At 39.4% G+C, this 72,089-nt stretch overlaps 1 protein-coding gene and 1 pseudogene across 1 annotated transcript; one reads left to right on the top strand and one right to left on the bottom strand.

Annotated features, from left to right (window-relative positions):
- Window positions 1-13,891: 13,891 nt before the first annotated feature.
- On the top strand, window positions 13,892-62,730 carry SYNJ2BP (synaptojanin 2 binding protein). Its single transcript, XM_047794685.1, has 4 exons — window positions 13,892-14,079; window positions 44,963-45,099; window positions 52,224-52,319; window positions 62,455-62,730. Exons 1-4 carry the CDS (start codon window positions 14,016-14,018, stop codon window positions 62,593-62,595), a joined length of 438 nt encoding a protein of 145 aa, XP_047650641.1. The 5' UTR covers window positions 13,892-14,015; the 3' UTR covers window positions 62,596-62,730.
- On the bottom strand, window positions 21,006-21,104 carry LOC125137063 (uncharacterized; annotated as a pseudogene).
- Window positions 62,731-72,089: the final 9,359 nt, after the last annotated feature.

Below are 72,089 nucleotides of genomic sequence, written 5' to 3'. Positions count from 1 at the left end.
TAAATTTCATATTAATTATAAAGAGAAACATAGTCACTTTTCAGTAGATCCATCTATTAGACAACATTGTAACTAAGTGTTCAAAGTTAACACAACCAAAAAAGGACTGACCAACATCTTTGCTCACTGATACTATGTGATAAAATAGACATGACATCCATCACTTCTGTGGTACTGATTCTAAAAATAAAGTAGTACCTAAAATAAAATTGATGAATTTTCTATAAAATAATTGTTCTGTATTCTTGCAGTGAGTGACAATGAAAGGCTAAGGAACTGGCTCAAGCTGTAGAGTAAAAAGACATGGCAACTGAATGGATTATGTTTGGAGAGGTGAAAAGATAAAAAGGGCATTTAGGAAACAATTGATGAATATGGTCTGTGAAATAGATAATAGCATTTTATCAATGTTAAAATTCCAGTTTTGATAACTATACTGTACTTATGTACAAGAATGACTTTTCATGTATGTGTCCTTATCTTTATCTCTCCCTCCACTTCTCCTTCCCTTCCTTTCTTTCATCCTACTATTATCTTTCTTTCTATTAATCTATGTATAGGTTATATACATAGATATATGAGACAAGAAAAGGAGAGAGGACAGAGTGAAGTATATTATAAGAATTGGTAACATGGGTAAAAGGTATATGCAAGTTCTATGTAGTCTTCTACAACTCCTTCATAAGAGCTAATTCAAGCCTATATAGAAAAGAGAAAACAACTCAGAAAAATGGGAAATGGGCAAAACTTTTCAGAAAAGCAAAAAAGGATAACAAACAAAAAGAGCCAATAAATAAATTAAAATAGTTTTCTCAACAGCAGTCATAAGTAAAAAGTCAAATAAAATATTATCTTCTACCTATCATTTTTGCAAGGATGTAAAGATGTGATAAGAATTCTAGTATGGGAAAATACTAAAATCCATATAATCTTGCTGCAAAGATGATTGGCATAAGTTCTCTGAAGTAAAATTTGGTAATACTTATCAGAAATTCCCATGTAGTTACCCTCTGACCCAGAAGGTCCACTTCTAGAAATATTATTCTCTTGAGGCATACACTGATTCTGAATTTTCACTTAAGAATTATTTGTTGTAGGAATAAAACTTAAGACAAATAAAAATACCTATGAATAGAAGTCAAAATCTTATGGAACATCTAAAATACAAACTATACTACTACAGATCAAAGTAGAGAGCCTAAATACACTACTAAATAAATAAATCTGGTTGCAGATAATTCCAGTGGAAGAAATGACATTCCTGTACCTCCTATCATGTATCCATCTTTAACCACAGGACATCCCAACTCTCTCAAAGCCACGTCCACCTGCTTAACAACATAGTTAATCTGATGGGTCATGGTTTGACCTTCTTGTTACCAACTTTATGGCCAATGCAATGAGAGCCAAGCCTCCCTGGCTATTTAATCCTCTTGACCATCCTCCCAGAGGAGGGTTATAGTCCCCATCCAGGCAGCAACAGGATTGGTCATATCTCTCCAAGAAAACCTAAAAGCTACTAAGCCTACTACATTTTGGGTGAGAGGTACCAAGTTCATTGTCAGCTTCATATATAAGCCTTTCTTTTTTTTTTTTTTTTTTCTTTTCTTTTTCAGGCCGCACCTGCGGCATATGGAAGGTCCTGGGCTAGGGTTGAATTCGAGCTGCATCTGCCGGCCTACACCACAACGACAGCAACACGAGATCCTTAACCCACTGAACAAGGCCAAGGATTGAACCTTCATCCTCATGGATACTAGTCGGGCTCTTAACCCACTGAGCCACAATGCGAATTCCACAAGCCATATTTTCTGACATAGCTTTATGAGAAGCACTGATGTTTGGGGTTTAGGGGCACTTGCTCAAATTAATAAAACTGGTACCAGTGATGATTTCATGTTTCCTCTACTTGAAAGAAGCCAGAGAGAAAGAGGGGCACTCGTAGGGGGATTTGGGTTGTCTATCATTCTAATGCGACACATAAAAAGTAAAGTGTGTTTGGATGTGTGCCTGTATATGCTTCACTGGTTATTCACTTGTATCACAGCAGCAAGGCTACCTTTCTCTACTGCTCTTTAATGCTAGGGCTGTGACTCAGCAAACTACACTGCCAAGATTCCTTTGACAGCTGCCTTCTGGCTAGGTTCTGCCAACTGGAGACACTAGCAGGAGTTTCCAATTTGGGAAAGGGCATTTTCTTCCTATTTGTAGTTTTTGTCAGCATTTCTCTAGCAGCAAAACAGCTCTGGCTCCAACCTCCATCTTGTTTTGTCAACCTGTCACCAGCAGTGCTATCCCACCTCAGAATTACCACCGTTAACTGGTTGTGAGCTCTGAGTAGATAAGTCCCTATTTAAGTAAATCCACTTAGTTTCAAATATTAGTATGGCTTGTTTATATAATTTATTTACTTTTTTTTTTTTTAGGGCTGCACCTGTGACATATGGAAGCTACAAGCCTAGAGGTTGAATTAGAGCTTCAGCTTCTAGCTTACACCACAGCCACAGCAACATGGGATCTGAGCCTTGTCTGTGACCTACATCACAGCTCTCAACAACACTGGCTCCTTAGCCCACTGAGCAAGGCCAGGGATTGAACCCACATCCTCATGGATACTAGCTGAGTTTGTTTCTGCTGAGCCACAATGGGAACCCCTCAAATATTAGTATGGCTTCTGTTTTCCTGACTAGACCCTGAAAGATATTTATACATACTGAGAATTTCTAGACACTTATGAAAAATATTTAACAGTGGTTATCCTTGGGGAATGGAATTGAGAAGTCAAGCTCCTTTTGACTTCTCTTTTATATCTACTATAAACTGTTTTACTCCTACTCCATGAACTTGTTATATTGCCTGTGAATTATTTCACAATATTTTAGCGTATATACTTAGTTGCCAAATCAGAATTACCAATTTCAGTGCTGACTGCTAGTACTGAATCAAAAGCTCCTACTCTAGAAATGATTACTGCCATTATTTTAATTGGTGAGTCTAAGCATCTTTTCATATGATTTTTTCTATATTTTTCTCATTTGTAACTGTTCATAGAAAACCTTTTTATGACTGAAAAATGTCCTTGTATTGTATTATTATCAAACCAAAAACCAAGCAAACAAAAAAGTCATAAAGTACTAGGTATTAGAATTCAACTTTTTTCTAAAAGAAATGCAGAGATATACATACAGATATTAACACACAGACACACTTCTATTTGAACCAGAACTTTAAGCTAAACATTTAAAACTCCGATCTCGGAGTTCCCGTTGTGGCTCAGCAGGTTATGAACCCAACTAGTATCCATGAAGATGCAGGTTCGATCCCTGACCTCACTCAGTGGGTTGAGGATCTGGCATTGCCAAGAGTTGTGGTGAGTTGTGGTGTAGGTTGCAGATGTGGCTTGGATCCAGTGTTGTTATGGCTGTGGCATAGGCTGGCAGCTGTAGCTCTGATTCTCCATAGCATGGGAACCTCCATCTGCTGAAGGTGCAGCCCTAAAAAAGCAAGCAAGCAAACAAACAAAAACAAAATAAAAACCTCTGATCTCATAGTTTTCTTTTTCCAAGTTCTTTAGTACATGTAAAGCAACAAACCAACTCTACATTTCTTTGTTTATTTTTTTTTCTTTCCCTTTTTTGACAGTAGTACAGCATATGGAAGTTCTCAGGCCAGGGATCAAATTTGAGCCACAGCTTCGACTTATGCCACAGCTGTGGCAATGCCAGATCCTTAACCCACTGTGCCCAGACAGGGATCAAACTGGCAACACCCGAGACAAGTTGGATCATAAACCCACTGTGCCACAGGGGGAACTCCTCCACATTTCTTAAATATTTTATTTTGACTAAAATGCCCTATGGCAGCAGATATTTGAGTCCAGGTAAAACCACTGGTGATAATTTACATAACTATTCTGTCACTGAATGCTATGGAGAACCAATTTTACCTTCCTAGCTTAGGTTCTGTTCCTCTGGAAAAACTTTTTTTTTGGTCTTTTTAGGGCTGCACCCACAGCGTATGGAGTTTCCTAGGATAGGGGTTTAATCAGAGCTACAGCTGCCGGTCTACACCAGAACCACAGCAATACCAGATCTGAGCCGCATCTGCAACCTATACCACAGCTCACAACAACGCCGGATCCTTAACCCACTGAGCAAGGCCAGGGATCAAACGCGCAACCTCATGGTTCCTAGTCTGATTTGTTTCTGCTGCACCACAATGGGAACTCCTGGAAACACTTTTGATACCAATATTTTGTCATTCAGAACTCAGTCAGGGTTGCAGAATCATCATCAGTGTTTTAGGATAAAGGATTCATATAAAGAATTTAGACCTTACACAACTGTGTATGGTATAAGAGAATGTTCTAATGTCATTCTTTTACACACAGCTGTCCAGTTTTCCCAGTATGACTTATTGAAGAAAATGTATTTTTTCTATTGTATATCCTTGCCTTCTTTGTTTTAGACAAATTGACCTAAGGGGCATGAGTTTATTTCAGAGGACCAGCTTAATAATGATAAAAAAAAATCATAGGCATAAAGGGAGAAACTGACAGTAACCCAATAATAATAGGGGACTTTAACACCCCTCTTACATCAAAGGGCAGATCATCCAGAAAGAAAATAAATTTAAAATTAGGCTTAAATGACACATTAGATCAGATGGACTTAAAGAACATTCCATCTGAAAGAAGCTCTTTTCAAATGCACATGCATTATTCTCCAGGATAGATCACATGCTAGGTACAAACAAGTCTTGAGAAATAAGAAGATTGAAATCATATGAAGTATCTTCATTAACCACAGTGGTGTGAAATTAAAAATTTACTATAGAAAAAAAAACCCTGCAAAAACCACAAGTACATGGAGGCTAAACAGTATGTGAATAAACAACCAATGGGTCACTAAAGAAATAAGAGAGGAAATCAGAAAATATATGGAAACAAATTAAAATGGAAACACAATGGTCCAAAATCTATGGAGCACAGCAAAAGTAGTTCTGGGAGGAAAATTTATAGCAACATAGGCCTACCACAAGAAACAAGAATAATCTCAAATAAAAAACTTAACTGTACTTCTAAAGGAACTTGACAAAACCCAAAGTTTGTAGCAGGAAAGAAATGAAAAAGATCAGAGGAGAAAAAATGACACAGAGACTTAAAAACAAATAAAAAATAGAAAAGATAAAAATAAGAATTTTTAAAAATAAGAGTTGGCTTCTTGACAAGATAAAATTGATAAACCTTTAGCCTAACTCATCAAGGAAAAAAATAGAGATGGTCCAAATAAGTAAAATCAGAAATAAAAAGCAAGAAGTTACTTCTGACACCACAGAAACACAAACGATCATGAGATTAATATGAACAATTATACATCAATAAAATGGACCACCTAGAAGAAATGAATACATTCCTAGAAGCAATCTCCCCAGAAATGAATCAGGAAGAAATAGGAAGTATGAATGGACAAATTATTGGTAGTGAAATAGAATTGATAATTTAAAAAAACACATGACAAAAGTCCATGATCAGATGGCTTCATAGGTGAATTCTACCAAACACTTGAAGAGGTAATACATATCCTTCTCAAACTATTCCAAAAATTGAAGAGGAATTTCCAAACACATTCTATGAGGCCAGCATCATCCTAATACCAAAAGCAGACAAAGACACCATGAAAAAAAAGAAAGAAAATTACAGGACAATGTCACTGATGTACATAAGTTCAAAAATCCTCAGTGAATTATTAGGAAACTGAATTCGACAATATTTTAAAAGATGTCATCTCACATGATCCAGTGAGATCTATGCCAGGCCTGCAAGGGTGGTGCAATATTCACAAATCATACCATGTGAGACACCATATTAATAAACTGAAGAATAAAAATCTTATGATCACCTCAGTGGATGCAGGAAAAGCTCCTGACAAAATTCAGCAAACATTTATAATGAAAAATAAATCAACAAAGTATAGAGGAAATATACGTCAACTATACAGCCCATTTGTGACAAACCTACAGCCAAAATCATACTCAATGGTGAAAAGCTGAAAGCATTTCCTCTAAGATCAGGAATAAAAGAGGGGTACCCATTCTTTCCATTTTTATTTAACACAGTATTGGAAGTCCTAGCCACAGAAACCAAATAAGAAAAAGAAATGAAAGGATCCAGGTTGAAAAGGAAGAAATAAAACTCACTTTTTGCAGATGACATGATGCCACATGTAGAAAATCCTGAAGATAGCACCAAAAAAGTATTAGAACTCATCAATGAAATCATTAAAGTGGCAGGATACAAAATTAATACACAGAAATCTGTTGCTTTTCTAACACTAACATAAACTATCAGAAAGAAAAGTTAAGGAAACAATCCCATTTATAATCACATAAAAAAATAACAAAATACCTAGGAATAAATTTAACAGAAAAGGTAAAAGACCTGTATTCAGAAACCTGTAAGACACTGATGAAAGAAATTCAGGATGATTCAAAAAATAGAAAGATATACAATGCTCTTGAATTGGAAGAATTAATATTGTTAAAATGATTACACTACCCAAGTCAATCTACAGATTCAATGCAATCCATATCAAAATACTAATGGTATATTTCACACAACTAAAATAAATAATTCTAAAATTTGTATGGAAATAAAAAGACCCTGGATAAGCTAAACAGTCTTGAGGAAAAAAAAAAAAACAAAAGATAACACAATCCCTGATTTCAAATCATACTACAAAGCTATAGTAATCACAATGGTATGGTACTGGCACAAAAATAGACATATAGATCAATGGAATAGAAAAGACAGCTCAGAAGTGAATCCACAGTTAAATGGGCAATTGACCTGAAACAAAAGAGGCAAGAATATACAAGATGGGGGTAAAGGCATCTTCTTCAATAAATGGGGTTGGGAAAATTGGACAGTTGCATGTAAAAGAATCAAACTGGACTACTGTCTCACCCCATATACAAAAATAAAGTCAAAATGAATTAAAGACAAATATAAGACCTGAAGCCATAAAAGTTCTAGATAAGAAAACAAAGGTAGATCGCTCCTTGACATCACTCTTAGCAACTTTTTTTTTCTTTTTTTTTTGGATATGTCTCCTCTGTCAGGCAAACAGAAGAAAAAAATAAACATACAAGACCTAATCAAATCAAAAGGCTTTTGCACAGCCAAGGAAACTTTCAACAGCACAGTCTGCCTACTCACTGGGACAAGATATTTGCAAATGGTATATCCAAAATACATCCAAAATATACAAAGTTAATATCTAAAATATACAAAGAACTCATATAACTCAATATCAAAAAATAAAAACCAACGGATTAAAAATGGGCAGTGAAACTCAACAGACATCTTCCCAAGGAATGCACACAGATAAACAACAGGCACATTAAAATATGTCAACATCATGCATCATCAGAGAATTAATTGCAAATCAAAACCACAAGGAGATATGACCTCACACCTGTCAGAATGGCTATCATCAAAAAGACAAGGAATAACAAGTGTTGGTAAGAAGGTGAAGAACTAGGAAGCCTCACGCACTGTTGGTGGGAATGTAAATTTGTGCAGTCACTGTGGAAAACAGTATAGAATTTCCTCAAATAATTAATACCATATGACCCGGGATTTCCACCTCTGAGTATCTTTCCAAACAGAAAAGAAACACTAATTTGAAAAGATATATGTGTGTGTGTGTGTTCCTATGTTCATTGCAGCAGTATTTATAATAGCCAAGAAATGGAAACAACTTAAATGACCAAATATGAAAGAATAAAAAGATGTGTGAGATATATGTATGTATGGTGTATCTGTGTCCGTGTGTGTGTGAGGTGGGAGAGAGGGAGACTATTACTCAACCATAAAAAGAGGGAAATCCTGCCATTTTCACCAACATGGATGAACACAGAGGGTATAAGCTAACTGAAATAAGTCAGAAAGAGAATTAAAAATACTATATGTGGAATCTAAAAAAACAAATGATTCATGGAATGGATTTACAATGAGATCCTGCTGTGTAGCACTGAAAACTATGTCTAGATACTTACAACAGAGCACGACAATGGGAGAAAAAAAATATGTATACATGTATATGTAACTGGGTTCCCATGCTGTACAGTAGGAAAAGAAAAGTGTGTTAGGGGAAGCAACAATAAAAAATAAATTTAAAATTAAAAAAAAGAAAATTAAAAAAAAATCAACAAAAATGACATACTATAAACAGACTCATGGATACAGACAACAAACCAGTGATTGTGGAGGGAGGGGGCTGGGAATGAGGAAAATAGGTGAGGGAGATTAAAGGTAAAAACTTACAGTTATAGGAGTTCCCGTCGTGGCGCAGTGGTTAATGAATCCGACTAGGAACCATGAGGTTGCAGGTTCGATCCCTGCCCTTGCTCGGTGGGTTGACGATTCGGCGTTGCCGTGAGCTGTGGTTTAGATTGCAGATGTGGCTCGGATCCTGCGTTGCTGTGGCTCTGGCGTAGGCTGGCAGCTACAGCTCCGATTAGACCCCTAGCCTGGGAAACTCCATATGCTGCGGGAGCAGCCCCAAAAATGGCAAAAAGACAAAAAAAAAACAAAAAAAAAAACAAAAAAACCTTACAGTTATAAAATAATAAGTCATGGGATGTGCATCTGGAATGTAGTCAATAATATTGTTATAATTTTGTATGTTGGCAGTAACTAATTGTGGTGATTGTTTTGTAATATACAAAATTATCAAATCACCATGTTGTACAGCTGAAAAGAATATAATATTTAGCTGATTATTAGAGAAATGCAGATCAAAACTACAATGAGGTACTACCTCACACCAGTCAGAATGGCCATCATTAATAAGTCAACAAACAACAAATGCTGGAGAGGGTCTGGAGAAAAGGGAACTCTCTTGCACTCCTGGTGAGAATGTAAGTTGGCACAACCACTGTGGAAAACAGTGTGGAGTACCTCAGAAAACTAAATACAGAACTACCATATGACCCAACAACCCCACTCTAGGGCATATACCTAGACAAAACTTTCCTCGAAAAAGATACATGCTCCTGTATGTTCTTTGCATCACTATTCACAATAGTCAAGACATGGAAACAACCTAAATGTCCACTGACAGATGAATGGGTTAAGAAGATGTGGTATATATACACAATGGAATACTAAGCCGTAAAAAGAACAAAATAATGCCATTTGCAGCAACATGGATGGAACTAGAAACTCTCATACTGAGTGAAGTAAGTCAGAAAGAGAAAGAAATACCCTATGATATCACATATCTGGAATCTAAATTATGGCACAATGAATGCTTCCACAGAAAAGAAACTCATGGACTTGGAAAACGTACTTGTGGCTGCCAAGGGGGAGGAGGAGGGAGTGGGATGGACTGGGAATCTGGGGTTAATAGATGCAAACTATTGCCTTTGGAATGGATAAGCAATGGGACCCTACTGTATAGCACTGGGAACTACGTCTAGTCACTTGTAATGGAGCATGATAATGTGCGAAATTAGAATGTGTGCATGTATGTGTAACTGGGTCACCTTGCTGTACAGCAGAAAATTGACAGAACACTGTAAACTAGCTATAATGGAAAAAATTAAAATCATTTAAAAAAAGAATATAATATTGTAAATCAATTATACTTCAATTAAAAATTAAAAATAAATAAATGCTGGAAGCTGGGGAAAACAAAAAAATGATTTTGAAGATTTTTGTTTGAACTGGGCAAATCCAGTTACCCAGGAAGGGGAAGGACTAAAGGTGGTATAAGGGCTTAGGAATTCTATTTTCATCATGATAATTTAAGATGCCTATTAGGTATCTGCATTTTTTTTTTCAAAATATAGTTGATTTACAGTGTTTCTTCAATTTTCCTTTTTTTTGGCTTTTTACCATTTCTTGGACCGCACTCGTGGCATTATGGAGGTTCCCAGGCTAGGGGCTGAATCGGAGCCATAGCCGCCGGCCTACGCCAGAGCCACAGCAACACTAGATCTGAACCGTGTCTGCAACCTACACCACAGCTCATGGCAACACCGGATCCTTAACCCACTTTGCTCACGCCAGGGATCAGGCCTAGTCGGATTCGTTAACCACTGAGCCACAACGGGAACTCCTACTTCTTCAATTTCTGTTGTACAGCAAAGTTACCCAATCACACACAGTTCCCTGTGCTGTACAGTGGGATCCCGTTGCCCATCCATTCCATATGTAACAGTTTGCATCCCAAACCCCCAAACTGCCCATCCATCCCACTCTTCCCCCCCCCCCCACCGGGAACCACAAGTATCCAAATTTTGAGATGACAAGTTGACAGTGGGTTGCACAAGACTGATGCTCAGTTAAGAGGTGAGGGCTGTCATATTAGTGGCATTTATAGCCAGGGGACTAAGTTAGATTTCTTGCGAAGAGAGTGAAAACACACAAAAAATGGAGTGTACCAACTAAAAAGTCTTCTAGGAGATGAGGTAACTACAAATGCCTTGCTGATACTTGCTGTTAACAACAGCAGGAGCCCACAGTGCAATTTTCCCCAAGAATTTGGAAATTAGAGAAATAATACTGCTACCAGGATTAAACTAGAAAACCAACATGTAATGGGCCAGAGCAGAGATAGGCTATGCCACACTTAAACATGCAGAACAGTTCCCAAATCTGTAAGACTTAACTGCAATCTGTATTATGGGAGGAACTGTGTCCCCACAAAATTCACACGTTGAAGTCCTAACTCCCAGTATTTCAAAATGTAACCATATTTAGAAATAAAGTCTTTAAGGAGGCAATTAAATTAAAATGAGGTCTTTAGGATGAGCCCTAAACCAGTATGGCCAGTGTCCTTATAAGAAGAGGAAATTTGGATACAGACATGTGCACATACAGAGGAAAGATGGTGTGAAGACAGAGGGAAAAGACAGACATCTACAAGCTATGGAAAGAGTCCTGAGAGAGACTGACACCTTGATCTTGGACTTCTAGCCTCCAGAACTGTGAGAAAATAGATTTCTGTTGTTTAAGCCATATAATCTGTGGTATTTGCTACAGTAGCTCAAACAAACTAATTCAATCTGATTAAATGTTATTAACACAAGAAAGTAAAATATGTGTCAATTGAAAGTGGGTTTAAACACCAAAGGAAGCATAAGAAAAATAAAATATGCAAGAGTTTGAAACTAAAGAGGTCAGTTACAGGGCAGTAAACTGGAACAAGTTCCACGTCAAAGGAGATGTGTCTAAGTCCGAAGTGAAAACACATCCATGAGTTGGTCGTGAGAGAGGATGATAAAATACTAAAGTAGGAGGGGGCAGAAGCCAGTTGGTGATTGGAAAGATAAAGTGAATGGATGACACAAAATGTGCAAAAATAGTGCAGAGTGTGAGTAAGGTACCCCAAGATGTGAGGCAAAATTTCTACAGATACTGTAAGTAGTAGGTTAAGACCACCAAGATTCATAATTTTTACATACCTCAAGGTCATAGGGCCTTAAACAGAAAGGCTAGTTCAGACGGAAAGTGTCACTTCTTATGTCAGAGACTATACAAATGGCCTCCCAAATCCATTCTCACCTTTTAACTTAAAATAGTAACCCTGATATTTTCAGTTGGCATGATTCCACCTCACTGAAATATAACATACCTTAGGCCTCCCTAATAGTTAATTGTACCTGTGTGACCAGATTTCCCTGTCAATGAGATATAAAGGAAGTGTGTGAAATTTCCAAGAGGTCTCCTTAAAGTTATGGGGTGAACTTTGCTTTTTCTTCACTACTTTCTTGGACTGTGAATATGACAGCTCAAGTTCCAAAACCCTTTTAACCACCTTGGACCACGAAACAAAGGCCATGCTTGGGGGATAGGGGCTGGAGAAGGACCGAAAGCTGGAAGAAAACTGGGGCCTGGTGACTGCGGAACCTCGATGTCAGTTCTGTACTATTTCCAGAGTTCTTTAATGTGAGAGAAATACACTTTCTTAGCATATTGTATATAGAATTAAGTGTATATCTCTATACTAGCATTCTCTCATGATGTTTCTAGCCTTTTTTTTTTTTGAGTCATCACCTACTGACCCATTTTGTTTCTTCACCCAGAGACTCTGTTCCATTTTCTTCCCCCCCATACTTCCATCACTACCCTGTTTCATAATTTTTTTCAAAAGTTTTCTCGTAATGGAAACTCCTATTTCCTATTTTCTGCCTTCCGACATATTAAACTTTCCTCATTCTTAAAAATTATACTTACATGAAGGTATAAAGGCAATTTACATGACTTATCTGTCACTCCACTTACTACCAGCACTTCCTAAACTTAATTGATGACCTTTTATCTTTTACTGTCGTTTGTGTTTCTTTTGAAGCCAAGTGTTCAGGTGAAAAGGGCAATCCCTGCAAGTACTGAGTAGTAATTCCTCAAGCCTATGTAGTCCATAAGAAATTTTTTTTTACTTCAAAATTTCTTTATTGATGACTTTCTTGATTTTCTTTTCCCATTTCTATTTGATCTCTCTTGGTATTCCAGTGTCACCTATTTTTTTTTCACATATCACACTTTGTTTCTTATTATGATCATTTTATTCACTCATTCAACCAATATATGTTGAAGAGGGCTGGAAGTTGAGGGTGGTATTTATCTGAGTTTGAAGTTGTGAAGTTGTCTTTAAAAATTTCATCTCATTTACTCTTTTAACCAAATATTAAGGATCTATTATCATGCCCTTTTTAAGGTGGGGAAACATGGTTGGGAGATGTTAGGTTACCTGACCAAACCCAGACAACTAGAAGAAAATGGAGCTGAAGCTTCAGATTAGCTCTTCTGACATTACCTCCTGTGTTCTTTCTACTACTCCATATTCACTTCTCTTAGGATTAGCAAATATGAATTAGCAAAATTCCTGATGAATCTGCCTCTTTCTTTGTTTTGTTTTTGTTTGTAAACATAGTAGCTTCTGGTTTGAGGAACAACCTGGAGTTAGACCATAGGGATTGGTGGAAGCCTGAAACGTGTACTTCCAATTAACGCAAATTCAGATTAAATAATCAACAGAAGCTACCGTGTTTACTAGTCCTATTCTAGGGACTTAAACTTTTTTTTCTACCAAAAGAAAGAGACTTTTATCCCTCTCTTTCCCAGAGGGTTTTCTTGAGCAGGCATGTAATTACAAAATCCTTCCCCTGTCCCTTTTGTATGTACATAAAATGTATAAAAAGTGAAACAAGCCTCTCGCCAGGAACAACTCAGGAAAGTTTTTCTTAAGGTCCTAGGAGCCAGCTCTTTGAAATATAATAACCAAGGAAGAGAGTCCCCTATCTGCTCTGAACAGAGGAATTAGCCTAGGCTTCTTGCTCTAAGCTCTAAGTACCTGCTTGACATAGAAACAGAGAAGTTTTCTTTTTCCCTTGGATAATGGCAATTAATGAACACAAATGGCCTCTTCAAGGGTGACCTACCAAAGAATGTACGGCAAACAGTGTTAAGTCCTCTTAAATGAGAACATATGTATAATGAATGGTACCTTCATGTCTGTATAAAAGGATGAATTTCTGTCTTACAATCGCATTAGCAGATTGCCTGTGACGCCTATCGCAGTCCGGTTCAAAGCTTACTGAACAACAAGAACTCCTTACTGCCTCTTAACCGTGGAGATTTTCTGAGACGGCAGGAGATCTTAGTTTTCATTTTTCCTTGACAATGTCAATTTATTTATTATGTCTCTTACCTTTACTATCCCTCCCCGCCCCCTACTCTGCCCCCAAGAGTAAATCAGGCTAGAAACGTTGCCCTTGCTCATCCTGCAGGTTGCACCTGGCGAAGGAAGGCGCCACAGCGGCCGCCAGAACCACGACTCCCAGCATTCCTGGCGCTCACCGCTCTCGAGACTGCCTCTTCCGGCCCCAGGGCTGCTGAAACCGAAAGTGCTGGGCTTCTGGCGCTAGACGCCAGACCCCCGGGCGGATTTTTATCTCCCTTGCCGCGAGCTGTTGCTGCTTCAAGTTGGGAAGCCAAACAGTAAAATATGAACGGAAGAGTGGATTATTTGGTTACTGAGGAAGAAATCAGTCTCACCAGAGGACCCTCAGGTATGTGCAGAAGTGGTCATCGCTGAGAGTCGGGTACTTGGGGCTGTAATTGCAGAGCGGACACCTCTTCTGCAGAGCCAGATTTCTTTTGGCCTCAGAGAAGGCAGGCCCCAACCTGGTGGTTGCCTGCAGTGTTTGCGGGCTCATAGAAGAATATATTGGCATCCAGCGTTAGCATGAGACGGATCTGAGGAATCCACCTCATTTTTCAGTCGGATTACCGCATGTATTTATAGTCAGGAGGGGTTTCTTTCTGCTACGGGAAAATCCTGCTTTCTAGACCGCGGCCGTGAACTGCACACCCCTCCTTCCATTGCCTGCTCTATCACCGTTTCTGTGAAAGACTGTTTAGTAAAAATGGGAGCATAAACGGTGTGGACTGTAAATACATAGCCGTTTTCTTGATGATAGTATCCCTCCCTCCCTCCTCCTTTCATTTTTTTGGGAAATTCATTTAGAGGGCCATCCGGAATCCTAAAGCAGAAAGAGACTTAGAGGTCTACTCCGGAAGTTCCCAAACCTGGTTTCGTCTCAAAGTTACCTAAGATTTTTTGGGTTTTCTTTAAAAAATAAAAGGGCAATTCCTAGAACCCATTTCTGTTAATTTGGATTTCAATGCAGGTGTTTCTTTGGGTTTTTTCGTCCCTCTTTCCTCCTTCCCTTCCTCCCTCTTTCCCTTCTTCCTTTCATCCTACCTTGCTTCTTTTCTTCACAAGCACATCAACTGATTCTGATACTACCAAATCCTCACTGACCCCTACAGTCCTCTTACCTCCTGATGCCCTTCATTTCACTAGGCTCTTCACGTTACTCCCTGCTATCTGCCTTGGCTTTTGTTGCCTTTCCTTTACAGCTGTCTAGTGTATCGATTAGCTTTGGCTTAAACAGGTCCAAATCTGGAATCTAACCTCTTACTAGTTCTTTGATATTTATTGGCTGACGAACTTTATTACTGATGTAAGTCTTAATTTCTCATCAGTAAAATGTGCATGATAATAGAATACACTTACTAGGGTTATGAGAATGAAATCTAACTATGTAAGATCTTTAGAACGCTGTGTGGTAAGCACTGTGTGTTTGCTGCTATTGTTAATAGACAAATGATTAGTAAATCCTGCTAAATACTGTCATTTCAAGAGTCTCCAAGTCATCAAGTATCATAGGCTCTCTCTGAAATGTTTTGCATAAGCCTTTCAATCCTGTTTCCATCACCACTAGACCAGTCCATCTTTCCTCATCTGGTATTTTGATATAGCTTGGTCCACCAATCATAGATTATTCTTCATAAAATGTGGCTTTCAGAATCATCCATGCTGACTTTTTTCTTGTTATGAAAAATTGGAAATTGGTTTTACTTATAAGACTGTAATTCGTTGCTAATCTGCATGGTTAAATGCTGAAAAGATTCCATACGAGCTCCTAAACTTTTGTTAAAGACTCATTCAGTATGACCAAGTGTCTTAGTACACTTTTTCTATTTTATGTGAATTTTTTCATCTCTCTTAATATTGACTTTTGAGGAAAACAGTTGTTAAGCCAAAATCTGTTTTTCTGTACTTTTCATCCATTACTACTTGTGCTTCTCTTGGGCCAGGTGAAACAATGGTAGGTCATTTTCTGATTGCCCTGCAATTATTTAAAGGCATCTGGTTGTGTTTTGTCTCTTTCTCCTACAGTGTAACTATCCCTAGTTGTTCGGTTAGCTCTCTTGTGATGCGATTTTAGGTTTGATTCTTGTCTCTTGCTTAAACCTGTAACATATTTTGACACAGCCCTTCTGCTGCGGTAGCCACAGTATTTCCAGAATTTCCTGACTAGAGCAGAGCAGAACTCTGATGTTGCGTTGCTTGTTCTAGTCACTAAATATTTTTAAAGTGTAATATCACCTCACCTTTTTTTGGCATTTACGTAATATGTTTGCTTAATGTTCAGCTCACCATTCACTAAAATTTCTGATCCTATTAGTCTTGCAGACCTAAAGTTCCTAGTGTTAACATTTTCCTAAATTATTGGCATTAGGACAAATGTCAGAGGACTAAGTAAAATAATTGTATCTAGCTAATATAGCTCACCCCAAAATTGTTGAATTTCTGTTTTGTATGTGCATTTATTCAAAATGAATGGATTTATTCACCTAGTGACTTTTAATTTTTTTCTAAGCATTTTCATATCTTACTCATATAAGTTGATAAGCTTAAGAGTTTAGGCAAGTGGAACCACAGACTTGGATTAAAAACAATCATTCTAATATTTGTTAGTTCAGTTAACAAGAAATGATTCCAACTGTGTTTATCATCCCCCAAAGCTAGTTAATCTTAAAAAATCTCATAGTCTACCTCAGCTTTTTCCTTACTGTGTCATCATGAAGATACATAGGAAGGAAGTCAGTTATTACCACTAGAAGCTTCCTGTAGTTTTGACAGTTCCATAATGATCTTTATTTCTGTAGAAGAAATATGAAAAGCTTCTAGTTCCCTAAGTATGCCTTTCTTTTTTTAGGCAGCATTGTCACTCTTTGTCTGGGTACAGTTTCCTGTGCAAGGACCTGATAGTTTAATCAGATAACTGCAAGAATGTATGTACTTTTGCTTTTTTGTGTCAGTATTCTATCAGGGGTAGGAATCTTGGATATTTCCAGCACTTGGGCCCATTTTGGCAAGTGTCTAATCTTGCTTACTGTAAGGGAAGTAAAGTTTTGGGAAAATTATAACAATAGAGTGAGTATGTGGTGAGGCAAAAAGAAGCTTGGTATGTAGCTTGGCATCTGTCCTGTGCCTACTTACTCAACCATGTAAGGTGAGTCTTAGGCTGGATGACTTTGGAAGTTTCTTCCATTTTCAAGAGTTCATAATTCTTTGGCCTATTCCAAGTGTTGTTTTATGATTCCTACCATTTTGAACCAACAGTAGGTGATCCGAAGAATCATCACAATCTCAAATGCCTTCAAGGGTTTGAAGAGTTCATCTTTTATCTTTAATGGAACACTGTCTCTTTTCCTTCTGAAGGACTCCTTTAGTCTCTCGCCTCTCACTTTTTCCTTTAACAAATGGAGAGTTCTTAATGATGGAAACACTTGGTTACGCTAAGAAATATGACAAGAGCCTAATCTAGCTTTTTTTCATTGTGACAGGTAGAGATTGGCCATAAAGACATCCCTTCACCTTGGATATTAGGATTCTTTGTTCAGGACTGAGGGCTCTGGGTTTCAGCAAGTTGCTCCTGATCTACCATCTTTAAAGAGGAAACAAAATCTCTATTTTTCTACTTTCTTTAAAGGAGTTGCAGAGGATAATGGTTTGGTACAGTGTTATAATGATGAACATTTAAGGAAATAGGAAGTATTATCTTTCTGGCAATGTGCTGGTGCACACACAAATATAATTTTTTTTTTTGCATCAACTGTGAATGGTGATTAATCCACATTATTAGATGAAGAAATTGTCTCTCAGTGAAGTTAAGAGTAAGTTTCAAAAGCCAGGAATTTAACCCGGATTTCTTTCTTTCTTTCTTTTTTCTTTCCTTTTTTTTTTTTTGTCTTTTGCCTTTTCTAGGGCTGCTCCTGCGGCATATGGAGGTTCCCAGGCTAGGGGTCTAATTGGAGCTGTAGCCGCCGGCCTATGCCAGAGCCACAGCAATGCAGGATCTGAGCCACATCTGCAACCCACACCATAGCTCATGGCAGTGCCTGATCCTTAATCCACTGAGCAAGGGCAAGGATCAAACCCGCAACCCCATGGCTCCCAGTCGGATTCGTTAACCACTGCACCACAATGGGAACTCCGAACCCGGATTTCTTGATTCTAGTATTCCAAATACTACCTCCCAGTATAGCAGCCACGTCTAAGTGTTGCGAAAACTCGGCCTCTGTCCACAGGTGCTGGATAGAAACGTGGAGACAGTTTTGGGCGAAGGAGAAAAAAAAAAATAGCTTCATTGCTTTGCCAGGCAAAAGAAGGTCACAACAGGCTAATGCCCCTAAAGACTGTGCCCGCCTTGGGAGAGATTTGGAGGTGGTTTTATGGTTTTGGGAGTGGGAAATAGAGCCTCAGAAAAGATCAGTGTAGAGGCAAACTTGCACTGTTTTTCAAAGCTGGTGTTTAGTGGTCCCAGGACTGGTTCTTGTGGTCTTTTTTCTTTCCGGAATGAAGGATGCTCCATCAGGTAGTTAACATCTTTCGTTTGTTGGGGGTTTTAGTTCTGCAGAAAGACTCAAAGATACAGTTCTGTATATTCCTTGAGGAGGAACCAGGACCCGGCCCCAAAGCTGCACTGTTTATTATCTCTTGACTGCTCCTCCCTGGTACTCTGCGTCCTCTCCCTTCCTGATTAGCAAATGTTTGAACCTGCCCTTTGGAGCTCAGGGAAAGTCATGGAGCTTGAAGCTTATTCCCTAAAAACAAGAAATGGGGGACAAAGGAGGGATGTGCCCAGGAGCCCCACAGGGCCCTGCTCGGTTACATAAGAAGTTTGCTGCCAGTCTTTCTCCTGACCTTTATTTTGTTATATCATGCCTTATTCCCAGAAGGAGCTGAGGCATCTTAAATGACTAACATTTAAGTAGAAAGTTTTTATAGTTTGCTGTTGATTGAACTGAGAGCATATCAAGGTGAGAACTTAAAAACAAGAAACCACATTAAGTCCAAGCATTTAAACCTCTACAGATCTGCCATGTGCTTTACATGAAACTGGGTTGCTAACAGTTTTCTGATCCTTCATGTGTCCAACAGATCTGAGAATAAAGTGCTATATCCTCACTGTGAATTGGAGTTTGGCACTTGCCATCTGCGTCTACATGGATTAAATCAACCTGCAGCACCCCCTGCATGGAGCTCAGAGTCAAGACCAAGAGTGAGGCACTCTGTGCTCAGGGAAAACTAGAAGAACAGGTCTTCAGATAGTTAGATATTTTTAGGAGAAGATTTTATGAGCCCTCATACCTAGAAAAATACCGAAATCTTTCATGATGACTGATGTCTGTGACTATATTACTAGTCTGTGACTATATTACTATATTACCTTTATGAGACGGCAGCAGACCTCCATAAAATGTGAGCACGGCTGCCTGCACCTTCCCCTCCACCTTTATCATGTGTATCTTGGTATTTCCCCTTTCCTTTTTGGGGCGGTATTTCAGAGCTATCTGAAATACTGCCTCCTGGGCTATAGTTAAGTGGACAAAACAAAAGATGTCACAGTCATCTGCTATTCCCAAGGTTGAGCCAGTGAGCCCTCAGGGAACTCAGGAAAGAAACAAAGAACACTGACCCAAAGTTGAGTGCATATCAAAGGAGTGAGTCCATTAAGCCCAGACCTTTACGTCTTCCCAAAGAAACTTGTTCTCTGTAAATCTTTTTTTAAAAACTGGTTTTCCGTAAATCTTTTGTTCCTACCACCTTCCCTTTGTTGCAAAAACTCCTGTGTATTTGCCTCCCCCCTCACCTCCCTGGAGCAGTTTCCCAGGGCTCCCTGTGATGCTTTCTCCAGGACTTAAGTCCTAATTTTGCCCCAAATAAAACTTAACTCTCAACTTTAAGGTTGTGTATTTTTTTAAGTCAACATTGCCCTATTTCCACTTTCTATTTGAAGTCTAGCTCTCATGGAATTGACATTCCAATGAAGAATGATATTCAGATGTAAAAAGTTAAATCTTAGGGCAAAGGTGCAGATGGTTAAGGACTCTGACCAGCATGAGGGCAAAGGAGGCATGTAGGAGAGCATGTTAAATCTAACCCTGTGCTGGAAAAAGCCATAGAGCCATTGTTGGGAGCTAGACTGATCAATTACAAGAAGGTAGAACTTATGTTGGTCTTATAGACAGGCTTTAGGCTAGTGCCAGGAACAGGGGTGGCCTAAGCAGTAATAGAGAAAAGAGAAAAGAAGTAAGCATATTCTGAAATCAGTGAGTAAGCTAACCTGGATAGAAGAGAAGAAAGGAGAGGAGGTTAGCAGGGTAGGTAGAGACTGGATTATGAAAAGTTCTCTATACTAGTGTGGAAATGTAACTTTTCTCTGAGGTTCCATCTTGACTCCTTCCCCTTCCTATTCACTGGTTAAAACTCAGGTCAAGAATCACCTCCTCCAGGAAGCCTTCCTTACCCAGGCTAGAGCCCCTTATTTAGAATTTTGGACACCAGTGATAAAGTATCTGTCATGTATGACCAGTCTAAGCACTTTGTGTCATCTCCTCCCAACAAGGAATAAATGAAATGTTTATTATATCATTTCATAAATGATATAAATTGTATCATTTCATAAATGATATAAATTGTATCATTTCATAAATGATATAAATTGTATCATTTCATAAATGATATAAATTGTATTTCATAAATGATATAAATTGTATTTCATAAATGATATAAATTGTATCACTTTCTAAACCTTGACTCTTATATCACATAGCTCTTTAAGTGGCAGAGTTAAGAATTGGATCCAGGTCTGTGTGACTTTAAAAACCCTGGCTCGGAACCATCATAGATTCAGAGTCCTGTGGGGACATAGGGAGGGAAAAAATACAGTTTATTTTTATATTTGCTTCCTTACATGTGTTTCCTCTTCCGTCTCTTTCACTCTGAGCTCTTCTCCGTCAAAGGATATGTATTTCATCTTATTTTCTTAATGTTTTGCCTGGAGCATGACACACAGTGGTCAGTAAATGTTCATGAAATGACTAGGCAAATTGGTGGATATCAAAAGTATAATCGAATGTTGTGACAGACAGAGAACCAGTAACATAGTCTATTTCACCTTTCAAAAAGTCATAAACAAGGTTCTCCACTAAATATAGTTTAAGAAAGAAGAAAGAGTTTGGTCATGGTATATTATAATGGGGTGGGAAACTGACCAAGATTCCAGAAACAAGGAGGTGGAATAGGTGGAAAACCACATAGAATGAGAAGAGTATGTGGTACAAAGAATGTATCTCTAAAGATTGCTTCAAGGATCAGTCTTATTAAGATTTTTTTTAAAGATATTCCTGAAGAATAAATATACACTTGATCTTAGCCAAAAGGCCGAGAAGCGATGAAGAATAAATATAAAGCAAAATATCTAGAAATTACTTTGGAGAAGTGTAAAGACCAGGTGATGAATGCTTAACTATAGAAACATTTTGTAAAAGCCACGTGACTACACAGCTGCGTGGTCAATGACTACATTTGAATAAATACTGAATTATTTATCAAGAAGAACTATCTGTACTTGTGTCAACTGAAAAAGCGATGCAAACCTAAAAGTTTTGGTTTTTTTTTTTTTTGACTTTCTAGGGCCGCACCTGCGGCATATGGAGATTCCCAGGTTGGGGTCTAATTGGAGCTACAGCTGCCGGCCTACACTGCACCATCCAGCAATGCAGGATCTGAGCCGCAGCTGCAATCCACATCACAGCTCACAGCAACACTGGATCCTTAACCCACTGAGCGAGGCCAGGGATCGAACCGGCAACCTCATGGTTCCTAGTTGGATTCTTTCCCACTGCGCCATGATGGGAACTCCAACAACCTAAAAGTTGAGAGAGATGTTTTATTTGTCAGACAAAACAGGATTTAAGCCTAGGACATAGTACTTTAGCCGAGAGACTGGTCCAAAGAGGCAAGGAGTGGAGCCAGGATATATATGAGTCTTTGCAGCCAAGGCCAAGTAGTTGGAACATCAAAATATTACTGTTAAATTAAAGAAAACCAGATATGTCAATATGTAAAGTTATGGAATTTAGAGCTTTTGTGTGTCTGGTGAGATTTGAGAGTCTGAGCTCACTGAACTCATTCTTTTGATATGCACCTCAGGTATCTGGGGCCAGTATCCTGTGCTTTCTCCTGAATTTCCTCAGAGCTCACTTGCAGGAGTAGCTGTAGCCTGAGGGCTGCTAGATGGCAGGTACTCTTTGTTTTCTTCCTGAGTTTTCTCAGGGCTCACTGGTGTTGGAGGTGACTGCAATCACTGATGACTGAAACATCCTTTGTTCACTCATAGGGCAGGCACTATTTTATTTCTCAGCTGCAACATCTTCTGTTTAGTGATATGGCAGGCAGCTCATTCACAGTACCTCCCCAGATATTTGAGAGAGAAGTTTAGGAGCAATAAAATGAGTTCCTGGTGTATACCCTGGCAGGTACTGCCCGAAACATTTTTGGCAGGCCATATTCTTTTTTGCCTCAATCAGATGGGGGACCGGGATGGAGAGAGACTGAGCCCAGGCATAATGAATGTTTTTGTTACTGTGCCATCTTTACGTTCCTTTGAGGTTAAAGATTTTCCCTCTTTCTCTCTCCATATATCATGCATACTTGTTGCTGTCTTTTGAGAGAAGTAACAAATATCAAGTGACGTATTTCATCTTGGGACCAGAGAGTTTCTCCAGACAATGTACTCATTTTGGGTGAAAAGATGCCTGGTCATCTAACCTCTTGAGTCACTTATTTGAAACATTCATTTATTCCTTCTTTCAATCCACACATTTATTGAGCAGTAGCTGTAGGGTGAGTTTCTATAGCAGGAACTGTGGATACAATAGAAAACTGAGCTTTAACATAACTGCAGTGAGCAGTGGTGCAGTGATTAAGAGTCAGAATGCCTATGTTACTAGCTGTGTGCCCTTGGGCAAGTTACTACCGTACTTCCATATGCCTTGATTTCCTTAGCTGTAAAATGCGAGTATTAATAGAACCTACCTAGGGTTGTTGTGAGAAAGAAGTGTCATTTTGTTTTACAAATATTTTTATAGTGTTGCTTCTGTACCAGGCACTCTTCTAAGCAGTTGACCAAATTTTAATTAATTTAACAAAATTTAAATAATTTAATGATGCCTGTCATTATACTGCTGCCATGTGGAGAATAGAAGTTGGTGGAACAAGAGTTGAGTCAGCCGGAAAGGGAGGTTAACCTGTGCCATAGGCATTTTAGGGACATTGGGCTTCACCTTCTGTGTCTACCTTCTTTTCTTTTGTGCCTTCTTTTTGGGGTTATGAAAAACCTGCTGAAGGCTCACAGAGACATTTTTTACCTTGCTGTGTTTCCCCAGAATTAGAAGTGTTAGGAGTTCTTGGCTTCGGTGTTATTTCCAATGGCTTTAACAGTCACTTAACACCAACTGAGGCCTGTATATGTTACTAGGTACTGTGTGGGCACAGGAGATATAAAAGTGAATAAAAGCCAGTTCCCTGTGATAGATGTTTACAGCAGCTTTATTCATATTTGGAACTAATTATTTCAATAAAGAAAGTGATATTTAGACAAGTACTTTCAGTGAAGTGTGTTTCCAGGCAAAAGTAAGAGGACCTCCAAAATCGTGGAGGTATTGGAGTTCCCGTTGTGGCGCAATGGTTAACCAACCCGGGTAGGAACCATGAGGTTGCGGGTTTGATCCCTGGCCTCGCTCAGTGGGTTAAGGATCCCGTGTTGCCGTGAGCTGTGGTATAGGTTGCAGACGCAGCTCTGGTCCTGTGTTGCTATGGCTCTGGCATAGGCCGGCGGCTACAGCTCCAATTCGACCCCTAGCCTGGGAACCCCCATATGCCATGGGAGTGGCCCAAGAAAAGGCAAAAAGACAAAAAAAAATCATGGAGGTGTGGAGCCAGCTGGCTATGTGTGTGAAAGGGTGGTAATTATTATATTTTTAAATTAAGGCCTTATTTATTTAGTTTCATGCAAAATTGAAGAGAAGATAGATTTCCCATATCCCCATCCCTACATATGCATAGCCTCCCCAATTATTGACATCCCCCTCTAGGGTGGTAAATTTGTTAACATTGACCAACAACCTACATTGTCATATTGTAAGTACCCAAAGTCCATATCACATTGAAGTTCACTCTTGGTGTTGTATGTTCTATGGAAATAGACAAATGAATGATGACCTATGTCCATCAATATAGTATCATACAGAGTATTTTCACTCCCCTAAATCTTCCATGCTCCACCTGTACATTCCTCCCTTCCCCTCAACCCCAGTAACTCCTCTTTTTTTTTTTTTTTTCTTTTTAGGCTGCACCTGTGGCATGTAGAAGTTCCCAGGCTAGGGGTTAAATCAGAACTGCAGCTGCCGGCCTACACCACAGCCACAGGACCTCGGGATCCAAGCCCTGTCTGCAACCTTCACTGCAGCTCACAGCAACACTGGATCCTTAACCCACTGAGCTGGGCCAGGGATCAAACCCATATTCTCATGGATACTAGTTGGATTTGTTACTGCTAAGCCACAATGGGAACGCTACCCCTCATCTTTTTACTTTTTGTAGTTTTGCCTTTTCCAGGGTGCGATATAGTTTCAAAATCATACAGTAGGAAGCCTTTGCAGATTGACTTCTTTCACTGACTAGTATGCATTTAAGGCTCCTCCATGTCTTTGCATGTCTTGATACGCCACTTCTTTTTAGTGCTAAGCAATATTCCATTTTCTGGATGTACTATACTTTGTCCATTCATCTACTGAAGGAGTTTTGGTTCCTTTTAGCTTGGGTAATTATGAATAAAACTGCTATAACTATCCATGCATAAGTTTTTGTATATACATAAGTTTTCTCTTCCTTTGGGTAAATGCCAAGGAGCACAATGGCTGGATCACATGGTAAGAATATGTTTTGTTTTGTAAGACACTGCCAGACTGTCTTCCAAAGTGGCTGTGCTATTGTCGATGTTCTGAATTTTGGCCAATCTAATAGGTGTGTAGTGGTATCTGATTGTTGTTTTCCTTTGCATTTCCTAGATGACATATGATGTGTAGCATCTTTTCATATGCTTATTTGACATCTGTATCTTCTTTGGGGAGGGCAGTTATTAAATTTTGTTGTTACCATATAGTGCAAGATAGAGCATGTCCAAAGCTGGCTAGAAAGATAGGTTATGAGGATTTTGATTTTATTTATTTATTTTGTCTTTTTGCTATTTCTTGGGCCGCTCCCGCGGCATATGGAGGTTCCCAGGCTAGGGGTCGATTCGGAGCTGTAGCCGCCGGCCTACACCAGAGCCACGGCAACCCAGAATCAAGCCACATCTGCAACCTACACCACAGCTCACGCAACGCCGGATCATCAACCCACTGAGCAAGGGCAGGGACCAAACCTGCAACCTCACGGTTCCTAGTCAGATTCGTTAACCACTGCGCCACGATGGGAACTTCAGGATTTTGATTTTAAGTTTCATCTTCTAGATCAGCATTTCTTAAATTTTTTTAAACTTTCAGCTGTCATTTACATTAATGTCTTGAGACTATGCTTAGAATTTTAAAACGTCATTTTATCTTATTTGCATAGAAGAAGTACTGTGTGAGAAGTAGGGTACTTATCACATTTTTTTTTGCATAATTATCACCAAGTAATTGGTGTTCCAATTAACTTTAGACTGTCTTTTATTGTGGACTAATAATAAGAGTCAGTAATAGATGCTCGCATTTTTGCACTTAAGAATTACCAGGTTCATTTTCGGTTTTTTGTTGTTTTTGTCTGGTTGGTTGGTTTTTTGGCTGCACCTGTGGCATGTGGAACTTTCTTGGCCAGAGGTTGAACCCACACCACAGTAGCAACCCAGCTGCTGCAGTGACAACACCAGATCCTTAACCCTCTGCACATGAGAGAACTCCCCCAGGTTCATTTTTAAATCAGTTTTATCGCAGTAAAATACATCCATGATAAGTATAAAGTTTTTAAGAAGTTTGGCAAATAATACACACATGTATAATCATGACTTATCACTTCAGAAAACTCTCTGTGTATTCTCTCCATTGGCCCTCTCACCCCATGCCACAGACAACCACTGATCTGATTACTATCACTGTAGATTAGTTTTGCCTAATATGGATGGGGTCACATGGGGTGTGTTTAGGCTTCTTTTCACTCATCTATGTGTTCCTTTTTTTTTTTTATTACTGAGTAGTACTTCATTGTGTAAATATACCGCAATATGATTATCCATTCACCTAGTAATGGACATTTAAGTTGTTTCTGGGCTTTGATTATTAAAAATAAAGCTGCCGTGAGTATTCATATGCAACTCTTTGTGTAAACATGTATTTTAATTTGTCTTAGTTTAATACCTAGTAACTGAGAAGGGATTTTCTGGGTTTTCGAGGTAATTGTATGCTTAGCTTCAAAAGAAGCTGCCAAACAGTTTTCTGAAGTATGTGTGTCATTTTACAATTCCGCCAGCCTCATCTGACAGTTCCAGTTATGACATTGTTGCCAACATTTGAGACTGTTACTCCTTTTTATTTTAGCCATTGTAGGGGTTATGGAGTGGAACTGTGGCGGTTTCGTTTTTGTTTTTTATTTCCCTGATAACTAATGATGATGAGCCTATTTTTATGTGTTTATTGGCCATTCATATATATTCTGAAGTATTTGTTTAAGTCATTTGCCCATTTTTATTGGGTTGTTTGTTTTCTTATTACCAATTGTAAGAGTTCTTTATTCTAAAAACAAGTCCTTTTTCATGTTTATGTGTTGCGTGTATTTTCTTCTGGTTTGACTTGCTTTGCCTTTTTGAGAGGTAGGGTCTATTTTTGAAGAGTAGATGGTTTGACGCTTTATGAAGAACAGTTTGTCGGGTTCTCTTTTTTCCTTTTATGGTTAGTGCTATTTTTGAAATGTCTAGGAAATTACAAAAAGCAATTACAAATTATCCCAAAGTGAAGAAGATTTTCTTCTATGTTTTCCAATTGAAATGTTATAGATTAGCTTTTATTTTTAGTTCTGTGATCCATTTCAAATTAATTTATTTTGCCTATGTTTTGAGTTAAGCATTAAATTTGACTTTTATCTCTATTGTATACAGATAATATAGTTAGTTGGCCCAGCACTATTTATGGAGAATGTTGTCCTTTCACTGTTGAAATACATTATTGTCTGTATCAAAAAAATCAGTTGACTGCTCATATGTGTCCCAGTATTGGTCTCTTTCTAGTTCCATTGGCCTGTCTTTCTCCATAAAAATACCACAGTATGTAGATAAATGTAGCTTTGTAGTAAACCTTGAAATAAAGTGTGAGTCTTCCACTTTTGTTTCTTTTTCAAAAATGGTTTAACTATTTTAGAATAGAACTTTAATCTATATTTCACCAACAAAACCCCAAACCCCAGAGTGTAAATTTCCATGTAAATTTTAGAACCAGATTGCCAAATTCTACAAAAACCTTTGTTGGGATTTTGATTGGGGTTACATTAAAAAAATTACCTATTTTAATTTAGAGAGAATTTTGTCTTAAATGTAATAAAACGTCTAGTCTAGGAACTTGGTGAATCCTCATTTATTTATTTTTTAATTGTGTTCCACAATTTTTTTTTGTCTTTTTGTTGTGTTGTTGTTGTTGTTGTTGTTGCTATTTCTTGGGCCGCACCCGCAGCATATGGAGGTTCCCAGGCTAGGGGTCGAATCGGAGCTGTAGCCGCCGGCCTACGCCAGAGCCACAGCAACGCGGGATCCGAGCCGCGTCTGCAACCTACACCACAGCTCACGGCAACGCCGGATCGTTAACCCACTGAGCAAGGGCAGGGACCGAACCCGCAACCTCATGGTTCCTAGTCGGATTCGTTAACCACTGCGCCACAACGGGAACTCCCATGTGTTCCACAATTTTTAATGTATTCTGATTTCATTGTCATTCAGCTAAAGTGTTTTCTATCTCCACTTACACTTTCATCTTTAACTCAGGTTATTTGTTTTCCAAACATTTAGGAAGTTTTTCAGCTATCTTGTTGTTAAAGACAATGTTTGTGTCTCTCCAAAATTCATATATGTTGAAGCCCTAAGCTGTAATGTGACTGTATTTGGAGTTAGGGCCTTGAGGTTACTAAGGTTAAATGAGGTAATAATGACGGGGCCACTGTCTTACAGAGTTAGTTTCCTTATGAAAAGAAACCCAGAGAGCTCACTCTCTCTTTGCACTAACACAAAGAAGTCATAGGACTACAGAGCTAGGTGGCAGCCAACTACAAATTAAGAGGAGAACCTTAGAATGAACTCTGTCTTACTGGTACATTAATCTTGGACTTCCTAAGCATCCAGAACAGAGTTGGTTTTTTTGTTTTTGTTTTTATTTTTTTGTCTTTTGAGGGTTTCACTTGCGACACACTGAGGTTCCCAGGCTAGGGGTCTAATTGGAGCTGTAGCTTGCGGCCTGTGCCACAGCCATAGCACGCCAGATCGAAGCTACATCACAGCTCATGGCAACGCCGAATCCTTAACCTGCTGAGTGAGGCCAGGGATCAAACCCGCAACATCGTGGCTCCTAGTCTGTTTCATTTCTGCTGCGCCACGATGGGAACTCCCAGAACAGAATTTTGGATGAGTTACTTAGTCTGTGGTATTTTGTTATGTCAGCCCAAGAAGACTAATACATTTTTTTTTTTTTCTGATTTCTAATTCAGATCTGTCTTTTGAAATTTATTGAAACTTACTCTACGGACTTATAGTCAATCTTTGAGAAATTCCTTGTGCTATACGAAAGAATGTTTATATTTTTATTTGCACAATATGTTGTTCTTTGAAGGTAAATTAGGCCAAGTTTGTTCTTAGTTTTGTTCAAGTGTTGTGTATTTTTACTGACTTTTCTGTTTATTTGTTCTCTCAAATACTGAGAGAGAAATGTTGGAATCTACAATAGTCAGTTTTGATTTGTGTTTTTTTTCATTTCAGTTTTCATTGATATTCAAGTTCTGTTATTGGGTGCATTCCTATCTGGTGTTTTAATGTCTTCTTATGAATTGACTCCTTTTGTATTAGGATATGTCCCTTTTTATCCTTTGTAATATTTCTTATTGCAAAATTTACTTTTTACATTATTAATAGTCCAATCCAGCTGCTTTTTAAAATTTAATTTAATTTATTTATTTTTTTAAAAATATTTTTAAATTGGAGTATACTCGATTTACAAAATTTAGTTAGTTTCAGTAGCTAGCAAAGTGATTCACTTATGCATACAAATAAATTCATTCTTTTTCAGATTATTTTCCCTTATAGGTTATTATAGAATATTGAATAGAGTTCCCTGTGCTATACAATAGGTCCTTGATTACCTGTTTTTTTTTTTTTTTTTTTGGCTTTTTAGCTTTTTGGCTTTTTTTGCTATTTCTTTGGGCCGCTCCCACGGCATATGGAGGTTCCCCGGCTAGGGGTCTAATCAGAGCTGTAGCCGCCAGCCTACGCCAGAGCCACAGCAATGCTGGATCCGAGCCGCGTCTGCAACCTACACCACAGCTCCCGGCAACGCCGGATCATTAACCCACTGAGCAAGGGCAGGGACCGAAACCCGCAACCTCATGGTTCCTAGTCAGATTCATTAACCTCTGCGCCACGACAGGAACTCCTGATTACCTGTTTTGTATGTGTATTGTATGTATGTTAGTCCCAAACACCTAATTTATCTGTCCCTGCCTCTCAACTCCGGTCAACCATAGTTTGTTTTCAGGCTGTGATTCTTTCTGTGTTACCAATAAGTTCATTTATGCCATTTTTTAAAGATTCCACTTACAAGTGATATTACATGAAATTTGTCTTTGTTTGACTTAACATCACTTAGTATGATAATCTCTAGGTCCATCCATGTGCTGCAGATGGTATTATTTCATTGTTTTTATGGCTGAGTAATATTCCATTGTATATATGTACCGTATCTTCTTTATCCATTCTTCTGTCAATGGACAAATTTAGGTTACTTCCATGTCTTGCCTATTGTAAATAGTGCTGTAGTGAATATTGGGGTAATGTATCTTTTCAAATTATGATTTTTCTCCTGAGAGATGGCCAGGAGTAGGACTGTTGGATCATATAGTAGTTCTATTTTTAGTTTTCTTGAGGAACATATGGTTTTCTTTAGTAGTTGTATCAACTTACATTCCCACAAACAGTGTAGGAGAGTTTCCTTTTCTCCACACACTCCAGCATTTACTGCTTGTGGTCTTTTTGATAAGGACCATTCTGATACCTCACAGTAGTTTTGTCTTACATTTCCTTAATAATCAGTGACATAGAGCACCTTTTCATGCAGTTTTTGGCTATCTGTCTGTCTTCTTTGGAGAAATGACTGTTTTGATCTCATACCCATTTTTTGATTGACTTGTTTGTTTTTTGATATAGAGCTGAATGTGCTATTTGTATATTTAGGAGATTGATTCCTTGTCAGTGACTTTGTTTGCAGGTGTTTTCTCCATTCTGTGGGTTGTCTTTTCATTTTGTTTATGGTTTCCTTTGCTGTGTAAGAGCTTTTAGGTTTAGTTTGGTCTCATTTTTTTAATTTTTGTTTTTATTTTCATTAATCTAGAAGATGGATCCAAAAGGATATTGGTGCAATATGTCAAAGTGTGTTCTGTCTATGTTATCGAAGTTTTCTAGTATCCATTCTTATATTATTTATTTGTTTAATTCATTTTGAGTTTATTTTTGTGTTTGGTATTAGAGAATGTTCTAATTTCATTGTTTTACACGTACCTGTCCAGTTTTCCCAGCACCACTCATTGAAGAGACTATCTTTTCTCTATTGTATATTCTTGTCCCCTATGTCATAGAATAGTTGACCATAGATGCAAGGGTTTGTTTCTGAGCTTTCCATCCTGTTCCGTTGATCTATATTTCTGTTTTTGTGACAGTACCATATTGTTTTGATGCCTATAGCTTTGTAGTATAACCTGCGATCAGGGAGCCTGATTCTTCCAGCTCCATTTTTCTTTCTCAAGACAGCTTTGGCTATTCGGGGTCTTTTGTGTTTCCATACAAATTAGAAAACTTTCTGTTCCAGTTCTGTGGAAAATGCTGTTGGTAATTTGATAGAGATTGCATTGAATCCGTAGATTGCCTTGGGTAGTACAGTCATTTTGACCACATTGGTTCTTATAATCCAAGAGAATGATATGTCTTTCCATCTGTTTGTGTCATCTTTGATTTCTTTCATCAGCATCTTACAGTTTTCAGAGTACAGGTCTTTTGTCTCTTTAGGTAGGTTTATTCATAAGTATTTTATTCTTTTTGATGCAATGGTAAGTGGATTGTTTCCTTAATATAATGTAATGGAGTATTGATTAGAGGTTCATATATGGAACTATTCTTGCATTCCAGGAATAAAGCTCGCATGGTTATGGTGTATCATCCTTTTAATATGCTGGTGAAGGGGTTTGTTAGTATTTTGTGGAGGAGTTTTACATATATGTTTATAAAAATAGGGCTCTGTGGTGTTCTTTTGTGTAGTGCTTTTGGTTTTGTTTTCAGGTAATGCTGGCCTCATATAATGAGTTAGGAAAGGTCCCCTCGTCTTCAGTTTTTTGGTATGTTTAAGAAAGACTGGTATAAATTCTACTTTAAATGTTTAGAAGAATTCATGTGTGTAGCCATCAGATTTAGGGCTTATATTTGTTGGGAGTTCTTTTATTACTAAGTCAATTTCCTTACATGTCATAGGCCTATTTGGATTTTCTGTGTGTTTATTATTTAGTCTCGATAGGTTGTATGTCTCTCAAAATATGTTCATTTCCCCTAGGTTATCCAATTTATTGACCTACAGTTATTCATTAGACTCCTTCATACTCCTTTTTATTTCTGTAGAATTAGTAGTAATGCCTCATATTTGTATCTAGTTTTAGTAGTTTGAATCTTCTCTCATTTTTCCTAGTCCATGAAGCTAAGAGTTTGTCAAATTTTTGGATCTTTTAGAAGATAGATCCTTTGGGTTTCATTGATTTTCTGTATTTTTTCCTATCTCTGTTTTGTTTGTGTGAAAGCAAACTGTAGTGATATGGATGCAATAGGCCATATTAATAGAATGGAGAATAAAAATCATATGATCATCTCAACAAAGGCAAAAAAGTACTTTCAAAATTCATTATCTTTTTATGATAAATAGAACTTTCAAAAAATGATGTATAGAAGGAATGTACCTCAACATAATAAGACCCATAGATGACAAGCCCACAGCTAATATCACACTTAGTAGTGAAAGACTGATAGCATTTTCTCTGAGATCAGGCGCAAGACAAGGATGCCCATTCTCCTCACCTCTCTTCCTCAGCAGACCACTTAGATGAGTAAAAGAAAGAAAAGGCATGAAATAAAACTCTCTGTTTGCAGATGACATGAGCTTCTTTATAGAAAACTGTAAAAACAACCCCCAAAAATGTTACAACTAATAAACAAATTCAGTAAATTTTCAGACTGCAAATTCATCATCCATTTCCATGCAACAGGAACTTTTGTAGACAGCATATATGCAGGTCTTGTTTTTACATTCATTCAGACTGTTACATTCTTTTCAACTCCAACTAAAATGCTCTTTTGGTTGGAGAATTTAGTATTTATATTTAATGTCATATCAGTATTTATGTTCTTATTGCCATTTGTTTTTTTGGTCCTTTTTTTTGTAGGGCTGCACTGGTGGCATATGGAGGTTCCCAGGCTAGGAGTCAAATCAGAGCTGTAGACACTGGCCTATGCCAGAGCCACAGCAATGCGGGATCTGAGCCACGTCTGCAACCTACACCACAGCTCACGGCAAAGCCAGATCCTTAACCCACTGAGTGAGGTCAGGGATCGAACCTGCATCCTCATGGATGCTGTTTGGGTTCATTATTAACCACTGAGCCATGATGGGAACTACTCTTACTGCCATTTGTTAATTGTTTTGGATTTATTTTTATAGGTCTTTTTTCTTCCCTTTTGCTTTTCTCTTCTCCAGTGATTTCATGACTACCTTTATGGATGTGTTTGGTTTGTGTTTTGTTTTTTTGTGTGTGTGTCTATTATAGATTTTTGGATTGTGGTTACTTGAGGTGAGCCTATATATATATATATATATATAGAAGCTACAGTTCTGTTAATATCAAATGCATGTCCAATATCCTGCATTTGTACCATTTGTACTTTCGTCTCACAATTGCTTGTTTTGATACCATATTTATATGGATGATTCCCTACTTCTACTGTGTTTTCTTTTACTAGTGAGCTTTTCCATTTGTAATTTTCTTCGTTTCTTTAAAAAAATTTTTAATATATTTTTAAGGCTGCACCCGTGGCACATAGAAGTTCTCAGTCTGGGGGTTGAAACAGAGCTGCAGCTGCTGGCACAGCCACAGCAACACCAGTTCTGAGATGCATCTGCAAACTCCACTGCAACTTCTGGCAAGCTGGATCCTTAACCCACTGAGAGGGGCCAGAGATCAAACACACATCCTCATGGGTACTAGTCAGGTTCTTTACCACTAGGCCACAATGGGAACACCTAATTTTCTTGTTTCTAGTTGTGACCTTTACTTTTCTGCCTAGAGAAGTTCCTTTATGGTTTGTTCTTTTTAGGGCCTCACCCATGACATAAAGAAGTTGCCAGGCTAGGAGTCGAATTGGAGCTGCAGCTGCTGGCCTTCACCACAGCCACAGCAATGCCAGATCTGAGCCATATCTGCAACCTACACCACAGTTCACAGCAACACCAGATGCTTACCCACTAAGCAAGACCAGGGATGGAACCCACATCCCCATGAATACTAGTCAAGTTTATTACTGCTAAGCCTCAAGGGGATCTCCTTAGATTTGTTTTAAAGCTGATTTGCTGGTACTGAACTCTCATAGCTTTTGCTTTGTACAACTTCTGATTTCTCCATCAAGTCTTAATAGGAGCTTCACTGGGTAGAGTATTCTTGGTTGTTGGTTTTTCCATTTCATCCCTTTAAATATATCAATCCACTCCCTTCTGGCCTGCAGAGTTTTTGCAAAAAATCAGCTGATAACCTTATGGGAATTCCCTTAAATGTCATTTGTTGCTTTTCTCTCATTGCTTTTAATATTTTCTCCTTGTCTTTAATTTTTGTCAATTTGATTACTGTGTGTCTTGTCATGTTCCTCCTTGGGTTTAGCCTGTATGGGACTCTGCACTCCCTGAAGCCCTTCCTGGACTTGAGGGAGTGTTTCCTTTCCTATGTTAAGAAAGTTTTTGGCTGTTGTCTTTGGGCGTTTTCTCAGGCCCTTTCTCTCTTCTCCTTTGGTGATGCCTATGATGTGAATGTCCTGCGTTCATTGTTGTCTCAGAGGTCTCTTGATAGTCCTCTTTTCTTTTCATTCTTTTTTCTTTCTTCTTTTCCACAGCAGCGATTCCCAGCATTCTGTCTTCCAGCTCACTTATCTGTTCTTTGCTTCATTTATTCTGTCAATTTTTTTTCTAGTGTCTTTTTTGTTTCAGTTATTGTTTTGTTCAACTCTGTCCTTGAAATATTCCAGCGCTTTGTTAATATTAATTGTGTGGTCTGTCTGAAACTCCACTGTTTCTCTAAGATCTTGGATCATCCTTTTTTCTTTTTTTTAAATGGTTGCCCACATGGCTTATGGATGTTCCCAGGACAGGGATTGAATCCTAGCTGCAGCTGTGACCTACACCACAGCCTCATCAGTGCCAGATCCATTAGGCTACCCCACTGGCCCAGGGATCAAACCCATGCCTCTGTAGTAATCTAAGCCAACACAGTCTGATTCTTAACCTACTGCACCACAGGGAGAATTCCTGGATTATCTTTCTAGCATTACTCTGAATTCTTTTTTCAGATAGATTTCCTATTTCCCATTTGCTTAGTTATTCCTGAAGGATTTTATTTTGTTACCTCATCTGGAAAATATTTCTCTGCCGTCTCATTTTTGTCTACCTTTCATGTTAGTGGTTTCCGTTCAGCAGACTGCAGGATTGTAGTTCCTCTCGCTTCTGGTGTCTACTGTCTGGTGGCTGAGGCTGGCTAGGGACTTGTGCAGGCTTCCTGGTGGGAGATACTAGTGCCCTCCACTGGTTGGTGGAGCTGGGTCTTTTCCTTCTGGTGGGCAGGACTTGTGTCAAGAGGTATGATTAGAGGCAGGATGGCTATGGGCTCAGGGTGACTTTAGGCAGCCTGTCTGCTGATGAGTGGGCCTTTGTTCCCACTGTGTTGGTTATTTGGGCTGAGGTGTCACAGCACTTACCCTGTAGGTGGGGCGGGGCCAGGTCTTGGTGCCAAAATGGAGACCTCTGGGAGAGCGCATGCCAATGAATGTTCCCTGGGGCCTCTGTGACTAGCGTCTTTGCCCCTACAGTGAACTACAGCTGACCCTGACCTCCCCAGGAGACTCTCCAAGACCTGCAGGTAGTCTGGCCCAGGGTTCTTTGGAGTCACTCCTTTGCCCTAAGTCCCAGTGCACAGGAAACCTTGCATGCATCTTCTTCCTCTAAGAGTGGAGTCGCCAGTCCTTTGGAGCTCCTGCACCTATGTCCCTCTGGCCTTCAAAGCATAATGCTCTGGAGGCTCCTCCTCCCAGTGCCAGAGCCCCAGGCTGCACAGCCTAATGTGGGGCTCAGAACTCTCACTCCTGTGGGAGAACCTCTGATAATAATTATTTTCCAGTTTTTGAGTCACCCACCCAGTGGGTATGGGATTTGGTTATGTCACAAAAGTGCCCCGCCTACCATCTTGTGGTTTCTTTGTCCTTAGATGTAGAATATCTTTTTTGGTGGGTTCCAGTCTTTTTTGTCAATGATTTTTCAGCAGTTTGTTGAGATTTTGGTGTTTTCATAAGAGGAGGTGTGCTCAAACCTTTCTACTCTGGCTTCTTGTCTCTAATCTCCCCATCTGCTTTTTATATCTATGTTCATCCTTTTGATTTTTAGCGTTTCATTTACTCATACAGTTAGGACTTCTGGTGACATTCATTCATTCATATAGATCCAAATTTCCATTGAATATAAGGTTTTTTTGCTTGAAGGATTTCTTTTAATATTTGTCATAATATGAATCTGCTTATGACACATTCTCTCAGCTTTTGTCTTTCTGAAAAAGTTCTTATTTTGCCTTACTTTTTGAAGACTATTCACTGGAGTAGGATTACAGGCTAACTTGTAGTTTTCTTTTAACATTTTAAAGATAATGCTTCATTGTCTTAAGGCTTGCCTAATTTCTAAGGAGAAATCTATTTTTAGTAATTCTTATCTTTATTCCTTTTCACTTAGTATCTCTTTTTTCCCTCTGACTACTTTTAAGATTTTATCTTTATACCTCGTTTTTAGCAGTGTGATTATGATACATCTGGTTTTTTTTCTTTGGTGTTTATCCTTTTTTCAGTTTGTTGAGCTTCCTGGTTCTGTTTGCTTATATTTTCATCAGATTCGATCCACTTTGAAGAAAACAGTGTTTTCTTCAGACATTGTTTCTTGTTTCCCTTTTTCTTGTCCTTCTGAAATTCTAGTTACATATGTATTAAACCATTTACTGTTATCCCACATGCTACTGTTGTTTCTCCAGTATGGCTTCTCACTGATCTTTTCTCTTATGTTACCAAGTCTGTTGATATTCATATCTAGTATATTATTCCTTTTAGATACTATAGTTTTCGAACCCATAAGTTTCATTTTCCTAAAAAAATCTTTCATTTTTCACACACTCATCAATAGAGCAGGATGGGGAGCTCAGAAATACATCCATGCACATATGGTCAATTTTTTTATGATAGAGGAGCTAAGAATATATAATGGAGGAAGGATAGTGTCTTCAATAAATGATGTTGGGAAAACCGGACAGCCATATGGGAAAAAATGGAACTGGATTACTCTCTTACACCATACAAAAAATCAACTCAAAATTACTTCAGGACTTGAAATCAGACTGAACCATCAATATGGCAGAGGAGTAAGATGTGGCGCTCAACTTTCTTCCACAAACAGTCAAAGAAAACATCTACATGTAGAACGATTTGCACAGAACATCTACTGAACGCTGGCAGGAGACCTTAAACCTCTAAAAAGGGCGAGAAACCCTCCGTATAACTGGGTAGAACAAAAGGAAAAAAGGGGGGAGAGAGAGAAAAGGAATCAGGATGGGACTAGCACTCCTGAGAGGGAGCTATAAAAAAAAGGAAGCCACACCCTGGGAAGCCACCTAATTTACGGGAGATCAGCCAATACGGAGGGACCAGAGAAAAGCACAGCAGCTGGACTGAAGAGGGCAAAGCAGAGACAGGGCCACAAGGACCGCTGGTACCACCACCCGCAGACACCACAGCCTGACCCTCAGGTGGGGGCTGGGTGCAGAGACTTAGGCTCTAAAGGTCAGTTCCAGGGAGAAGACAAGGGTTGACTGTGTGAAGACAGCCTGAGGGGCTAGGGAGCAGTGCTCCACGGGCTGGGGAGATGAATATCACAGGTTGGGGAGCCAAACACAAGAGACTGGGGAGTGGAATGCCACAGCTGAGGGAACTCAGGAGGAGGTCTGGGCCAGCAGGAGAAGCAAGGTGCCATAGTTGTTGAGGGCAAGAGGAGGAGGGGCTGACCACCATAGGAATATTTTTCCCTGTGCATGCCTGGATTCTCAGAGGGTGGGGCACCTCTGGCACAGGCTACAGGTGGCAAGGCTCACTTGCTCAGGCTATGGGAGACCTGGCGCCTCTTATACAGGATTCAGGTGGCCAGGTATCTCTTGCGTGTGCTAAGGGAAGTGGGGGGCTAAGTGCAACACAGCACCTCTTGTGTGATCTACAAGAGGCGGGGATGAATCGCAGCAGTCATCTCAGACAGCAGAGGTGGGTGTGGCCCTCCACCACTAGGGGTCTGGGAACAGACACCACCTGTGGCCCCAGTCATCTCAGAGGTCAGCAAAGAAGAGGGGACTTCAACCAAGCACCACCAGTTGTTGCTCTCACTCCCCTGGGAACATAGTCACCCTGCTGCTGCTACTGCCAAACACTTTGGGGACCACCTACTCATGCCTGCTCACTGTCACTTCCCAGGGCCCTGCAATTAGGAGCAGCCTGTGCCACCTTCCTGCAGGTCCTTGCCACTGTCAAGAGCCAGCAACCAGGCATTGGCTAGTTGTCCTGCCCATTGCCTCCATTTCCCGGAAAGCATGCACAGCACCCTAGAAATAAAAAGTAACCCCTAACAAAATAGCCAGGGGTGCTCACACATATAAATAGCCCTCCAAGACTACAGTTATTGTTTTCCCTAAATTCACACAATAAGAAAAATGAAAAAATTGGGAACCACTCCTAGTTAAAAGAAAAGGAGAATTCACCTGAAGCAGCAAACAATGAAACAGAAACCTCTGCAGTCTAACAGACACTGAGTACAAAAAGTAGATAGTGCCAAGTTGAAGGAATTAAGAGCGAATGTGAAGGAATTAAGAGAAGGTATGAACTGTAATGCAGATTATTTTAGAAAGAATCTGGAAAATATAAGGAGGAGCCGAGAAAAATTAGAGTATTCACTTGCAGAGACACTAACTGAGTTAAAGGCGCTGAAGAGCAGAATGAATAATGCAGAGGAATGAATCCGTGACTTGGAAGATAGAATAATGGAAATCACCCAATCAGGACAGCAAACAGAAAACCAAATGAAAAAGAGATCTGTGGGATAATGTAAAGCAGGCCAATCTATGCATAGTAGGGATTCCAGAAGAAAAAAAAAGAAAAGGGGATTAAAAATATATTTGAAGAAATTGTGGCTGAAAAATTCCCAAATTTAAAGGAATCATCAAGATAGAGGAAATAGAGTGCCCAAAACAAGTTGAACCCAAACAGACTCACAACAATACGTATTATAATAAAAATGACAAAAGTTAAAATGAGAAGATTCTAAAAGCAGCAAGAGAAAAACAAAGAGTTAATTATAAGGGAACCCCCATAAGGATATCAGCTGATTTCTCTACAGAAACACTACAGGCCGGAAGGAAGCGGCAAGATACATCCAAAGTTCTAAATGGGAAAAATTTGCAGCCTAGAATACTCTACTCAGCAAGAATATCATTTAAAATAGAGCGAAAAATAATTTCTCCAACAAGCAGAAACTAAAAGAATACAGGAATACTAAACCCACCCTAGGAGTTCCCGTTGTGGCGCAGTGGTTGTCAAATCTGACTAGGAACCATGAGGTTGCCGGTTTGATCCCTGGCCATGCTCAGTGGGTTAAGGACCCAGCATTGCTGTGAGCTGTGGTGAAGGTTGCAGAAGTGGCTTGGATTCCGCATTGCTGTGGCTCTGGCGTAGGCTTGCGGCTGCGGTGTCAGTTAGACCCCTAGCCTGGGAACCTCCATATGCCATGGAAGCGGCCCTAGAAAAAGGCAAAAAGACAAAAAAAAAAAGCCATTCTAAAAGAAATATTGGAAGTCCCTAAATAGGCAAGAAGTAAGAAGAAATAGGATGGAGGATATCACAATTGGAAAGCAATCACTTATTTAAGTATACAGTATACAGATACAGATCTAAAAGGACAAAAAAAAAAGCAACCTATTGTAAAAGCAATGATAAACACAAGGAACAGCAAAAGGACAAAAAACGTGGGGAAGGAAAATAAAATCTAGACTCTTACTTTTTAATAGAAAGTGTTTGAGCCCATATGACTGTCAGGCTAAATCAAGCAGATACAGGAAGGGGTTAGCATTCTTGAAAAACAGGGCAACCACAAATCAAAATCAAACATTATGTTTAGAAAAACTAAAAAGAAAAGTACACAAGCATAAAATAAAAGGAAATCATCCACCCAAAAAAGAAAGGAACAAAGAAACATGGAATCAACTGGAAAACAAGTTTTAAAATGGCAATAAACACATGTTTATCAATAATTACCTTAAATATCAATGGACTGAATGCTCCAAGCAAAAGACATAGAGTGGCAGATGGATAGATTTAAAAAAAAAAAAAAAAAAAAAGAGCCTACACAATATGCTGCCCACAAGAGATTCACCTTAGGACAAAGGACACATATAAATTGAAAGTGAGGGAATGGAAAAAAATATTTCATGCCAGTGGAAAAAACAGGAAAGCAGGAGTTGCAATGCTTACATCAGACAAAACAGACTTTATAACAAACCATCAAGAAAGACAAAGGACACCATTTAATGATAAAAGAATTGATTCAACAAGAGGATATCATGCTTGTCAATATATATGCCCCTAATGTAGGAGCACCCAAATACATACAACTAATACTAACAGATATAAAAGGAGAAATTGATGGGAATACAATAATAGTAGGAGACTCTTATCGGGGAACTCACAACTTCCTGATTTCAAAATTTGCTACAAAACTCTAATATTCGAAACAGTGTGGTACTGACACAAACACAGATATGTAGAGCATTGGAATACAGCAGAAAGCCCAGAAATAAGTCCACTTATATACAGTCAAACTATTTACGAATGGGTACCAAGACCACTTTTTTCTTTTCAAAAAATGATATTGGGAAAACTGGACATACCCACATAGAAAAGTGTGAAGTTGGATCCTTGCCCTACATTGTATACAAAAATTAGCTAACAATACATCAACTATCTAAATATAAGAGCTACAACATCGCTGATTATAAGAGAAATGCAAATCAAAACTACCATGAGATACCACTTCACACCAGTTAGAATGGCCATCATTCATAAATCCACAAATAACAAGTGCTGGAGGGGCTGTGGAGAAAAGGGAACCCTCCTGCACTGTTGGTGGGAATGGAAACTGGTACAGCCACTATGGAGAACAGTTTGGAGATACCTTAGAAATCTATACATAGAACTTCCATATGACCGCACAATCCCACTCTTGGGCATCTATCCAGACAAAATTCTACTTAAAAGAGACAGATGCACCCGCATGTTCATTGCAGCACTATTCACAATAGCCAGGACATGGAAACAACCCAAATGTCCATCAACAGATGATTGGATTCGGAAGAGGTGGTATATATACACAATGGAATACTACTCAGCCATAAAAAAGAATGACATAATGCCATTTGCAGCAACATGGATGGAGCTAGAGAACCTCATACTGAGTGAAATGAGCCAGAAAGACAAAGACAAATACCATATGATATCCCTTATAACTGGAATCTAATATCCAGCACAAATGAACATCTCCTCAGAAAAGAAAATCATGGACTTGGAGAAGAGACTTGTGGCTGCCTGATGGGAGGAGGAGGGAGTGGGAGGGATCGGGAGCTTGGGCTTATCAGACACAACTTAGAATAGATTTACAAGGAGATCCTGCTGAATAGCATTGAGAACTTTGTCTAGATACTCATGTTGCAACAGAACAAGGGATGGGGAAGAAAATGTAATTGTAATGTATGCATGTAAGGATAACTTGATCCCCTTACTGTACAGTGGGAAAATAAAAAAAAAAATGAAGCAGTTATACATAAAGAAGACCAAAGTTGTCATATCTAAAATGGCATAATAATTTCCCCTGAATTATGTCCCAGAGAATAAATAACACTGTAAAAGAAACACAATAAATAAATAAATAAATATAAGAGCTAAAGCTATGAAACTCTTAGAAGAAAAGATAGGGGAAACTTTTTCATTACATTGGATTTGGCGACAGGTTTTTACCGTGTGACACCAAATGCACAGGCACAAAAGAAAATGAGTAATTTGAGTTTTATGAAAATAATTTCATGAATCAAAAGACTATAAAGAGCATTAAAGATAACCCATAGGATGGGAGAAGATATTTGGAAGTCACATACCTGATAATGGATTCATACCCAGAATATATAAAGACCTCTTACAACTCAGTCACAGCAAGAATAACAACAACAACAAAAACAACCTGATTCAAAAATGAGCAAAGGACTTGAAGAGACATTTCTCCAAAGAAGATCTGTAAATGAGCAATAAACTCATGAGAAGATGTCCAGTATCACTAGCCTTAGAGAAATCCAAATCAAAACCACAATGAGGAGTTCCCGTCGTGGCGCAGTGGTTAACGAATCCGACTAGGAACCATGAGGTTGCGGGTTCAGTCCCTGCCCTTGCTCAGTGGGTTGACGATCCGGCATTGCCGTGAGCTGTGGTGTAGGTTGCAGACGCGGCTCGGATCCTGCGTTGCTGTGGCTCTGGCGTAGGCCAGTGGCTACAGCTCCGATTGGACCCCTAGCCTGGGAACCTCCACATGCCGCGGGAGCGGCCCAGGGAAATAGCAAAAAAGACAAAAAAAAAAAAACCCACAATGAGATGCCATTTCATATTTATCAGAATGAGTATTATCCCCACTCCAACCCCCAAAATGAAAATAACAAAAATAGGAAATATTGGTGAGGATGTGAAGAAATTGGAACCATGGGGGCATTGTTTTTCAAATGTAAAATGGTGCAGCTGCTGTTGAAAACAGTTGGGCAATTACTCAGATTATTAAATACAGAATTATTTATGTGATCCAGCAATCAGTTCCAGATACAGACCCAAAAGAATTGAAAAGTAGAGGTCAGACAGACATTTGTACACCAATGTTCGTAGAAGCATTATTCACAATAGTGAAAATGTTGAAACAACCAATTGTCCATTTGCCATTTGACCAAACAAAATGTGGTATATACATGCAATGGGATTATTGCTCAGACTTTAAAAGGAATGAAATTCTGATGCATGTTAACAACATTGATGAACCTGGATGATGCTAAGTAAAATAAGCAAGACACAAAGGATAAATACTTATGATTCCACTTACATGAGCTGTATAGAATAGGCAAATTCAGAGAGGCAGAAAGAGAAATAGAAGTTATCAGAGGCTAGAGAGGAAAGTGTGAAGAATTGAATGGATACAGAATTTCTGTTTGGTATGATGGAAAAGTTCTGGATATCGCTAGTGGTGATGGTTGCACAACATTGTGAATTACTGCTGCTGAACTATACACTTTAAAATAGTTAAAATGTTCAATATTATGTTGCATATATTTTACCTCTGAACAAACAGTGAGGAGTTCATGTTGTGGCTCAGCAGGTTAAGAACCCAATATAGTTTCCCTGAGGATGCAGGTCGATCCCTGGCCTCACTCAGTGGGTTAAGAGTCCAGCATTGCTGTAAGCTCGGATCTGGCATGGCTGTGGCATAGACCTGCAGCTGCAGCTCCAATTCAACCCCTAGCCCGGGAACTTCCATATGCTACAGGTGGGGCCCTAAAAAGAGAAAATGATAATAACAATGAGTTTGTGCAGTAGAGCTTGGTTTTGTGTTACACGTATTTTACCACAAAATGATTAAATGAACAGTGGGTTATGTGAACAATAGAGTTGAACCGATGTCTAGGGGAAATTAGTGAGATTATATGGGGATAGAAAAACCCTGCAGGCAGGGGGAAAGTAGAGTGTTTGTCCGTCTGGTGTTTATAACTCAACAAGTGGCCATCACCATTGGTATTAATGAAGTGCTTTGTTTCCTTTTAATTATGTCCAGAACTATTATTTCCAGGCAGTTCCCATCGCAGCTCAGCAGAAACGAGTCTGACTAGTATCCTTGAGGAGACAGATTTGATCCCTGGCCTCGTTCAGTAGGTTAAGGATCTGGCCTTGCCGTGAGCTGTGGTACACCAGCTTGGATCACAGACATGGCTTGGATCTGGCATTGTTGTGGCTGTGGTGTAGGCTGGCAAATACAGCTCTGATGCGACCCCTCGCCTAGGACCCTCCATATGCCGTGAGTGCAGCCCTGAAAAAATAAAAGATAAAACAAATTATTATTTCCACAGTAACAGATCTGTGAAACACTGCTTTTTTTCCTTTATGACCTTTAGATTTAGACTTTAAAGAGAAGAATCTAAATGAAATGAAGGCTATTTCATTCTCAGTCCTGATAGTAAACAGTAGGGACCCTGACTAGGGTGACAGAGTTCTGGAATGATCAATTTTTCCTCTGGAATATATTTCCCTTGAGGACTGTTCTACAGCCATTATCCCAGCATTGCTTATTCAAGGCAGCCCAAAGGCAAGTCGACTTAGACTTTTTTTCCTAAAACAATTTTTCATATTTTCTGTAAAGATAGAATATCGCAAAATGGTTTAAAACTCACACTTTGCAATCGAGCATCTTAACTTGGTGTCTTGGCTTTGTACAGAGCTGTGTGACCTTTTATGAAGTTATTTAATCTCATGCATGCTTTTAAATTCATCTGAAGATGGGAGTGATAACCACTTCATGTTTGTTGGGATTGAATGAGATAATGTATATGGAATGCATAGCATAGTACCTGGTACCTAGTAAATGCTTAGTAAATATCAGTTGCTGCTGCTCCTGTTGCTGCTCTTACTCATAAACAAGCTCAAGATCCAGACCTGGAGACAGGAGAAGTCCACAAGAAAGCATTTCTTGTTTAATTTTCCCAGGCTCATATACTGTACTTCCTTCCTCTCCTAGTCCTATGATGTTGTCATTCTTATGCCATCTTTACTTTTTGGTGTTTAGACTTCTTTTCTAAATTAGAGACCAAGCAACCCATTTCAATCTTGCTGCATTTTAAAAATTTATTGGCACATTATAACCAGTGTTCACTGTGCAGTATGTCTTAATTCACTCCCCCCCTTTTTTTTTTTTTTTTTGCTTTTTAGGGCTGCACCCATGGCATATGGAGGTTCCTAGGCTAGGGGTCTAATTGGAGCTACAACTTCTGGCCTGCGCCACAGCCATAGCAATGCAGAATCCGAGCCATATCTTTGGCCTACACCACAGCTCACAGCTGAGCAAGGCCAGGGATGGAACCGGCAACCTCATGGTTCCTAGTCCGATTTGTTTCCACTGTGCCCTGATGGGAACGCCAATTCACTCACTTTTAAAACGTCTGTTGAGTCCTAAATGCCAACAACAAAATTAAAAGTCAGATGTCAGCAGAAGCACATCTTATAAGAATCACCATTATTTTTTCAGTGAGCTCAGTGCAGATTTTTCTTTTTATATTCAGTACACCATGTTGACCACTATGTGTGTATTTTTGGTCCTGCCTGGTCTCATGGGCAACTCTAAGGACTCTTGACCTTTGTTAGTGAAGCTGATCACTGACTTTGCTGATGACCAGCTGCATCACGGTCTTGACTTCCCAGCCACCGCCCTCCCCCTTCCACCACGAGGCCTTTCCTTTCTCTTTTTCCTCATCTTCTCTAATCCCTTTTTCTTCACTCCATCTCCTTTACAACTCCTCCGTGATTTTCTTAGGTCTGGGCTTCAACATCGTCGGTGGGACAGATCAGCAGTATGTCTCCAATGACAGTGGCATCTTCGTCAGCCGCATCAAAGAGAATGGGGCTGCAGCCCTGGATGGGCGGCTCCAGGAGGGTGATAAGATCCTCTCGGTGAGAACTGGCTTCCGCTCCTTCACATTCCCTTGCCCCCTAGATCCTAGTTCTCCCCCTCACCCCTTCCTTGGGAAGATTCCCGCCTGCCTTTTTGGATCTAGAGGTAATGCAGATTGTGGAATTCAGTGGGAGGGACCTTGAACAGTCACCTTTTCCGCTCCTACCGTAAAGCATGGAGGCTGTTACCTCACTCAACAAGGCGAATTAAGTCCAGAATGCAAAGGTACTTATTACCTAACTTCCAGAAGCATGAAACAGAGAAAGGGAGGGATTGGTGTGTGGGAAAACCCACATTTTTGTTGTGCTTTTATTACACTGTATTGCTTCCGCTTTTTTGATGAAAACACTACAGTGTTTACTCCAGAAGAGACAAAAGAGGAAGGTCAGAATTAAATGTCCTTTTAGACTCAAAGGCTTTTTTCACCCATTATTAAGATGAAAATCTGGAATGCAGTCTGATTTGGCTATCTGTCCCCTGTATTCCCATTTCACTCTGCTAATGTCTTTAATAAGACACTTAACTACATCAGCTACAGAAACACTGAAATTTACCAAATCCTCTAGACAAAGTTCCTCTAAGGAAGAGCCTTTGTCTTTTCATCTCTGTCCATAGCATGTAGGCCTGTAGCTGGCACAGAGTAAGCATCTAGTAAATTAGGTGCTCTGTGAATGAATTGTAACTGACTTCTTCGGTTTGGCTTGATTAATTGGACGTAGATTATTTATTTTTTCCCATCAACTTTAAGGAAAAAAGAGACCCTATCTCCCCCTGCCACCCCCAAGTTGTAATTCATTTCGAGGTCTTGGGAAATAATGAAAATATCCAGAGTATAATCTGAGATCAGTGTTTATTGAGTCCGTTTTTAATCTGTGTCTTATACCTCTACATTTATATCATCCTATTGTTCGAGCTCCTATAACTCTTACATTACCTGGAGATAATGTTAGATTATCCCTAGGCAATCCAAAATTATTAATTATCAAAGAAAATTAATGTTAACTTCTTTCCTAAGGCAGGAGATAAGAAATTCATTTTTAAAGACTGATAATAACCACAGTTAAATTAAAGCAAAAATTCTCTTATCTCCCCATCAGTTAACTAGAATACCACCATCCCATCTCTCTGAACATTCAGGCAGCAAAATGTTTAGCATGTTGCAAATCTTTCATATCTCAAGTTGAATACAACTTACAATGCCATGAGTTAAGGAAACTGAAGTAGCAAGTTTAGCAATAGTCTAAGATTTCTCAGGTGAATAGCTCTTGGTAGTAAAAGTGAGGTCCATAGACCATCTGGCCATCACTGGGAGCTTGTTACAAATGCAGAGTCTCATGAACCTCCCCAGACCCACTCAGATAAAAACCTGCATTGTAACAAGATCCTTGAGCAAGCCTGTGAATAAAGTTTCAGAAGCACTACTATAGGCAAATGTTTTTCTGACATTTTGAATCATGACCTACAATAGGAAACACACACACGCTTGAAGCAAAGTTTAGCAAATAATATTTAATCTCTTCTGTATGTGATGCATTCTGATATATTTTCTTCTAATTTCACTTATTTAAAGTCAAATACTGGTCTTGACCCACTGGATTGACTTCACTATCTTCTATAATGGGTCAGCAGACCTATATTTGAAAAATCACTACTCCAGTAAATGGAAAATCACTGATGAAATCTGTGGATGCATAGACTGTGGATTAAGTAGGGTAAGTAGGCTGGGTGTGGAGAAAACATTTGGGCAGTTCAGGCTAGAGCTAACTCAACCTTCAGAATCATGTGGAGGGCTTGTTAACGCGCAGATTTCTAGGGTGGGGCCTAGAAATGTGTACTTTTAATAAGCTCCCAGGTTAATGCTGCTGGTCCTGGAACCACACTTTGAGATCCTCTGGTCTATATTAGTAAGGACAGTGATAAAGAATGGATTCCATGTATATTTAAGGGTTAAATCTGCAGAACTTGGAGGATAGTCATTATGAGCTGGAATCCGTAAAAACACTTGGGAGGAAGTAAATATTGGAAAGCAGATTTGGCTTTGGAGTAGAAAGATATTGTCAAGAGAGAATCATTTGTTTTATGGGGCTGGTTTATGTTAGGCAAAGGATGAGAAATGGTTCCTTAAAAAGAAATTCCTTTTGCATTTCTACAAGGCCTCTGGTTTGGCTTTGTTTGTTTGTTTTTGGTTTTTCTTTAAGCAATTAGAGTAACTGTCCTTTTGTATTAGAATACCTTTAGGCTTAACTAGGAGGGTTGAAAGACACAATTGACCTATGCCATTCTCTTGCCAGATGTCGCCCAATGTCTTTCTTCCCCGTTAGCAAAAGGAGACTCCCCTGAGGACCCCGTGATTACCCACTGAGTCATGTGAGTCATTGGAGTCATTGGTAGGTAGGGCTATTAGAGTCCAGGCCTTTCAGCTTTGTGTAATGCCAATAAATATGTCACCCAGACTTTGTGTAGTTATGGCTTTTGCAGGGTGTACTCTATAGCCAAACCTCAGGAAATTGTGTGGGATTTATTATATACTCAAGTGTTATCCAAAGCACTGTTCAGATATTGTGGGGGCTCTAATGATCAGTTGAGATCCAACATCTCTAAGTTATTTATAGTAGAATGTGAAGGGTTATAAGACAGAGTTCAGTTTGAGCTTTAAGAGAGTTACATAGTAGAGTTCCCTGGTGGCTCAGCAGTGTTTTCACCACAGTAGCTCCAGTTGCTATTGTGACATGGGTCTGATTCCTCATTTATTAATTTCTGCATGCTATGGGGCAGCCAGAAAAAGAAAGAAAAGATAGTTACATAGTATGGAGATTCAAAAAAGTAAATCAGCCACACCTAGTACAGTTATCTAGACAAGCCTTGTCAGTGAAGTGATACGTAACCAAATTGCTTTTTTAATGTGAATGCTACTTCAACATATAAAAATGATTAAAAATACTAACATATAAACACCCCGTATTTTTTTACAAGTCTAAAATTTTTCAAACACATAACATAGTAGATATAAAGGAAACTGCAAAACCAATAAAAATTCAACTTACAACGCTATTGCACTGGATAGCCATAGGTTGATGAAATAAAATCCTTGCTTATAATGTAAGTTTCTAAAGTTTAGGGTTTGTTAGTGAAGGCCTGGGGGCTGGGCTACTTGAGTTTGAATCCTAGTTTGCTTCTTCCGTTCTGTATGCCCATGGACAGGTTGCATAGCCTTTCTCATTTTATAACTTATAAAATGGGGGTTGCTATTTGTAGGACTATTGTGAAGATTAAGTTAGTACATGTAAAATGGATAGACAGCTCCAGAGATAATAATATACAGTGATTCCTGGCAATTAATACTGACTACTATGGCAAAGATTATTTTGAGATCACTGTTGCTGTCACTGAATGTCATGTAGTAATTCAGTTCTCCCACTTGCCTACATATCTTCTGAAACTTGGCTCTGATATAGAGCTATAACATCTTTGGTATTGGTTGTTAAGACTGTATCTCTAATTTCTCTGCCTCTGAGAGAAAATATCTATTTCTTTACAGTGAGAAATACATTTATCCTATGGGCTAGTGTGAGTGAGCATTCTCACTCTTGTCAGCAGCCTTGCACCTGTTCTCATTGAGAATTCATTGTGATAATTCCAGAAACCATGAAGTTTTTTCCCCTTGACATAGCTACTCCCCAAAACAAGACATAACCAGAAGGTGGCTTGGTAGCCTAAAATCAGTCCATCAAATAGAAAAACCTGTATTCACTTCTACACTATAGGTAGTAGGGCTTGAGCCTATTTAAGATCAGTCTTGCGGAGTTCCCATTTATGGCTCAGCCAGTTAAGGACCAGACAGAGTGTCCATGAGGATGTGGGTTTGATCCCTGGCCTCTCTCAGTGGGTTAAGGATCCAGCATTTCCATAAGCTGTGGTGTGGGTTATAGATGCAGCTTGGATCCATTGTTGCCATGGCTGTGGCGTAGGCCTCGGCTACAGCTCGGATTCAACCCCTAACCTGGGAACTTCTATATCCCACGGGCGCAGCTATAAAAAGAAAAAAAAAAAAGATTGATCTTGGAAGATGAATAGAATGTTTTTTAAGGGAAAGATATTCAAGTGATGGATGTAGCTTAAGCACAGATATGATGGTAAGAATATGTTACCTGTCCCAGGACAGTGAGTTGTATGATTCAGTTTGAGCATAGGATGTATGAAAGAGAGTAGTGAAAGACTAAACTGGGAAGGTAGGTTGGTGCCATTTCCTGGAGGAAAGAAATCAGGCAGGCACTCTTTCCTCCCTTGCTTCCAGTTTTGTTTTTGAGCAGTAAAGCGGTATGAGCAGAATTGTGCTTTAGGAAGATTGATCTGGAAACAGTGTTTGAATAGGTTAGCATGAGGGAGGATCCAGAGGAAAGTAGAGAGAAAGTGATCATAGGAGTTCAGCAAAGAGTATTCATAACTAAAGGACAAGGTAATAGAAAGCAAGTAACATATGAGGAGTTAGACTCTGTTAGACTGCAGGAGTTGGCAATATGTTGTATGTAAAGATTGACAGAGTGGAAAGAGTTTTTAAAAATTACCAGAATTTTAGTCTGAAGGAATGGTAGTGGCAAGAAGAAGGAGACTGGGATAGTCTGGTTTTGTGGGAAATAATAGAGGCTTTGGATGGGTTGAGTTGGAGTCTAGCAGAATGTGCCCCATATAGATAGACACCCAGCAGGAAATTGACAACTCCTGAAGTAGAGGTGAGGAGAAAAATGTGGGGGCTCTTGCAAATTACAGCTGAAGTTGTGAAAAGTCACCCTGGGAGAGAAGATAAGAGAACAAAGTACTGCTGATACTGAGGAATATTTACTTAACCCTTCAGAAGGAAGGAGGGGATGCAGAATACCTTAAGAACTAAGAGACCTACGTGTTCATAAGCTAAGACAGGAGAGGACTGCAAAAGGGAGGAGGTGGTCTGAAGACCAAAAAAGGGCCATAGGATTTGATGATTGGAAGTTAGCCCTGACCTGCTGGACAGCATGGTCTCTGCCCATATCCACCCCCCAACCCATTTATTGAGAATGCAAGGAAATAAAGGGAACATAGATGCTGAGGAAGTGGAGATAAGCCAAGAGTTCTTTCAAAACGACTGGCAGTGAAAGAGGAGAGATGGGAGAAGGCTGATGGTGGGTTCCCAGAAATATTTGCTGTTGTTGTTTTTAATAGATGAGGATCGTTTTAGTTGAGAAGCAGCAGAGAACGGTGATAATTGAGGAATCAAGAGGGCTAAGTGACTGTGTAAGTTCTATAAGGAGGCTGGGAGGAGTAGGATCAAGAGCCCTAGGAAGTAGGTTAGTCTTGATCGAGAAAATAGATCTAATTCAGAAATAAGGGGAAAGCAGCACTAAGAGAATATCAAGAAACTTTGAAGGGAAAGGAAAGAAAATGGAGAGAGTGTTTATCCAAAGTTCACAGTATTCTTGGGAAAGATAAGGCAAAGGAATCTCCAGGGTAGAGAAGTGGGATTGGAGTTAGGGTTCGATGACGGTTGGCTACCATTGCATATTCATTAGGGAGTTCACTAGATGAGGAGAAGGGTTGTAAGGATTCAGCGGGAGCCAGGTAGCATAGATCTGTGGTAGAAAGTGTGACTGTGTATCTAGGAATCTTAAACTCACTGGTGACAAGGCAGGTAACTGCGGTGTGTTGCACAGGACTAGAAAGATGGCAGAAGATCATGGGGACAAGGGATTCTAATGGTGCTTTGTTGAAATAACAGAAGTCTTCAGAGGTGTAAAAGGCTTTGATTGGGATAAAGAGGAAAGTCACAGTAGCATAGGAGGCGTGAAGAAAGCAGAAAGTGTGGTTGGTTTTTTAAGAGTTTGAGGTATTGGAGCCGAAGCATGCCTGATGTTGAAGTCCAGGCCTCATGCTAGCTGGTGGCTAGAATGTTTGGAAAGGTAGACAGTTTCTAAGGCCAAAGCGTTGATAGGTTAATTCAGTAAGGATATTGGCAGGGAATAGAGTCGAGGGGCTGTTATGAACCTCTTGGAGAAGGAAGACTGGGACAAGGAAGGTGAGAAGGTTGAATGAGCCAATGGCTTGAGCTTCAGCTGAGGAAAGAATAGTTGGTGAGTCAAGGTGGACGAATAATAGTGCAGAAGGAGAAGTAAAAGGCAAAGGGCACTTTTGTCTTCCTTCCAGGATGTAGGAACCCTAGCCCTAGCTTCTCCACTTATTATGACTTTGGGCAAATTACCTAGCCTTGCTAACAAGCTTCAGTTTCTTCCTCTGTGAAAACAAGCCGAAAATAGTGTCTACCTCATAGGATTATTGTGAGGATCCAGTTAGATAAGAGAATATATGTAAAGCATATTGCACAGAACCTACCAAATATATTAGATATTCTTGCTGCCATTGCTGCCATTGACATGTATAAAACATACATAGATCTTGCAGAAAGTGGGCTATGCTCTGCCACTGAGTGCAGCGTAGAATAGATATCACTTGTGGCCTGTGTCACTCCTGACACTAAGAAGTGTTAACACATCTCTCAGCTTTAAGTGGTAGGACTCACCATCACTGAAACATTTTTTGAAGGCTTGTATCATCACAGAAACAAGGTTTTTAGTAAATTTGAGGAATATAGGAATATCCATGGAATCAAGGGAAATTGTTCATAGTAGAACCAGAACAATAGAAGGGGCTAGTAGATTTGACGTACATCAAACTAAATTGTGAGAGAGCTTCCTAGAGTAATATTTCTAGAGCTGAAGCTGGCAATGCCAGGGATTAAAACTACGAAGGATAGAGCGATAACCTGAAAGACCTTGTTAGCTTACGAAAGCAGACTAATGCCCGGAGGGAGGCTAATGCTTGTGGAAGACAAACGAATACAGTAACGGAATCCCAAGTGTCAAGACAGGCAGGAGGAGCTTCAGATGGCCCATGTAACCTCAGGTATAGGAAAGCATATCTTTGAAAATGAAAATAGTAACCCTGAGTTCTAAGTAACTTTACCCATTCTCGTAGCCCTTGGAATTTGCTCTGTAGGAGTTTGTTTTTTAAATCTTTAGTCACATGAAAGTAAATCTTTGATTTATGAAAGTTCACATTCTGTCTCTCTTACTACTTTTCCCTGCTTTTTTGACAGGTAAATGGCCAAGACCTAAAGAACCTGCTGCACCAGGATGCTGTAGACCTCTTTCGTAATGCAGGCTACACTGTGTCCCTGAGAGTGCAGCACAGGGTAGGTGTCATTTGCAGCGACCAGGCTTTTGTAGTTGGGCATAAATGCTGTGGTATAATCTTTAGTAGTGTGTGTAGCTTTTTTGCCTTCACTCTCTCACTCTTTTGAAGAGCTCGTCTGGCATAGGCAGGGGTCTTCTGAGACTTCTGCTTATCATTAATGGAAATGCATAACAGTATCTTTGCAAACCAGGTCCTGGCTTCAAGGGAATATACCCTAAAGATAAAGCTTGATGACCAAATTAAAATAAATGGGGAAAATAGTACAACCAGAATCAATTTTGTTTCTTAGTAGGAAGGGAAACATGTCTGCCCTTGAGCATTCTTATTTATAAAACTCTAAGTGCAAAGGTGGTGGGTTTTTTATACCCACCTACTACATGCTTTTCTCTATCACCACCATGAACCCTTTTCTTATCAATTCGAGGATCCTTTTGTCCAAGGCTCTGGCACCCAGAGGGGAACCCCAAGAAAAAGGAAATGGGATTCAGAATTAGATCAAGGCAGCACCTATCCCCACATCCACTCCTTAGTTCTTAGTGTTTCATTATTTGGATGATGAGAGGAGAAGACTGGGTAGACATAATTCCTCCTGGAGCACGAAGGATTTTGGAGTGCATTTACAACATAGATTCATTGTGACTTTAAAGTTACTCCCTATTAAGTTGATGCTGTTTTTGCCTCGCTGAGCTCCTGAGTGAGGCTTCAAATGCTGAAGAGTTCAATAGGACATGGTTAAAAAAAAAAAAGGTAGAGAGGGCAAACATGAAAGCTATCTGAGGAAACAGCTAAGGTTGCAAGCAGAATCTGGGTTTGATGGATTAGAAAACAGGAAGATAGGACACATTGCTCAGCTGCTTCTGCCTTGGCTCTTTGTTTTTTAGAAGTTTTTTACTATAGTTGATTCACAGTGTTCTGTCAGTGTCTGCTATATAGCAGACTGACCCAGTTTTACATTTATGTACATTCTTTTTTTTTCCATCTTCTCCTCCATCATGTTCCTTCACAAGTGACTAGATATAGTTCCCTGTGCTGTTCAACAGGATCTCATTGCTTATCCACTCCAAATGCAATAGTTTGCATCTACTAACCCCAAACTTCCAGTCCATCTCACTTCTTCCCCCTCCCCTCAGCAGTCACAAGTCTATTCTCCATGTCCATGAGTTCATATGCTAGTTCTGTATTTAGTTTTCTGAGGTACCTCCATACTGTTCTCCATAGTGGTTGTGCCAGTTTACATTCCCACCAACAGTGAAAGAGGGTTCCCTTTTCTCCAGACTCTCCAGCATTTGTTATTTATTGACTTATTAATAATGGCCATTCTGACCAATGTGGGATGGTACCTCATAGTAGTTTTGATTTGCATTTCTCTAATAATCAGTGATGTTGAGCATTTTTTCTTGTGCCTGTTGGCCATTCATATGTCTTCTTTGGAGAAATGTCTCTTCAGGTCTTCTGCCCACTTCTCAATTGGGTTGTTGGGGTTTTTTGGGTGTTGAGTTTTATGAGTTGTTTGTATATTTTGGAGATTAAGCCCTTGTCAGTTGCATCATTTGAAGCTATTTTCTCCTCTCCATAGGTTGTCTTTTTTTTAATGGTTTCCTTTGCTATGCAAAAGCTTATAAGCTTGATTAGGTCCATTGGTTTATTTTTGTTTTAACTATTGCTTTCAGAAACTGACCTAAAAAAAAACATGCGTTCAGTTGATATCAGAGAATGTCTATGTTCTCTTCTAGGAGTTTTATGGTGTCCTGTCTTTATGTTTAAGTCTTTAAGCCATTTTGAGTTATTTTTGTTCATGGTGTGAAAGTGTGTTCTAGTTTCGTTGATTTACATGCAGCTGTAGTTCTCCCAGCACTATTTGCTGAAAAGACTTTTTCTCACTTTATATTTTTCCCTCCTTTGTTGAAGACTAATTGACCATAGGTGTCTGGGTTTATTTCTGTGTTCTCTATTCTATTCCATTGGTCTGTATGTCTGTTTTGGTACCAGTACCAAACTTCTCGCCTACTGTAGCTTTGTAATATTGTCTAAAGTCTGGGAGAGTTATGCCGACTGCTTGTTTTTTGTTGCTCATGGTTGCTTTGGCACTTCTGGGTCTTTTATGGTTATAAAGTTATGGATTGTTTGTTCTTGTTCTGTGAAAAATGTCATGGATAATTTGATAGCGGTCACATTGAGTCTGTAAATTGCTTTGGGTAGTATGGCCATTTAAAAAAAAAATAATTCTTCCAATCTAGAAGCATAGAATACCTTTCCTTTTCTTTGAATGCTCTTTAATGTCCTTGATTAATATTTTATAGTTCTCAGCATATAAGTCCTTTCACCTCCTTGAGCAGGTTTATTCCTAAGAATTTAATTTTGGGGGGTGCAATTTTTAAAAGATAATACTTTTTTATATTCCTTTTCTATTATTTCATTGTTAGTATACAGAAATGCCACTGATTTCTGAATGTTAATCTTATATTCTGCTACTTCGTTGAATTTGTTGATCAGTTCCCGTAGTTTTTGAGCAGAGTTTTCTATATATGGTATCATGTCATCTGCATAGAGTTACAGTTTTACCGCTTCCCTTCCAATGTGGATACCTTTTATTTCTTTTGTTTGTCTGATTGCTGTGGCTAGGACTTCCAATACTATGTTGAATAAAAGTGGTAAGAGTGAGTATACTTGTCTTGTTTCAGATATTAGCAGGAAGGCTCTCAGCTTTTCTCCATTGAGTATTATATTGGCTGTGTGTTTGTTGTAAATGGCTTTTATTATGTGGAGCTGTATTCCCTCTGTACCCACTTTGGTGAGAATTTTGATCATGAATGTATGTTATATTTTATCAAATAGTTTTTCTGCATCTATTGATCATGTGGTTAATGTGGTGTGTGACAATTGATTTGTGTATGTTGAACCATCCTTGTGAACCTGGGATGAATCTCACTTGGTCATGGTGTATGACTTTTTTTATATGTTGTTAGATTCAGTTGGCTAAAATTTTGTTGAGAATTTTTGTGTCTATATTCATCAAGGTATTAGCCTATAATTTTCTTTTTTGGTAGTATCTTTGTCTTGTTTTGGTTTAGGGTGGTGGTGGCTTTATAGAACGTCTTTGGGAATATTCCTTCTTCTTCAGCCTTTTGGAAAAGTTAAAGAAGTTTGGGTATAAGTTCTTCTTTGTATTTTTGGTATAATTCACCCAGGAAGCCATCTGGTCCTGGACTTTGTTTGAGGAGTGTTTTTATTACATATTGAATTTCATTTCTAGTTATCAGTCTGTTGGTTTGGTCTGTTTCTCCTTGATTCAGTTTTGGCGGGCTGTACACCTCTAGAAAGTTGTCTCTTTCTTCTAGGTTGTCAAATTTGTTGGTATATAATTAATTGTTCATAGTATTCTCTTACGAATTTTTGTATTTCTGCAGTATCCATTAAGATTTGTCCTTTTTCATTTCTTCTTTTGAGTTCTTTCTCTTCTCTTAGCGAATCTGGCCAGAGGTTCATCAATTTTGTTTACCCTTTCAAAGAAACAGCTCTTGGTTTTATTGATTTTTTTCTATTGTTTTTTGAATCTATTTTATTGATTTTCTCTCTGATTTTTATGATTTCCCTCCTCTGCTGAGTTTAGGTTTTGTTTGTTCTTCTATGTCTAACTCATTTTGGTGGGTAGTTCCCTCGTCGATTTGAGATTTTTCTTCTTGAGGAAGGCCTGTTTTGTTATGAACTTCCCTCTAAGCACTGCTTTTGCAGCATCCCATAGATTTTTGAATGGTTTTGTTTTCATTATCATTTGTCTTGAGGTGTTTTTGAATTTCCATTTTGATTTCCTCGTTGACCCACTGGTTTTTTAGTAGCATGTTGTTTAGTCTTCATGTAGTCAGTTTTTTCTCATTTCTTTTCCTGTGGTTAATTTCTAGTTTCATGCCATTGCAATCAGAAAAGATACCTGAAATAATTTCTATACTCTTAAATTTTTGAGATTAGATGTGGTGTTTTGTTTTTGTTTTTGTTTTTTGCTTTTTAGGGCCCCACTAGTGGCATATGGAGGTTCCCAGGCTAGGGGTAAAATAGGGGCTATAGCTGCCAGCCTACAGCACAGTTCCAGCAATGCAGGATCTGAGCTGCGTCTGCAGCCTACACCACAGCTCAAGGCAACACCAGATCCTTAACCCACTGAATGAGGCCAGGGATCGAACCTGCAACCTCATGGTTCCTAGTTGCACTCATTTCCACTGCACCACTATGGGAACTCCTTTTGACATTAGTTTTGTGCCTCAGTATGTGGTCAGTCCTTGAGAATGTTCTATGTGCACTTGAAAAGAATGTATATTCTGATATTTTTGAATGTAATATCCCGAAAAATGTCAATTAAATCTACCTTTTCTATTGTGTCATTTAGGATCTCTGTTGCCTTATTAATTTTCTGTCTAGAGGATTTGTCCATTGATGTAAGTGGGGTGTTCAATTATTGCTGTGTTCCCATCAGTTTCTATTATTGTGTTCCCATCAGTTTCTCTTTTTATGTCTGTTCTATTTGTTGTATGTATTTGGGTGCTCCTATATTAGGGTCATATATATTGATGAGTGTACTATCCTCTTGTTGAATTAATTCTTTTATCATTAAATAGTGTCCTTCTGTCTTTTCTTGATGGCTTTTGTTTTAAAGTCTATTTTGTCTGATGTAACTATTGCACCTCCTGCCCTCCTATCTTTTCCATTGGCAGGTAGTATCTTTTTCCGTCCCCTCACTTTCAATTTATTTGTGTCCTTTGCCCTATGTAGGCAGCATATTGTAGGGTCCTTTTTAATCCAGTCTGGCAGTATGTGTCTTTTTTTTTTTTTTGGTTTTTAGGGCTGTACCCTCAGCATATGGAGGTTCTCAGGCTAGGGATCCATTCGGAGTTCTAGCTGCTGGGCTACACCACAGCCACAGCAACACAGGATGGAGTCGCATCTGCAACCTATACCACATCTCATGGCAACACTGGATCCTTAACCCACTGAACAAGTCCAGGGATCGAACGTGCATCCTCATGGATGCCAGTTAGATTTGTTAACCACTGAGCCATGTCGGGAACTCCATGCCAGTCTATATCTTTTGATTGGAGCATTCAGTCCACTGACACTTAATATTTGTCCCTTTGCTGTTCCTTGTGTTTATCGTCACTTTTACAGTAGGTTTTTGGGTTTTTTTTTTTTTTCCTTTTAGGTCGGTATACTGGCTTATTTAAGTGATTACTTTCCAATCATGATTTCCCCCATCCTATTTCTTTGTACTTCTTACCTATTTAGAGGAGCCCTTTCAGTATTTAGTTTTGCTATACTCTTTTAGTTTTTGTTTGTTGGAAAAATTCTTTATTTCTCCTTCCATTTTAAATTATATTCTTGCTGGGTAGAATATCCTAGGCTGCAAATGTTTCCCTTTTAGAACATTGAATATATCTTACCACTTTCTTCTGGCCCGTAGTGTTTCTGTAGAGAAATCAGCTGATAGCGTTATGAGGGTTCCCTTATAATTAACTCTTTGTTTTTCTCTTGCTGCCTTTAGAATCCTCTCCTTTAACTTTTGCCATTTTTATTATTTATAAGTCTTGGTGTGGGCCTGTTTGGTTTCAGTTTGTTTGGGACCTTGTGTGCTTCCTGTATCTTAATATATTTCCTTTAGATTTAGAAAGTTTTCAGTCATAATATCTTCAAATATATTTTCAATACCTTTTTCTTTTGCTTCACCTCCTGGAATCCCTTTATGCGTAGACTGGCCCACTTTGTATTATCCAATAGATCTCTTATATTGCTTTCATGTTTTTTCATTTGGTTTCTGTCTGCTGTCCTGATTTGGGTGATTTCCATTAGTCTATCTTCCAAGTCACTAATTTGTTCCTCTGCTTTTTTCATTCTGCTCTTCAGTGCCTTTAACTCAGGTTGCATCTCTGCACATGAATTTTTCAATTTATCTTGGCTCCTCCTTATATTTTCTAGTTCCTTTCTAAAGTAATCTGCATAACTGTTCATATCTGCTCTTAATTCCCTCATATTCACCCTTAATTCCTTCAGTATTTTCACTATCTCCTCTTTGAACTCTGTGTCTCTTAGATTACAGAGGTCTGTTTTATTATTTGCTTCTTCAAGTGAATTTTCTAGTTCTTTTAACTGGGAATGGTTCTTCATTTTTCTTAAATTTTTCTTAATCTGTGACAAATCTTAAGAAAAGGTATTTTTCTTAAGCTGTTTTAGGGAAAACAGCTACTGTAGTTTTGGAGGCCTAATTATATGAGAGCGACCCTGGGTATTTTATGAGGGCTTTCTATAGATACAGATATAGATATAGATATAGATTTTGGGGGGGGCATGAGGGCTGCTTTGTGTCTCTTTCCTCAGTTTGTGCAGGTTGTTATCCCCTTGATAGGGTGCTCCGTGTACTTCAAGGGAGATGGAGGCAGTGGGCAGGGATAGTCGCCAGTGCCTGGTTGCTGGACCCTTGACAGCAGCAAGGACCCACAGGAAGGTGGTGCAGGCTGCTCCTAGTTTCAGGGCCTTGGGAAGTGGCAGTGAGCTTCAGACAGGTGCCTAGAGTATTTGGCAGTGGCAACAGTAGGGTGTATGTGTTCCCAGGAGAGTGAGAGCAACAACGGGTGGTGCTTGGTTGCAGTCCCCTCCTGTGTGCTGACCTCTGAGGTGATTGGGGCCGCAGGTGGTGCCTCTTCATGGACTCCTAGTGATGGCAGGCCACACCTACCTCTGGAGTCAGAGATACCTGCAGTGGTTTGCCCACGCCACCTATAGTCCATGCAAGAAGTGCCCCCATACACTTAGACTATGCAGGAGGGGCCATTGACCATAGCCCACGTGAGATGCACCTTGCTGCCCATAGCCCCACCTTCCAGGAGTCTACCCGTGTGCAGAGAAAGATATTTCTTCGGTGGTTCGCCCCTTCCCCACCTTGCCCTCTCCAACAACCGTGGCTTGCTTCTCCTAAGGGCACAGACCTCCTCCCGGGTTCCCTTGGCTGTGACACTCCACTCCCCCAGACCTCGGTGCACCACTCCCTACCACCAACCCCAGTCCTCTCCCAGAACTGACCTCTGGAGCCTGAGTCTCACTGTCCAGCTCTCACCCAAGGGTCTTTAAGACCCCTCTTTGCTTTGTCCTTCTCTATCCAGCTGCTGTGCTTTTCTCTGAAGCTTTGAGGTCACTCTGTTTCAGCTGATTGCCCCATAAGTTAGGAGACTTCCCAGGGTGTGGGTTCCTTTCCTCTTTCACAGCTCCCTCTCAGGAGCACTGGTCCCATCCTGATTCCTTTGTCTCTCTTTCTCTCTCTCTCCTTTTTTCCCCCATTTTCCTCTACCCAGTCATATGGCGGGTTTCTTGTCCTTTTTGGAGGTTTAAGGTCTTCTGCGTTCAGTAGGTGTTCTGTGTGAATCATTCTACATGTAGATGGGGTTTTTTGGTGCATTTGTGGGCAAGGTGAGCACCACATCTTACTCCTCTGCCATCTTGATCCCACTCCCTTCTTTGTTTCTAAAGCAGGGAAGAATTTATGCAATAGATAAACGCAAGCAGATATAAGCAGACACTTTAGATATGATTAGAGGTCTTTTTGAAGGCATGTGGGAAATGATGTCCAAAGTTGGTTTTTGTTTTTTTAGGAAACATCCATAAGTAACTTCAAAACTGTGTCACTATTCTTCTGGTCAAGGACTTGGTCCAGCCCTAAAAACTGTCTTTATTGAGCATGTTCTCTCAGGACATCTCATCAGCAAATGAATGAATGATGTAGAGATCGGATAGGGGATAGAAAAGGTAGTTTGTTCAGTCTTGTCTTTTACATTGAGGAGTCAGAGTTTTGTGGATTGTAATGAGGATAATACATCCAACCAAAACACATTGGCACCACAGTTGGTGCAAGCTGGCTCTTTAAAGTTAGCATTAATCTAATTCAAAAAGATACATGTACCGTGATGTTCATAACAGCACTGTTTACAGTTGCCAAGACATGGAAATAACCTAAGTGTCCAGCAACAAATGAATAAAGAAGATGTGGTGTATAGATATATAAAGAAATGTCAGCCATAAAAACACTGAAATATTGCCATTTGCAGCAACATGGAAGGACCTGAAGATTATCATATTAAGGGAAGTAAGACAGAGAAAGACAAGTATCATATGATATCACTTATGTGTGGAGTCTAAAAAAAAATTGCAACAAATGAATTGATTTGCAGAACAGAAACAGACTCGCAGACTTTGAAAAACCTATGGTTACCAAAGGGACATGTTGGGGGTGGGGGGAGGGATGGACTGGGGATTTGGGATTGGCATATGCACTTTGAGCCATTTGGAACAATAGGCCAACAGAGACCTGCTGCATGGCACAGGGAACTCTACCCAATATTCTGTGATTATCGATGTCAGAATAGAGTCCAAGAGAGAATGGATACGTGTATATGTATGAGTGGGTCACTTTGTTCTACAGTGGAAATTGTCACAACCTTGTAAAATAACTATACTTCAATACAACTTTAAAAAGAGATTAAAAAATTTAAAATTAAGCAAATGAACTTATTTACAAAACAGACATAAATTCACAGACATAGAAAACAAATTTATAGTTTCCAAAGAGGGGACCAGGGGTGGGGATAAATTAGGAGTTTGGGATGAACATATATACACTTCTATATACGAGCGATAAACAACAAGAGCCTACTCTATAGCACAGGAAACTATATGTTCAATATCTCGTAGTAACCTATAATGGGAAAGAATCTGAAAAAGAAAATATATAACTGAATCACTTTGCTATACACCTGAAACCAACACAACATTATAAATGAACCATACTTCAATTTTCCAAAAGGTTGAAAAAAATTAATGTTGGAGTTCCTGCTGAGGTGTAGTGGGTTAATGATCTGCTTGTCTCTCTGGAGGCACCATTCTGATCCCCAGCCTGGGGCAGTGGGTTAAGGATCTGGCATTGCTGGAGCTGTGGCATAAATCACAGCTCCAGCTCAGATTTGATCCCTGGCCTGGGAGCTTCTTTATGCCACAGGGGCAGCCAAAAAAGGAAAAGAAAAAGATGAAGAGGAAAAGTTAATGTTAAGAAAGGCCACCTTTTAAAAAAATTGACTGAAATGAAAAAAGATCACCAACCTCAAAAGAGAATGCTTTAGGCAATGGAAAATTATAATCACTGTGATATGATTTATTTTTACTTATTTATCTTAGAATCCTTTACCTCCATTCCATATAGATTTCATCCTTATCTTTGCCTAGTATTACAAAATAGGGAATGGAGAGTTTCCATTGTGGCATAGCAGGAATGAATCCCACTAGGAACCGTGAGGTTGCCAGTTCGATCCCTGGCCTTGCTCAGTGGGTTAAGGATCCAGCATTGCCATGAGCTGTGGTGTAGGTCGCAGATGCAGCTCGGATCTGGCGTTGCTGTGGCTCTAGCATAGGCCAGCAACAACAGTTCTGATTAGACCCCTACCTCGGAACCTCCATATGCCGCGGGTGTGGCCCTATAAAGACAAAAGACAAAAAACAAAACAAAACAAAACAAAAAACAAAATAGGGAATGAAGGACAGGACCTTATCTTAGGAGGGAGTGGGTACCTTTTGGAAATTGGAAAGTATTCCTAAATAATGACATTGCACCTGTGTCAACATTGCTCAGCTCTGCTCTTCTTGCACTCTTACGACTGGCAATCTTTTTCAGTAAGCATTTCTAGAAAGGCAGATACCTCCTGCCACTGCCCAGTAACTTCCACAGGTTCCCTGTAGGACCAATAGGCTTTGTCTCTTATCTTCATTTTCATCTCATATCTCCATAGCAAGATATACATGGAGCTTGGTAGAAACAGTACAGAAATGAAAAGAGGTTATCCGACTTACCTTCAGGGGCCCCTTTCAGTCAGTAGCACAGCAAGGTTAAAGGCCTCCCCATCAGACTTAATTTTATTTCCAAAGAATTGGTGACATTGATGTATCAACTCAGGACAAACAGAGAGGACTCTTTCTGCTCAGTAGTGCTTGGGCTTTATAGCTTAGGGTGGTATAAAGGCTACAGACCCAGGTAATGTGTCAGCCTGGACATTTCAGATGTGATAAACACACATTGGTCACTAGTGTTAACAGTTTTCTCTCCCTTCCAGTCACAGGTGCAGAATGGGCCTGTGGGACATCAAGGTGATGGGGAACCAAGTGGTATTCCCATAACTGTGGTGCTGGTGCCAGTGTTTGCCCTCATCATGGTAGCAGCCTGGGCCTTCATGAGATACCGCCATCAACCTTGAAAAGCTCGCTTTCTTCCAGTGCTCCCAAAGAAGAACACACATCCCTTTCTCTGACCTTCCTCCCCTGCCGTTCTCCCGTAACTTTCCCTTCCCCACATGGCCAACTCATGATTTAAAGAGACTGTTACCCAACCAGAACCTTGCTGTTTGAAATCCTTGGTGGGAGAGTAAAGGCATTGTTTGAAGGAAAACTGAAGAAAGGACTTGCTTGGAACAAATGAAGAGTTATTTATATTAGTAGGACCGCCAGTAGAAGTTCAGCTATAACCCAAAGAGGAAAAGGCCCAGTCTTCTCATCACCATGGGTGATTCTTTCTTTTCTTAGCTGGCATGTGTCAAAGGCCAGCCATAAGAAGAGAAAGTAAGGATTTTTCTTTTCAATGATCTTCCTTGGGAAGTTTCTGTGGCCTTTATTTAATTTCTAAGTACCTACTTGGGTGCCTACTTTGTATCAAACGAAGGCAAATGAGAAGAGCATTTCTATTTTTTTTTTTAAAAAAGCAAATATATATAAATACATGTGCATATATGATCGTATAATAGTAATGCCTTATGGAGAATTAAAGAGGTGGAAAGCAACCCTGGTCCCTGGGCTTCCAACGTGGGTTAAAAGATAATCTTAATTGAAGAATTCAGTACGTAATGGGAGTGAGAGAACGAGCCTTAAAAGAGACTGCCCAATCTGGATCATTTAAAGAAAGCAAACAGAAGCAACTAATTAAAACTCTTGGAATGATATTTCTTCTCCTAATGATAATTTTGGTGAAGTTGAGGTAAAATGCCATAATCCAGCTTTGCACAAGTCAGTCTGTTTAAAAAACTTGGGAGATGTAAAGATAAATCTTACTAGTCTCTAGGCTACCCTAGTGGCTGTTTTGGTACCTCACAGTCTGTTAAAGGATCAGCTGGAATGATTGTGGTGAGAGCTATGGCCAAACCAACCCAGTGAAAGAACTCTAAGAAGAAACAGAATAGTGTCTCCAAGATGGCACCTCAGGCTATCTATCAGTCTTTCCTGTTTCTGTTAACAGGTAAAATCTAAGAGAAGGGACTGCTGCTCCCCAGCGGGATGGGTATGAAATCAGCGCTGCTTCCATTCAGTTAGGTTACAAGGGTTTGGATTGCTAATTTTTTTGGAAAGGCACTAAACACTGGTTATGGCTTTTAATGAAGAAACCATTTTACAAGGAAAGGGACGGAGCTTTGTTTGTTTTAGGGGTAGGGAAGTTTGGTGGCTGTTTCATGGGAAAAGCTTATGGATGAATGGATGTTAGAGAATATCAAGAATGTTAATGAGGAGTTCCCGTCGTGGCGCAGTGGTTAACGAATCCGACTAGGAACCATGAGGTTGCGGGTTCGGTCCCTGCCCTTGCTCAGTGGGTTAACGATCTGGCGTTGCCGTGAGCTGTGGTGTAGGTTGCAGACGAGGCTCGGATCCCGCGTTGCTGTGGCTCTGGTGTAGGCCGGTGGCTGCAGCTCTGATTCAACCCCTAGCCTGGGAACCTCCATATGTTGCGGGAGCGGCCCAAGAAATAGCAACAACAACAACAACAAGAAGACAAAAAGACAAAAAAAAAAGAAAAAAAAAAGAATGTTAATGAGGTGGGAACCCTCCTGCTCATGGGGTTCTGAAGGTTGGTTTTAAAGCACTAAGGAAAGCTGAACCAAGGCTAGTTTTCTGGCTTTAAGAAAATCATTTCCAGGAGTTCCCGTTGTGGCCTAGCGGTTAACAAATCCGACTAGGAACCATGAGGTTTCGGGTTTGATCCCTGGCCCCGCTCAGTGCGTTGATGATCCGGCGTTGCCATGAGCTGTGGTGTAGGTTGCAGACATGGCTCGGATCCCGCATTGCTGTGGCTCTGGTGTAGGCCGGTGGCTACGGCTCCGATTAGACCCCTAGCCTGGGAATCTTCGTATGCCACAGGAGCAGCCCTAGAAAAGGCAAAAAGACAAAAAGACAAAAAAAAAAAAAGAAAAGAAAAAAGAAAATCATTTCCATCCTCTAAATACACTGATCAGACTATAGGCTTTGTATAATCTTGGTATCGAGAGTTTGAAGACTTTCCCTCAGGCAGTCAGTTGTGTGCAATTTTTAGCATGGTAAGAATTTTACACGTGTTGATTGGACCTCAGCTTTGTTAAGATTTAATACAAAGAAGCAAAATACATAGCCTCCATCTCAAAGAGGGTTGTGTTTGTTTGTTTTGTTTTGTTTTATGGTTCCAGTTGGGAAGAGAACCCTTATACATCTAAAATAAGATAATACAGGATTACCTGCACAGGCAGGGCAATGTAAGTTGGTGTGAAATTTATATTGCACATGGCAGAATGGAGCAGTTACTAAGATTGGAGGCACTTGAGAAAGTTCCACAGAGGAAGGGAACGAGTTAAGGACCCTTGAGGAGCTCACCACCTAATTAAGAGCATCCACGTATAGATGAGAAGTTAAGATAATATCATCAGGTTAAGTAATAGTTGAGAACAATAATGAAAAGAAACGGTACTATTCAGAATACGATGCAGTGACAAAAACAAAAGACGTGCAGGCACATTTTTATGAATTCAGAAAAGGAAAGCTGTCATATGGTGGCACCAGGCCATAGTGGAAAGGGAAGTCTTTAAAAAATAAGAACCCCAGTAAGGGCTTGCCTCTGGGTCCCCTATTGGTATAAGAAGAAATTTGCTTTAAACACTCATATTAGGATTTCTGCCTTCAGACCCTCTATTGGTTCAATGCCTCTGAGACTCACTTAGATAACTGCCTTCATAGAGTCCACAGAGAAACCCTGACAGTGTTCCAGTTCTCACCTCAACCAGCCCACTGTGGAGGCCCAACCTCTAGCCCCCTCCCTGTACCTGAAGGAATGTCCATCAGCGTCTATAATGGGCCTGCTTCTCTTCCCCTCAGGGTTTCAGCATTAACTCCTGAGAGGGCCTTGACACACACAAAATGAAGCACACGGCAGGCAGGAAGGAAAGCTCTTTGGTTTTTTTGTTTGCTGTTAGATGTAAATAAAAACACCCATGCCAGCCCATCGTTGGTAGATGGGTTTTTTTGCTTTGGTTGATAATTGGGATTCCGATGAACTTTAGTTAATTTAGGTTTTTTCCTCTGGAATTAAAGCGTTTGAAGGTCAGTATATTCATGGTTTAGACATTTTGCTACTGCAATTATATTCTTATTTCTGATTCTCTGGAGAGCTAAATTACTGTCATAGATGGAGTATTGGTGTCCATTGTAGGTCGTCAAAAGAATTCATGCTCTTTATACTTTGAATCTAATATTTCTGGCACTTTATCAATTGTATCTAAAATTCCTCCCACGTAAATTACTATGTTCAAAGTTTTAAAACATGAATGAAAATATTTGTATGACCATATACTTGAAAGACTTCTCAGTATTTATCATCCAGTATCATTTCTAGTAAGACTAATTGTTTGCTTCAGTCATCTCTATTTTCTTTTCCTGCCAAGTTTTAAGCAGTGCTGTTGATGTAACTTAATCACACCATCTAGCCATGTGTAATGGAAAAAGGAAATTAATACATGTGACTGCATTCTTAGCCATGGACTGAACTAAACCTTGGTTGGTAACACTGTGTTCATGTCTGAGGTCTAAGTATTGTTAAAAAGACACTAAGGAAAAGAGAATAAATTGCATTCTTAGCCATGGACTGAACTAAACCTTGGTTGGTAACACTGTGTTCATGTCTGAGGTCTAAGTATTGTTAAGAAGACACTAAGGAAAAGAGAATAAATTGCTTTCCTAAGATTACATAGGTGGTAATAATAGAATCAGGATTTAAACTCAGGAGTTCAGGTGCCACCACCTATGATAGTTTCTCATTGGCTGTGGTTCTCAAAGTGAGGTCACTGGACAAAAGCATTACCTGGAAATTGTTAGCAAAGCAAACTCTTGGGCTTTAGCCTCGACTTACTGAATCAGAAATTGTGTAAGGCACCCAGCAATCTGTTTTAATAATCCCTCCAGGTGACAGATAGTAACATTTGAGAATCACTGCTCGATGCCAATAGTCACCTTTCTCTCAGGTTAGAATCACTGGAGGAACTTATAAAAATCCTGATGCCCAGGCTGCACCGAGACCAATTAATAGAATCTCTGGGTGTGGGACTCGGCAGCGGTACCACAGAGTTCACCAGGTGATTCCAGTGTGCAATGTCAGACAAAAATGCTCTCTGCCATTTACACCGAGGCATGCTTCAAATGATTAAACCACCTATAGGCATCACTCCAGCCAAAAATGAGAATTTCACTTGGGCCTTTTCAGAGCCTCACCTCTCATTAGCTTCTACCTCACGTAGAGATGTGGAATAAGAAGTAGCATTCTTTGGCTTCTGATTTGCTAAGGACTGACCAACTTCCAGCAAAACGTATTAGTGAGCATGTCAGTTTGTGCATCTGTTGAATGAAAACCAACTTTAGAGCATTGGAGCTAAAAGATTCTGAGTTGGATCTATCTTAGAGATGAGAAAATCAAGGTTCAGGAGAGGTAAACTCACTTAACCCAGATCAAAGACATTGTCGCAGAGGTAGGTGCCCTTTCTGTTTCTCATATATGTTTTGAATGTATCCACTACATGAACATAGACAAAACTATCCTTTTTATCTCAGTCCGCTTCCAGGATCTTCTCTCTTTGGGCCTTAAATAAAGACCAGAAGAACTGATTGACAGCTGAAGGGTATTGCAAGTATCATGCAAAACTGAGAGATTACACAGAATAATCTGAGGAAGACCTAGTATTCAGTCAGATGAGTTCTCATGAAGACAAATTCCAGTAGTTCGAATGGAGAGAAGTATGTTTTTGTTTTTTTTTTTTTGACGTTGGACATTGTTTTTGTTGTGTAAATAAGCAATTTATAAAAATGAAACAACCTCAGGTTCTCATAAGGGGAAACAGAGTTCATGTAATTTCATGTGAAGCCAATAAAGCTTTTATTCAAATCTGTTTTAGTGGCAATTGGTCTCTAGATGGATGAGAGTTTTTCCCTCCCCTCAACAAATGAGTGCCTTCTGTGCGCTAGATACCAAACATGCAAATATAAATAAAATATAGTCACTCTTAAGCTGAATAGCTCGCCTGAAATGTGGGGAGATTTGTTGGTGATCTTGATGTTAATGTATTTTTCTGCTATCACCTAGAAGTAGTAGGTTGAGTGGTGAAGCTCTTTACCACTCACCTGGAATACACTTTACAGTTACAGTTGGTTTACATGTGGTTGCTATCCTGGAGTTAGCCCCTTTTGCTGTGTCTTTTTTATCGGAATTTTTTTTTTTTTTTTTTTTTGTCCTTTTAGGGCCACACCCAAAGCATGTGGAAGTTCTGAAGCTAGGAGTCAAATTGGAGCTGCAGCTGCAGGCCTACGCCACAGCCACAGCAACATGGGATCCAAGCCACACCTGTGATCTACACCACAGCTCATGGCAACACTGGAGCCTTAACCCACTGAGTGAGGCCAGGGATTGAACCCACATCCGCATGGATACTAGTCAGGTTTGTTACCACTGAGCTACAATGGGAACTCCTGAAAATCTTGGAACTCACATCCAGAAGGGCAATTGACACAAAATGATAACAGTATTTTAAGGAATTCTGTTCTGAGAAAGAGATAGTAGGGAGACATAAGTTTTGTTGACATGCAAATTTACTTATTTGATCATATTTGAAAAGGCAGAGTAGAATAAATAGGAACACTGTAAACAGACAATTTCAGAGCTCTTAGTTTGCTTTACAAACTTCTGAAGAGTGAATGAACATTTGCAGCCTAACAAGCCTTTTCATTCCCCTCCAGACTTTCCTGCGCTTGATGGGTCGAGGAAGGAGGGTGCTGCTTGAGGGATGTTGGTGATAATTGATGCTAAATAAAGAATATATGATTGAACTTGCCAAAAAAAGAAAAAAAGAACCAAGTTCTTAACAGCCATAGACTCTTGCCTGATGTTGATATTTATAGACTCCAAAGCACTTGATCTGGTTACGTGATGCATTTGATGATGCTGCAATAACCTATATTATAAAACAGCATTGCTGTGTCTAATGAATCAAGTTATAGTAAACACTCGGTCCTGTTTCTGAATGTTTCCCTTACTGTCTGTCTGTGTCTTTCTTTCTCTCTTTATTTTCTTTCTTTCCCCTACCCACAGCATATGGAAGTTCCCAGGCCAGTGAACAAATCCAAATCACAGCTGTGGCCTATGCCACAACTGAAGCAATGCCCAGCCACTGCACCAGGACAGGGATTGAACCCACACCTCTGCAGAGACAATGCCGGATCCTTAACCCAGTGGGCCACAGCGGGAACTCCCATATTCTTTCTTTTTGCAGGTGGAAAGGGAGAAAGGAAGAGAGCTGAACTGAGTACTTCAAATGTAAGCCAGTCATTAACAGTCATAAAAGAACTTTGTACTTACTGTAATCATTAAATGATTGACAGTCAGAGGAAAACGGAATGATCCTTCTTTCCAGTTTGTAGATTTGCAAGTCGAATCACAGAATTGAGTCCTGTTTTAATTCCATATCTGAAATGCTGATTTAAAGAGGAGTTTCTTATTACTGGTTTTGACATTGAACATTGACATTGATTGTTTTGTCAATTATATGTGCATTTTACACCCAGGATATGTTAATCTTTATAGGATGTTTTCCTTATGAACCTTATTTTATTTTGCTTCCTTTCTACTTTGATCCTAATGTCACATTGCATGCCTGGATCTAAACAGCAATTAAATCACGGAGATGCTGTGTAGCAACTTGGAAAACATATCACTGCAAAACCATATTTTCTAAGGAATACCATTACAAACTAAAAATGTTAATGATGCCATCAAAATAGATAATAATCTCTCCCTTGATGCTAGATAAGAAAAATGAGATAATAGTGTACCTAACTGTGCCTAGCTCAGTATTGGCATTCAACAAAAATGTGTTGCATTTGTCAATGAATCTTTACAATCTTTTTTTTTTCCCACCTTATTTTGGGGATGGTTAAATAAATATCTCCTTACTTAATTGCCAACTTCCTAGGGTTACACCTCTAACAGAATAGAAAGAGGAAAGAAACATCTAAATCATCAGTTTTCTTTTTTAACAAATTCTTAAAGTATAGCTGATTTACAATGTTGTGCCAGTTTTCTGCTGTACAACAAAGTTACCCAGTCATACATATATATATATATATATATATATATTCTTTTTCTCCTGTTATCTTCCATATAAATGATCAATTTGAGGCCTAGCTTTGACATGGATGATAAGGAGATAAAGACAAGGCCTCTATCATGTACTGCTAATAATTGGGCTGATGATTAAGCTCTCATCAATTTAGTTCACTCAAACTTCAGCCACCATGCTAAGCCCTTCATGAGTGTTTCCTTAAGCCTCACAGCAACTGTGTAAGATAATTGCTGCTGTTATCCCCATTTTACAGACATAGAGAGTTTAAGTAATTTGTCTAATTACACAGCTTTTAAATGCCAGAGCTGGGATTCAAACCCAGACAATTTAGGTCAAGAACCTATATACATAACCATGACACTATGCTGTCTCTAATCTCCATGGTTACAGGCACTACATCAGGCCATCCTTTTGTATAACTGAATGCCAGTGAATTCTCACAACTATGCAAGACAGTATTAATAACTCCATTTTTATAAATAAGGTAACTCAAGTCTTAAAGAAATTAATGACTTACTCAAGACAGCTATTTAGTGCCAGACCTGGAATTTCTTGCAAGCCAATGAGTACCTCTCTTCCATCATTCCAGGAAATGAAAGTGTATTATACTAAATTCAATTCAAAAATGCTAGCACAGCCTTCCATTATGGATAATAGGGAATTGACTGCATTAGGTTAAGTAGTAGAACCATTCATTTTATACAAAGTTTAAAAGCAGTTACCAACATTTGCTGTCTTACTTGTACCCGCTCCATTCCTCCAAACTGTACAAGATACATAGACAGAAAAGGGTTTGTGCCATGGGATGTAAAAAGACTTGTCAGAACCATATTTACCTTTTGCCTCAGTTACCTTGCATATAGCTGACTTTGATATGAAAAGAAAAGGCAGTTTACATTGTTCATCATTGCTGTGTCGTATGACTTAAGCAAAGTTCAGGCCTGCAGTCAAAGTGATAAGAAGGTGTGTAAGTCATCAGTTACATAAGAAACCACTGCAAAAATTAATAGCTTAATTTTTTAAAATAATTTTTTAAAAGATTCTATGGATTGGAGTTCCCTTTGTAGCTCAGCAGAAACAAATCCAACTAGTATCCATGAGGATGCAGGTTCGATCCCTGGCCTCACTCAGTGGGTTAAGGATCTGGCATTGCTTTGAGCTGTAGTGTAGGTTGCATATGTGGCTCAGATCTAGCTCTGGTGTTGCTGTGGCTGTGGTGTAGGCCGGCAGCTGTAGCCCCAGTTCAACTCCTAGCCTGGGAACTTACATATGCCACAGGTGCAGCCCTAAAAAGTAAAAAAAAAAAAAAAAATTCCGTGGATTGACTGAGTGTTTCTTCTGGTACCACTTAGAGTCACATGGAACTGCATTCCTCTGGTGGCAGAATGGGTAGGTGGTCCACAATGGCCTCTCTCTCCTGTCCGACACTTAGTGCTGGCTGTAGGCTAGAGTGCCTTGGTTTTTTTCCACATGGCCTCTTATCTTCCAATAGACTAGACTGGGCTCTTCACAACATGGGATGGAGGTTTCTCAGGGACTTGTTCTAAGAAGGCAAGCCCCAATGTGGAAAGCACCAATCAAGCCTTTGCACTTGGCACATTTGCTAATGTCTTATTGGCCAGACCAGGCCATGGCCAAGCCTAGAATCATTATGGAATGGGAACTAAACTCCACCTCTTGATATGAGTAGAGTAAAGATTGTGTGGCCATTTTTTATCCGCACAGAAAGAAACCAGACTTCAAACACCAAAGACCAGGGGACAACAAACTTTGTTAACGGACAAGATAGCAAATATATTAGGCTTGCAGGACTTGGGTCTTTGCAGTTTGGGAGTGAAAACAGCCATAAACAATCTGTAAGTAAAAGGGTATGGCTGTGTTCTAGTAAAATTTTATTTACAAAAACATGGGATCCTTCCAGACTATAGTTTAAGGACTGCTGCCAATGAATATTAAAGGTTGAGATAGACTTTTGATACTGAAAATGAGAGAAGAAAGCTTTCAAAGGTGGATCCCTTTGAGTCCCAGATTGAAGAGCATTGACACATTTCTTAGGAATGGTTACTTTTCAAAATCTCTTATCCTCCAAGAAAGAGAAGCCAGAGAAAGTCCAATGAAAATTTTCCCTGGTGTAATTTTGGAAGTGAGTTGAAGAGTAACAATTGTCAAACTTAGTGAAGCACCCATCATAGCCAGGACATAATCCAAAACCCAAGGATTCACATAGAAATTAGAGCAATGTTAAAAGCTCACCAGGCACCTTTTGGAAATTAGTTCATGTCATGCTCAAATAATATTAA

This window comes from Phacochoerus africanus, chromosome 9 (genome assembly GCF_016906955.1).
Source record: "Phacochoerus africanus isolate WHEZ1 chromosome 9, ROS_Pafr_v1, whole genome shotgun sequence".
Lineage (NCBI taxonomy): Eukaryota > Metazoa > Chordata > Mammalia > Artiodactyla > Suidae > Phacochoerus > Phacochoerus africanus.
This window is presented reverse-complemented; position numbering and strand designations above follow the sequence as displayed.

What these genes read in the sequence shown, in the direction of transcription:
- SYNJ2BP (XM_047794685.1), top strand. Translation starts at nt 14,016, where the DNA reads ATGAACGGAAGAGTGGATTATTTGGTTACTGAGGAAGAAATCAGTCTC. An exon ending in AGGGTGATAAGATCCTCTCG is followed by an intron (nt 45,100 to 52,223) that starts GTGAGAACTGGC and finishes CTTTTTTGACAG; the next exon opens with GTAAATGGCCAAGACCTAAA. An exon ending in CCCTGAGAGTGCAGCACAGG is followed by an intron (nt 52,320 to 62,454) that starts GTAGGTGTCATT and finishes TCTCCCTTCCAG; the next exon opens with TCACAGGTGCAGAATGGGCC.